At 43.5% G+C, this 71,943-nt stretch overlaps 2 protein-coding genes across 4 annotated transcripts; both read right to left on the bottom strand.

Moving 5' to 3' along the window:
* Nucleotides 1–30,944: 30,944 nt before the first annotated feature.
* PTP4A2 (protein tyrosine phosphatase 4A2) lies at nt 30,945–58,780 on the bottom strand. 2 transcript variants are annotated; one of them, NM_001266125.1, is made up of 5 exons: nt 58,539–58,780; nt 42,127–42,814; nt 34,899–35,029; nt 32,929–33,003; nt 30,945–31,662 (listed from the first exon to the last, which is right to left on the bottom strand). In NM_001266125.1, exons 2-5 carry the CDS (start codon nt 42,220–42,222, stop codon nt 31,554–31,556), a joined length of 411 nt encoding a protein of 136 aa, NP_001253054.1. In that variant the 5' UTR covers nt 42,223–42,814; nt 58,539–58,780; the 3' UTR covers nt 30,945–31,553. The 2 variants fall into 2 exon arrangements, with proteins under 2 accessions (NP_001253054.1, XP_077832712.1); XM_077976586.1 differs by lacking the exon at nt 58,539–58,780 and adding an exon at nt 39,070–39,162 and having other exon boundaries at nt 31,343–31,662.
* LOC144334525 (uncharacterized) lies at nt 42,261–66,342 on the bottom strand. Of its 2 annotated transcripts, XM_077964773.1 has the most exons (4): nt 58,539–58,920; nt 54,599–54,704; nt 44,888–44,970; nt 42,261–42,814 (listed from the first exon to the last, which is right to left on the bottom strand). In XM_077964773.1, the coding sequence occupies exons 1-4, from the start codon at nt 58,560–58,562 to the stop codon at nt 42,719–42,721; spliced, it is 309 nt and encodes a 102-aa protein (XP_077820899.1). In that variant the 5' UTR covers nt 58,563–58,920; the 3' UTR covers nt 42,261–42,718. The 2 variants fall into 2 exon arrangements, with proteins under 2 accessions (XP_077820899.1, XP_077820898.1); XM_077964772.1 differs by lacking the exons at nt 44,888–44,970; nt 54,599–54,704; nt 58,539–58,920 and adding an exon at nt 65,938–66,342.
* Between the last annotated feature and the right edge of the window lie 5,601 nt (nt 66,343–71,943).

Raw genomic sequence — 71,943 nt, 5'->3', positions numbered from 1 at the left:
TATGCAGTAGGATGCTGTGCATCCATTAAAAATTATAATGCAGGTTTATACCTGTTGATGTGGACAACTGTTCATGTATTTATTATTTAGTAGGAAAAAGCAGATTACATATCAGTATATACAGTGTGAACTGATTTTATGTTTAAATGCAAGTTTGGGCCAGGCACGGTGGCTCACAGCCGTAATCCCAGCACTTTGGGTGGCCAAGGCGGGTGGACCACCTGAGGTCAGGCATTCGAGACCAGCCTGGCCAACATGGCGAAACCCTGTCTCCACTAAAAATACAAAAATTAGTCAGGTGTGGTGGCACACACCTGTAGTCCCAGCTACTCCTGAGGCTGAGATGGGAGGATCGCTTGAATCCGGGAGGTGGAAGTTGCAGTGAACCGAGATCTCGCCACTGCAGCCCAGCCTGGGCAACAGAGTGAGACTCCCTCTCAAAAAAAGCAACAATAATAAATGCAAGTTTGTATATGTGTATATTGATGTATGTATAATTATAGGTATAAATGCATAGAAAAATATTTGGAATAAGATATACCAAACCATTAATGGTGCTTATCACTGCAGGGTGGTACATGGGTAGATTTTTTTATTTCTGCTTATCTGTATTTTAACTTTTTAAAATAATGACCATGTGTGACATGTGTAATAAAAAATAATAATAAAACATGCACTGAGTGCAGTGGATCTCTCCTGTAGTCCCAGCACTTCGCGAGGCCGAGGCGGACGGATCATGAGGTCAGGAGTTTGAGACCAGCCTGACCAACATGGTGAAATCTTGTCTCTACTAAAAATACAAAAATTAGCTGGGCACCTGTAATCTCAGCTACTCAAGAGGCTGAGGCAGAAGAATCGCTTGAACCCAGGAGGCAGAGGTTGTGGTGAGCTGACATGGCATCACTATACTCCAGCCTGGGTGACAGAGTGAGACTCCATCTCAAAAAAAAAAAAAAGAAAAGAAAGAAAGAAAAGAAAAGAAAAGAAAATGTGTGGTCAAGAGCAAGAAAGAGCTCCAGATGAGATATGCCCAACACACCAGCTGTGTGGCACACCCCTAACCCCAGGCAAATTACTAAAAACCTCTCAGCCTCAGTTTTCCTCTCTGTAAATTGGGTTATTGTAGATTAACTGAGATAATGCACATCAAATCCTCAGCTTGGTGCCCAGCACACAGTGAGCCACTGATCTTCAACAAGGCATTTAACCCAGGACTCCCAAGTCCAAGTTCATTACTATTCCCAGCCCATGGAACTGCCTCCAGCTAGGCGCAAGGTCTGTTTCCTCAGTCACGGTGCTCCCTGCCATGTAGTGGGGACCTTATGTCTCTTCAAAGATAATGACTGGCAAGACTGTTGTCGAGAGAGAGGGGAGAAAGAGAGAGACAGTGGCGGGGAGAGAAAAGAGAGAGGGAGAGAGAACTGTTAGGCAGAGGTGGAGAGAGTCCATATTCTTCTGAACTATTTGAAAAAAAAAAAAAAGACTTGTTCATGAATTTCTTTTCAGGTTTAAAGATGTGGGAATAAAATTCTTTTTAACAATTTGAATTAACAAACTATTGAGTTACTCCTTCAGCAGGAAGCTCTTTTCCTTCTGCAGTGCAAGGTTATTTCGCAAAGTTTAGTCTGAGGACCATCTATATTAGGATCCTGGGCCCCACTCCGCCACCGCCTGCTCCAATGAATTAGACTTTCTGGGGCAGCAGAAGAGAGGGGGAGCCTGCTTAGCCTCACTTTAATTAGCTCCCCAGGTAATTCTTAAGGACATCAAAGTTTAAGAACTACGACTTTATGAATCCATGGGCATATCAAGCACTTAGAAATGCTACCTTCCCTGCAGTCTATGAGATTATATCACAGTTCAGTAAGTCAAGTGAATCCACCTGTGACTTTGTCATTATTTACTGTGCAAACTAAAATTATTCACCCTGTAATCTCATGGTCCTACTAATATCACTGGTCAAATGCTGCCTCAACTGGTTAAGAAATTATAATGCAATACTGTGTAAATATAGAACAAGAATGAGGAGGCTTTTTCCATTGTACTGTGGACTAAGCTCTGAGCTATGTAAAGTGAAAAATCAGTGTTCAACAACGTGTTTGGTCTGCAAGCACTTGTGTAAAAAGAACGCCCCCCCCCACACACATATAAGATATACACATATATATTTGTATATGCAAATCTTTGTATATGCAAATATCTGGAAGACTATTTAAAGAACTGGGGGTGGGGAGGAGTTGTGGTTACCTCTGAGGACAAGGGGTGGCTGAGGACATGAGGAAGATTTTTCACAGTACTGTACACCCACCCTTGCTTTTGAATTTTGAACCATCTGAATGCATTCCTTTTTCAAAAATAAATTAAACTCAAATGTAAAAATATGCTGCCTGGGTGTGCTATCTTTGAGCTGCTCTGAATGCAGGAGCCTCCTTCTTAGCTCATCCCTGTGGCTCTCTGATACTCAGACTGTCTTTTCATCTAAGTCTCCCCTTCTACGAGTCAATCACTGACCTTGTCCATCCACAGACATATTTTGATCGGACTATTAAGCCAGACAACTCCTCTTGCACTTAACATTCCAGTCCAGAGGCAGCGAGAGCACACTTGCAAAAGATTCCATGATTTTAGACTTTGGCAAGAAGCAAGAGGTCAGTGTGCTTATGTAAGTCAACATTGCTTCTCAAAGGCGACGTGCTCAGGAAGGTAACGTTCATTCTCAGCCTAGCTCAGTCCACAGCAGCAACAGCAAGACTTGCACAGGACGAGAGGCAGCTTGGAGGGAGTCAAGAGGGAGAGAGCTGAATCCCCATCCTGCTGAGGGACCTCGACCAGTCCCAAACTGATTGGCTCAAGTAAAAAAGAAATCTGTGATTAAGAGTAGCATAAGGGTAGCCCGGGTGCAGTGGCTCACACCTGTAATCCCAGCACTTTTGGAGGCCAAGGCAGGCAGATCATGAAATCAGGAGTTCGAGACCAGCCTGACCAACACGGTGAAACCCCATCTCTACTAAAAATACAAAAATTAGCCGGGCGTGGTGGCGCATGCCTGTAATCCCAGCTACTCAGAAGGCTGAGGCAGGAGAATCCCTTGAACCCGGGAGGCAGAGGTTGCAGTGAGCCAAGATCGCACCACTGCACTCCAGCCTGGGCGATAGAGCAAGACTCTGTCTCAAAAAAAAACAAAAAACAAAAAAGAATAACCTAAGGGTAACATATGGTCCAGTCATTCCACTCCTAGACTTTTTACCCGAGAGAAAAAGAAATACCTATGTCCATACAAAGACTTGCACACACGTGTTCATAGCAGCTTTATTTGTAAAAACCCCAATCTGGGAACAGCCCAAATGCCCACCGATAACCATTATGGCATACCATACAGTGGAAGAATCCTCAACAATAAAGACGAATGAACAATTGTCACATGTAACAACATGGATGATTCTAAAAATAATGATGCTGAGTGAAAAAAGCCAGACAAAGAAGAGTGCATACTGTACGACTCCGTTTATAGAAAACGCCAGAAAATGTATGGCCGGGCATGGTGGCTCACGCCTGTAATCCCAACACTTTGGGAGGCCGAGGTGGGAGGATCACGAGGTCAGGAGATCGAGACCATCCTGGCTAACACGGTGAAACCCCGTCTCTACTAAAAATAAAAATAAAAAAATTAGCCAGACGTGGTGGCAGGCGCCTGTAGTCCCAGTTATTTGGGAGGCTGAGGCAGGAGAATGGCATGAACCTGGGAGGTGGAGCTTGCAGTGAGCTGAGATCGCGCCACTGCACTCCAGCCCGGGCGACAGAGGGAGATGGGAGACTCCATCTCGAAAGAAAGAAAGAGAGAGAGAGAGAAAAGAAAGCCTTAGAAAATGTAAGCTAACCTACAGTAACGGAAAACACATTCGCGGGTGCTCGAGATGGGGAGCAAATAGGGCTGGGAGGGAAAGATTACAAAGGGGCAGGAGGAACCTCTTGGAGATGATGGGTATGTTCATAATCTTGGTTGTGGTGGTGGTTTCACAGTGTAGTCACGTGCCAAAACTCATCAAGTTACACACTTTGAATATATGCAGTCTGTTGCATGTCAGTTATACTACAATAAAGCTGTTTTTTGTTTGTTTGTTTGTTTTTAATCTTGGGTTATCCCATAGAACTCAAGAAATAGGTTATGCTCCCTGGATTGAAGGAAATGTCCTGTCTCTTGGCTGTGGTGGTAGTTATACAACTACACGTTTGTTAAAGCTCTTCCAACTGTGTCCTTACAATCAGTTTTTTGGGGTTTTGTTTTGTTTTGTTTTTTTGAGACAAGGTCTTCCTCTGTCACCCATTCTGGAGTGCATGCAGGTGGTGCAGTCACGGCTCATTGCAGTCTCAACCTCTCGGGCTCAAGTGATCCTCCCACCTCAGCCTCCCCAGTAGGTGAGACTACAGGCACACGCCACCACGCCCAAATAATGTTTGTATTTTTTGCAGAGATGGGATCTCTCATGTTGCCCAGGCTGGTCTCAAACTCCTGGGCTCAAGTGATCCTCCCGCCTCAGCTTCCCAAAGTGCTGCGATTACAGGCCTGATCCAGCACAACCAGCCCATAGGGAAGGATTCTGTTAGGTGTCAGGCCTCCATTCATGTGTTCCAAAGATACTGAGTGGCACTGGCCAGCATCCTGTTAGGCCCTGGGACACTGTGGAGAGCGTCGAATGAAGTCTCTGCCCCAGAGCGGCTTTGTCTGCTCCCACTTCAAATCGAGATAAGCACTTTCAACAACAAAACAACAGAGTTAGGGGAAAGAAAGCAACTTTGGGAAGGGAGTGATCCAGATGAGGTGGTCAGGAATGGAACAGACCATAGGGGCCCACTCTGCGAAGACCAGGCTGCAGGGAAGTGGGCTCCAGGCAGAAGGAGGAACAGGTGTAAAGCCCCTGAGGCAGGAACGGTGGCGTGAGAGGCCGGGGTGGCTGAGCTCAGCGGGAAGGAGATTGGGAGGAGATGAGGCCGGATCCTACAGGGCTTTGCAGGGCAGAGAGAGAAATTTGCATTTTATTCCCAGTCTCTTGGGAAAACTCTGGAGAGCTGAGGCAGAAGAATGGCTTGATGTAATTTTTTTTTTTTTAAGACAGAGTTTAGCTCTTGTTGTCTAGGCTGGAGTGCAATGGCGTGATCTTGGCTCACCGCAGCCTCCACCTCCCAGGTTCAAGCAATTCTCCTGCCTCAGCCTCCTGAGTAGCTGGGATTACAGGCACCTGCCACCACGCCCAGCTAATTTTGTATTTTTAGTAGAGACGGGTTTCTCCATGTTGGTCAGGCTGGTCTCGAGCTTCCAACCTCTGCCTGCCTCGGCCTCCCAAAGTGCTGGGATTGCAGGCATGAGCCCCCACGCCCGACCATAAAATGTTTTTTAAAGCTCCTCTGGCTGCCATAAGAATAGACTGTAGTGGGACAAGAGTGGAGCAGAGAACCAGGAGAAGCCTACTGTGGTCGGTCACATATTTGGAGGGACAGCCAACAGGACTTGCTAATGGATCAGGTGTTGGGAGGAAGGAGGCGAGAGACGGGAAGAAGAAGGCCCCCAAAAGAGAAATAAAGTGGATACATGCAGCAGGGCAGGCAGAGTCTGGGTTACCAACAAAGCATCTTCCAGCTGATCGCGAGGCTGAAGGTGGGCCCGGGGTGAACAAGCAGTCACTGTCATAGCTGCCGATTTTAAATTCCCTCTCTAGGCCAGGCGTGGTGGCTCAGGCCTGTAATTCCAGAGCTTTGGGAGGCTGAGACAGGAGGACAGCTTGAGGTCAGGAGTTCAAGACCATTCTGGGCAACATAACAAGATCCCCCCCACCACCAGTCTCTACAAAAAATGTTTAAAATTAGCCGGGCATGTTGGCGCACACCTGTAGTCCCAGCTGCTCTGGAGGCTGTGACAGGAGAATCGCTTAAGCCCAGGAATTCAAGGTTGCAGTGAGCTCTTGTCACGCCACTGCACTCCAGCCTGGGTGACAGAGTCAGCAGAGGTGGAAAGAGTACATATTCTCCAGAACCTAGCTCTGAACACACACAAAAAAATCCTCTCGGAATCTCTCAGGAACCTGGTCGGGAAAAGAAGAGGGTTGGAATAGTCTCAGTGGTTCTCAGTGAGGGTGGAACCACTCACTACAGCATACTGACATTTAGAGGAGGGGACCAAGGATGCTAGACATCTGGAAACACGTGGGAAATCCCACGCAGTAAAGAATGGCCCCATGTCCCACTTCCAAATATCCCACTAAGCATTTATGAAGATGAAAAGCCTGTCTATGCGAGTATAGTTGTTTAAAAACACTTCCCACGGCTGGGCGCAGTGGCTCACGCCTGTAATCCCAGCACTTTGGGAGGCCTAGGTGGGTGGATCACCTGAAGTCAGGAGTTCAAGACCAGCCTGGCCAACATGGTGAAAACCCGTCTCTACTAAAAATACAAAAATTAGCCAGGTGTGGTGGTGCCCATCTGTAATCCCAGCTACTCGGGTGGCTGAGGCAGGAGAATTGCTTGAACCCGGGAGGCAGAGGCTGCAGTGGGCCATGATCACAACACTGTACTCCACCCTAGGCAATAGAGCATGTCACCAATAACAACACTCATGGCTTTTGAGGTGCAATACACTCAAATCAATCTGAATTTATAGCTGTGACATCTGGAGTGATTCTATGCATAGGTGCAAACATCTATTTCAGTCTCTTCCTAGGGTAATCGTGCCTAGATATTTACAAATTTAAAGTGCATTTATAATATTATATGCATCTATTTCTCTTTTGTACAGTTCAATTATAAGCCTAAGCATATTTTATATTTATATACATACACATACATTTAATCCTCAAACAATTCTGTGAGGAATCACTGTCATTAGTTCTATTTTATAGATGAAGAAACTGAGGCGCAGAGTGGTGCCAGAGCCCACGAGGCTGGTGAGCAGCTGAACAGGCATTTGAACCCAGGAAGTTTACTCCAAAACTCATATTGGCTAAAGCACCATATCATATAGGCTTCAGGTAGATTATTTTATCTATGAATTTTTTTTCAGAATAGTAAGGTACTTACTAAATACTGGTCCGATAACAATGAGATGCAGGCCGGGCACGGTGGCTCAAGCCTGTAATCCCAGCACTTTGGGAAGCCAAGACGGGCGGATCATGAGGTCAGGAGATCGAGACCATCCTGGCTAACACGGTGAAACCCCGTCTCTACTAAAAAAAAAACAAAAAACTAGCCGGGCGTGGTGGCGGGCGCCTGTAGTCCTAGCTACCTGGGAGGCTGAGGCAGGAGAATGGCGTAAATCCGGGAGGCGGAGCTTGCAGCGAGCTGAGATCCGGCCACTGCACTCCAGCCTGGGCGACAGAGCAAGACTCCATCTCAAAAAAAAAAAAAAAAAAAAGAGATGCAATGGTCTCAAATCTCTCTAGGTCTCTCCTAGCTCTAAAATCCTTTTCTTCTAGCTATGTTCCTAAACACTCTTCTCATTCAAGTTCACTTGGAAGCAAGAGAACTTTCCTGAAGAGGCACCGTGTTATATCAAATTAGTGAGGCCATTTTGCTTTGTTTGTTTATTTACTTATTTTGAGACAGAGTCTCACTCTGTCACCCAGGCTGGAGTACACTGGTGCGATCTCAGCTCACTACAACCTCCACCTCCCAGGTTCAAGTAATTCTCTGCCTCAGCCTCCTGAATAGCTGGGATTACAGGTATGCGCCACCACGCCCACCTAATTTTGTATTTTTAGTAGAGACGGGGTTTTTCCATGTTGGTCAGGCTGGTCTCGAACTCCTGACCTCAGCTGATCTGCCTGCCTCAGCTTCCCAAAGTGCTGGGATTACAGGCGTGAGCCACCGTGCCTGGCTACTTTGTTTTTTAACCACAGTACTCAAGTCTAGCAAAGATGCAATACAGGTTCTTAAGCATTCCTGGAGGGAAGGCAATGAATGATCCCTTCTCAACATAAATTCAGCAACATGCCCCAAGAATGTAAAAAATGCTCACATTCTTTGACTCTGGCTTCACTTCAGAAAATCTTTCTTAAGGAAATATTTTTTGTTGTGGTAGAATATACGTAACATAAAATTTACCATTTTAACCATTTTAAAGCCTGTGATTCGGTGGCATTTAGTACATTCACAATCGTGTACAACCATTACCACTATCTAGTTCCAAAACATTTCATCACCCAAAAAGGAAACCCCGTGTCCATTACACAGCCACTCCCCATCCCACCTCCCTCGGACTCTGGCAACCACTCATCTGCTTTCTGTCTCTATAAATTTGACTATTCTAGATATTTCATATAAATGGAATCACACAATATGTGACCTTCTCTGTCTGCTTCTTTCACTTCAGCAAAATGTTTTCAAGGTTCACCAACATGGTAGCATGCATCAGTACTTCATTCTTTTGTTTTTCTTTCTTTTATTGACATAAAATTCACATAACATAAAATTAAATATTTTAAAGTGTACAATTCCATGACATTTAGTACATTCACAGTGCCCTGAACTACCACCCTATTTCCAAAACATTTTCATCAGCCCAAAATAAAACCGCATATACATTTTTCCCCCTCCCCTTATCCCCTAGCAACCACCAATCTGCTTTCGTTCCCCTATAAAGTTAACTATTCTGGATATTACTCATATAAACAGAATCACACGTTATGTGACTCTTTCTGTCTGGCTTCTTTCATTTAACATTAGGTTTTCGAGGCTTCATCCACATTCTGGCATATATCAGGACTTCAAGACTGCACATCTTTTTATGGCTGAGTAATATTTCTTTTTTTTTATTTTAATGGAGCCTTGCTCTGTCACCCCGGTTGGAGTGCGGTGGCATGATCTTGGCTCACTGCAACCTCTGTCTCCCAGGTTCAAGAGATTAATTCTCCTGCCTCAGCCTCCCGAGTAGCTGGGATTACAGGCATCTGCCACCATGCCTGGCTAATTTTTGTATTTTTCGTACAGACGGGGTTTCACCATGTTAGCCAGGCTGGTCTCAAACTCCTGACCTCAAGTGATCCACCCACCTCGGCCTCCCAAAGTGTTGGGATTGCAGGCGTGAGCCACCACGCCCAGTCTGGCTGAGTAATATTTCATTGTATAGAGATACCACATTTTCTTTGTCCATCCATGGGTGGTCATTTCCACTTTTGGATTATTGTGAATAATGCTGCTATGAACATTTGTGTACAGTTTTTATTTGAACACTTATTTTCTTTTTCTTTTTTTTTTTTTTTTTTTGAGACGGAGTTTTGCTCTTGTTGCCCAGGCTGGAGTGCAATGGCGTGATCTTGGCTCACCGCAACCTCCGCCTCCCAGGTTCAAGCGATTCTCCTGCCTCAGCCTCCTAAGTAGCTGGGATTCCAGGCATGCACCATCACACCGGGCTAATTTTGTATTATTAGTAGAGACGGAGTTTCTCAATGTTGGTCAGGCTGGTCTCGAACTCCTGACCTCAGGTGATCTGCCCGCATCAGACTCCCAAAGTGCTGGGATCACAGGCGTGAGCCACCATGCCCAGCCTCAACACTTATTTTCAATTCTTTTGCGTATATACCTAGAAGTGGAATTGCTGGGTCAGACAGTATTCTATGAATTCTATGTTTAGCTTATTGAGGTCCTGCCAAATTGTTTTCACAGCAGCTGCACCATTTTACATTCCCACCAGCAATGTTCCAATTTCTCCTTCTCCACATCCTCGCCAACACTTGTTACTTTTCTTATTATAACCATCCTAGTGGGTATGAAGTGGTATCTCATTGTAGTTTTATTTGCATTAATCTAATGACTAATGACATTGAGCATCTTTTCGTGTGCTTTTGGCCATTTATATATATTATTTGGAGAAATGTCTACTCAAGTCTTTGCCCATTATTAAATTGGGTTGTTTGTCTTTTTGTTGTTGAGTTGTGCCTAAGGAAGTAATTTTAAATTTTAAAAAATATAGCCGGGCGTGGTGGCTCATGCCTGTAATCCCAGCACTTTGGGAGGCCGAGGCGGGCAGATCACTTGAGGTCAGGAGTTCAAGACCAGCCTGACCAACATGGAGAAACCCCGTCTCTACTAAAAAATATAAAAGTAGCCGGGCATGGTGGTGCATGCCTCTAATCCCAGCTACTTGGGAAGCTGAGGCAGAAGAATCACTGGAACCTGGGAGGCAGAGGTTGTGGTGAGCTGAGATTGTGCCATTGTACTCCAGCCTGGGCAACAAGAGTGAAACTCCATCTCAAAAAAAAAAAAAAAGGCCGGGCGCGGTGGCTCAAGCCTGTAATCCCAGCACTTTGGGAGGCCGAGACGGGTGGATCACGAGGTCAGAAGATCGAAACCATCCTGGCTAACACGGTGAAACCCCGCCTCTACTAAAAAATACAAAAAACTAGCCGGGCAAGGTGGCGGGCGCCTGTAGTCCCAGCTACTCGGGAGGCTGAGCCAGGAGAATGGCGTGAACCCGGGAGGCGGAGCTTGCAGTGAGCTGAGATCCGGCCACTGCACTCCAGCCTGGGCGACAGAGCGAGACTCCGTCTCAAAAAAAAAAAAAAAATTTGTTTTTGAAAAACTATTTAAACATAAAGATATTTATCACAGTATAATTAACAATAGTGAAAAGACTAGAAATCACACTAATGTCTAACAATAGGGCACACAACGACAGTTCCAGCCCTTAAGGGGCACTTTGTCTTGTTGGAAAGGCACCAGAAAAAAGCCCCAAAATTCAGTAAGTCCCAAATTCTGGGTATACAGAGAATGCCAGAGCAGTTCAGAAGATCGGCGGGGAGAGTGTCAGGGGAGACTTCTCCAGACAGGTGAAGAAATGTGAGGGTAAGGGTATGCGAGGCAGAAAGAATGGCATTCATCAAGAGTTGTGACAAAGAATAATATGGCCAGGCACAGTGGCTCACGCCTGTATTCCTAGCACTTTGGGAGGCCAAGGTGGGGGGATTACCTGAGGTCAGGAGTTCAAGACCAGCCTGGCCAACATGGTGAAATCCCGTCTCTACTAAAAATACAAAAATTTACCAGGTGTGGTGGCGGGCGCCTATAATCCCAGCTACAGAGGAGGCTGAGGCTAAAGAATCGCTTGAACCTGGGAGGCAGAGGTTGCAATGAGCTGAGATTGTACCATTACACTCCAGCCTGGGCAACAGAGCAAAACTCCATCTCAAAAAAAAAAAAAGAAGAAGAATATGACCAGGGAACTGCCAACAGTTTTATGGGCTGTGGTATAAGGTTCAGTGCAGAGAAGCAGGAAGGAACTGAAACTAGAAGGATTTTTTATGCTAAACCTTTACCCGAAAGCCCAGGGAGCTTCAGAAGAAGGTCATGTGATCAACCTATGTGTTGAAAGGATAACTCTGACATCCCATGGAGGATGGACTATGGTGGGGCCAGACTAGGGTCTACTCAGGAGGCTGTTGTGAGACAAAAGGAACTAAGACAGTCGCTGTCAGGGGGACGGGAAGTAAGACATTAAGAACTGCAGCACCACTAGACTGTGAGCCACACAAGGTCAGAGAGCAGATATGATTCCTGTATCAGAGTTCCTCTCTGTTATGGGTTGAATGCTGTCTAAGTCCATTTGGGCTGCTATAACAGGGTGGCTTATAAACAACAGAATTTATTACTAATAGTTTTGAAGGCTGGGACGTCCAAGATCAAGGCCCTGACAGCCTCGGTGTCTGGCGAGGGCCCACTTTCTGGTTCACAGATAGTGCCTTCTTACCATGTCCTCACATAGTAGAAGGACCAGGCTAGCTCTCTGGGGTCTCTTTATAAGGGCACTAATCCCCATCATGAGTGTTCTGCCTTCCCAAAGACCCCATCTCCTAATGCCATCACCTTGGGAGTTAGGATTTCAACATTTGAATTTGAGGGGAACACAAACATTCCGACTATAGCAGAGTATGTCCCTCCAAAACAGATATGTTGAAGTCCTAACCCCCAGTACTTCAGAATGTGACCTTATTTGGAAATAGAGTCATTGTAGATGTAATTAGTTAAGAGATCATACTAGAGTAGGGTGGACACTTAATCCACTATTACTGTTTTCCTTACAAGAAGACAGTCATCAAGAGTTCGAGACCAGCCTGGCCAACGTGGCGAAATCCCGTCTCAACTGAAAATACAAAAATTACACGGGCGTGGTGGCACACGCCTGTAATCCCAGCTATGTTGGAGGCTAAGGCAGGAGAATCGCTTGAACCCGGGAGACAGAGGTTGCAGTGAGCCAAGATCGCACCCCTGCACTCCAGCCTGGGCGACAGCGTGAAACTCTGTTAAAAAAAAAAAAAAAAAGAAAGAAAAGAAAAGAAAAGAAAAAACCTGAAACACAGAGTGGGCAAGCAAATTCCCCAAGGTTACAAAGCTAGTTAAATGGCAGAGCCAGGATCTGATGCCAGGCAGGCTGACTTCAGGCTGCAGTGCTCTTACCCAATATACTAAGCAGCTGTTCTAATCAATATTTGCTGGAAAGTTCAATGGATGGATAAATGAATGAATGGATCAATCTGGATTTGGTACCAGAGTAAAAAGTGAAGATGGGTGGGGTGTGATGGCTCATGCCTGCAATTCCAGCACTTTGGGAGGCTAAGGTGGGAGGATTGCTTGAGGCCAGGAGTTCAAGACCAGCCTGGGCAACATGACAAGGCCTCATCGCTATAAAAAAATAAAACAATTAGCTGGGCATGATGCCCTGCACCTGTAGTCCCAGCTACTCGGGAGGCTGAGGTGGGAGGATCACTTGAGCCTGGGGAGATGGAGGCTGCAGTGAACCAGGATCAGGACCCTGCACGGGTTCGATGGCTCATGCCTATAATCCCAGCACTTTGGGAGGCCGAAATGGGTGGATTGCTTGAGTCCAGGAGTTCAAGACCAGCCTGGGCAACATGGAGAAATCCCATCTCTACAAAAATGCAAAAATTAGCCGGGTGCCGGTGATGTGTGCCTGTAGTCCCAGCTACTCAGGGAGCTAAGGTGGGAGGATCACTTGAGCCCGGAGGCAGAGGCTGCAGTAAGCCGAGACCTGTACCACTGCACTCCAGCCTGGGCAACAGAGTGAGACCCCACCTCAAAAAAAAAAAAAAAAAGTGAGTATGACTCCCAAGTGTCTGGCTCAAATGACTTAGTAGATAAGGTATCTCTATTTAGTGAGACAGGAAAAAGACAGGTGACATCAGATTTGCGAGGTGGAGGTTGGAGTCTGGGGAAACAACAAATATGTTCTTGAAATGCTGAGTTTGAATTGCCAAGAAGACAAACAAGTGATGTCCAATAGACTGCTGGACATGTGGGTCTGGAACTCCAGAGAGATGCATGGGTTAGACTTGGGAGCCATCGGTATACTTAATGTCAGGGTTTGAATGATATCACCAAAGCACAGTGTATAGAAAGAGAAAGCAGTCCACCCAAGACAGAGCCCTGAGGACACTGGAATTCACGAGGCAAGTGAAAGAAAAGGATCCTTTACTTCCTAGCAGAGGGTCTGTCGTGGAAACGACAAGTCAGGTTGTGGTGGCTTGAGGAATGAAAAGAAAATGAATCACAGAGTAAATGTATGTGTTACGGGTGAGAAAGTGACAGAGACGGATTGATGGGCTGTGGCAGAGAATCAGTGTGGAAATGACTGACTAGACATGGTGGTTTGTTGGTTGGAGCCAGCTTGCATCAAATGAGAGCTGATTATTAAATTTCAGAAATGTTGCAAGCTGGTTGTTAGATGTAGCCTTTTTTTTTTTTTTTTTCTGAGACAGAGTTTCTCTCTTGTTGCCCAGGCTGGAGTGCAATGGCACGATCTCTCCTCACCGCAGTCTCCCGGGTTCAAGTGATTCTCCTGCCTCAGCCTCCTGAGTAGCTGGGATTACAGGCATGTGCCACCAAGCCCAGCTAATTTTGTATTTTTAGTAATGATGGGTTTCTCAGGTCAGGCTTGTCTCAAACTCCCGACCTCAGGTGATCGGCCTGCCTTGGCCTCCCAAAGTGTTGAGGTTATAGGCGTGAGCCACTGTGCCCAGCCAATACAGTCATTATTAAAAATTTAGTTAAAGAGACTTACAATCAAATATAAATTAAATTAATACCAAAGGTCATAATTTCTTAAAACTCTTCACTTCCTAATTATCTTACTAGGCTTTATTGTCTATGCTCTTATACTTAGTGTATCTGTATGGTGGATATACCATAATGACATGCCACTGCACCTCATTTCCCAGCTCTGTGTTCAGTGATGTCAACTGGTAGCCTGAAACTAACCATGGAAATTACCAAATGCTACAAGTCAGAACTTGATTTATTTATTGTTTTATTGATTGTTTAGACTTACGAAAGTAAAGGAGAAAATGTTAGTAATGCGGATTTCACTTAAAAGTGTATCATGTCTGTAGCCATCACATTGTGAACAGAATTTTTAAAAACTGAAGAAATAGTCTTCCAGTATTCAAAACCAGTTACCTGGCCAGGCATGGTGGCTCATTCCTATAATCCCAGCACTTTGGGAGACCAAGGCTAAGGGTCATTTGAGACTGGGAGTTCAAGATCAGCTTATGCAACAGAGAGAGGCTCTGTCTCTACAAATAAATTGGCCAGGCATTTGACACACGACTGTAGTCCTAGCTACTTGGAAGGCTGAGATAGGAGGATCCCTTAAGCTCAGGAGTTCGAGGGTACATTGAGCTATAATGGTGCCACTGTGCTCCAGCCTGTGCAACAGAACAAGACCCTGTTTGCAGATGAATGAATTAATTAATAAAATAAAACTATTATCTAGTTCCTCAAAGAAGTCACTCATATCACTAATGAATGAGTGAAGTTCTGACATATATCTTCATTGTTTAACTTCCAAGTCCTTAACATAAAGGCAAATATAAACCAACATTTATGTTGGGTTTGTTAATTGCAACCACAGGTTGCCCAGGACATAAAAATTTGGCCAAAATCAACAAAAGCATTATGTGACAATCAATTGTCTATATTGAATTTATAATACAATGTAATTATGTGTTACATATCCATTATGTCAGTAAAATGTATAGTAAACTAATGTGTATGTATGTATATATGTATACATATACACATATATCTATGTATATACACATATACACATATATCTATGTATATACACATATACACACACACAATTGCTTTTCCCCCCAGACATTATTCAACCTCCTGACAACATAAGAGGCAGAGCAGTCCCACTGCCATGGGAATAGGTCATTAGAGTTAAAGTAGTAAAGGCCTTCAGCACTGAGAGGGCTGGAAGAGGCACAGAATTCATGCAGGATAAAAGAATGACTAAGGGATGTGGGTCTGTAAGGCCCAAGAAACTCCATGCATTGAGTGATGAGAGGACTCCATGCCTTGAGAGAAAGGTAGCAATGAGGATGAGTAGTTGTAACAGCCTGACGATAACTATCTCAAGCTGGTACTACCCAAGAACAATGGTCTGGATGTGACTGCAGGGGGCTGACTCCTTGGTTCTCACTGGCCCGTAGTATATGGAGAATGAGTAGTCCCCATTTGTTAGGTCACAGAGAAAGAAGTGTCCTCAGGAGACAACCTGGTCTCAGTTCATAATAATAGCTTCCATTTATTGAATGCAAGGGGACTGTGGTACAGCAGTGTGATCAGAGCTTCTGAGTTAGACATTTCAGGTTAGAATTCAGGCTTGGCCACTTACTATACATGTGAGACTGGGCAGGCTACTTACCTTCTCTGAGCTTTCATGCCCTAGTGTGTAAAACGGAGAAAACATCATGTACCATGCAAAAGACAGTACACTTAAAAAGTAAGCATACAAGATAAAATAAAGGGCATCCAAATAGGAAAATTTCTAATTCCAAATAGGAAATTTCGTTTCTTTGCTGACAATATGATTCTATACCTAGGAAACCCTAAAGACTCTACCAAAAGGCTCCTGGAACTGATAACTTTAGTAAAGTTTCAGGATACAAAATCAACGTACAAAAATCAGTAGCGTTTCTATATACCAATAATGTTCAAGCTGAGAGTCAAATCAAGAATCCAATCCCATTTACAACAGCCACGAAAAAATTGAAATGCCTAGGAAAACCAAAAAGGTGAAAGATCTCTAGAAAAAGAACTACAAACCATTGCTGAAAGAACTCAGGGACAACACAAATAAATGGAAAAATATTACATGCTCATGTATGGGAAGAATCAATATCTTTAAAATGGCCATACTGCCCAAAGCAATTTACAGATTTAACACTATTCCTATCAAACTACCAATGTAATTTTTCACAGAATTAGAAAAAACTATTCTAAAATTCACATAGAACCAAAAAAGAGCCCAAATAGCCAAAACAATCCCAAGCAAAAAAAAAAAGCCAGAGACATCACACTATCTGACTTCAAACTATACTATAAGGCTAGAGTAAATAAAACAGCATGGTAGTGGTACAAAAACAGATGCATAGACCAATAGAACAGAACAGAGAACCCAGAAATAAAGCCATATACCTACAACCATCTGATCTTTGACAGAGTGGACAAAAGCAAGCAATGGAGAATGGGCTCCCTATTCAATAAACGGTGCTTGGATCACTGGCTAACCATATACAAAAGAATGAAATTAGAACCCCATCTTTCACCATATACAAAAATCAACTCAAGATGGATTAAAGATTTAAATGTAAGATCTCAAACTATAAAATCCTGGAAGAAAACCCAGGAAATATCCTTCTCAACATCAGCCTTGGCAAAGAATTTTTAGCTAATTCCTCACGAGCAATTGCAACAAAAACAAAAATGGACAAGTGGGACCTAATTAAACTAAGGAGCTTCTGCACAGCAAAAGAAACTCTCAACAGAGCAAACAGGCAACCTACAAAATGGGAGAAAATATTTGCAAACTATGCATCCGACAAAAATCTAATATCCAGAATCTATAAGGAACTTAACAAGCAAAAACAAAATAATCCCACTAAAAAATGGGCAAAGGGGCCGGGCACAATGGCTCACACCTGTAATTTCATTACTTTGGGAGGCCAAAGTGGGAGGATTGCTTGAGACCAGGAGTTCGAGACTAGCCTGGGCAACAGGGCAAGGCTCTGTCTCTACAAAACATTTAAAAATTAGCGGGGCATGGTGGTGTGCACCTGTGGTCCCAACTCTACTTGAGAGGCTGAGGCAGGAGGATCACTTGAGCCCAGGAGGTCGAGGCTGCAATGAGCCATGTTCGTGCTACCGCACTCAAGCCTGGTTGAAAGAGTGAGACCCTGTCCCCAAAAAAAAAAAAAAAAAGAAGAAGAGGGCAAAGGACATGAACAGATACTTCTCAAAAGAAGACATACAAGTGGCCAACAAACATGAAAAATTGCTCATCACCACTAATCATCAGAGAAATGCAAATCAAAATCACAATGAGATGCCATCTCACACCAGTCGGAATGGTTATTATCAAAAAGTCAAATAATAACAGATGCTGGTGAGGCTGCAGAGAAAAGGGAATGCTTGTACACTATTGGTGAGAATCTAAATTAGTTCAGCCACTGTGAAAAGCAGTTTGGAGATTTCTCACATAACTTAAAACAGAGCTATCATTCAACCCAGCAATTCCATTTCTGGGTATATACTCAAAAGAAAATAAATTATTCTACCAAAAAGACACATGCATTCATATGTTCATCATAGCACTGTTCACAATAGCAAAGACATGGAATCAACCTAGGTGCCCATCAACAGTGGATTGGATAAGGAAAAGTAGTACATATACACCATGGAATACTATGCAGCCATAAAAAAAGAACAAAATCATGTCCTTTGCAGCAACATAGATACAGCCAGAGGCCAATATCCTAAGCAAATGAATGCAGGAAAAGGAAACCAAATACCACGTGTTCTTGCTTATAAGTGGGAGCTAAATACTGGGTACTCATGAACATAAAGATGAAAACAGCCTGGGCACAGTGGTTCATGCCTGTAATCCCAGCACTTTGGGAGATCGAGGCGGGCGGATCACCTAAGGTCAGGAGTTTGAGACCAGCCTGGCCAATATGGTGAAAATCCGTCTCTACTCAAAATACTAAAAATTAGCTGGGCATGATGGTGCACGCCTATAGTCCCAGCTACCTGGGAGACTGAGACATGAGAATCACTTGAACCCAGGAGGGCGGAGTTTGCAGTGAGCCGAGATCATGCCACCACACTCCAGCCTGGGTGACAAAGTGAGATTCCATCTAAAAAAAAAATTTTTTTTAAATAATAATAAAGATGAGAACAATAGGGCAGGTGCAGTGACTGACACTTGTAATTCCAGCACTTTGGGAGGCCTAGGTGGGCAGATCACAAGGTCAGGAGTTTGAGACCAGCCTGGCCAACATGGTGAAACCCCGTATCTACTAAAAATACAAAAATTAGTGGTGGGCGCCTGTAATCCCAGCTACTTGGAAGGCTGAGGCATGAGAATCACTTAACCCAGGAGGCGGAGCTTGCAGTGAGCCGAGATCTCGCCACTGCACTCCAGCCTGGGCGACAGAGCGAGACTCTGTCTCAAAAAAAAAAAAAAGTGCTATCTCAGAACATGAAATAATTAAAAAGTCTTCTGTAGTACAAACACACATAACACCTGGGCAAATTATTGCAAAAAGTAGAAAAAATACAAGTTTAGCTCATCCTTCATCACCGATAAAAAAAATTGATAAGTTCAAAGGCCATCTCCTCTTCCCTATTTTCTGTCTCATCCCATAATTTTTAAATTTCAAGAGGACTTGTAGTAATGAATATAGGTGCTATAAATTAATCTAAACATGATTCAACTCTTTAATTTATGTATTCATGAAAATTTTACCTGTTATCAATCTTAGGGTTCCAGGTGTTAATGGCAATTCTAAACGAAAGTCAAATATAATCATTTGCATAAAAGCATTAAAGATGATTAATTAGTATTTTCATGCAGCTGTGATCTATTCTGTGCTTTTAGAGCTGAAAATTTTTTACCAAAAACATTTACCTATGCTAATCTACAGGAAATTGCAGAACATTCTCTAGTTTTCTGTGTACAGCCACATTTACAGCATTTTCATAACTGGGGTCATATTTCATATTTCCTGACTTTAAAAGGCATCACAATTCTACACCCTTGAAAATTAGGTTGGTTTCCACACCATTCCTTGAATATTTATGTGTTCAGTTCCAAAAGGATGATAGTGATTAAATGTACTGGTGTTAACAAATTCCCATTTTTGTGTTTTGCATGATTTGGAGAATATGTATATTCCAGTTTCAAGGAGCCTAAACTTGAGGTGTCCTTAAAACTCAGTCACAAGACTTAGGTAGAAAAGTGTTTTCAGAGAAATGATTTATCTGTGCTGAATAAAAGCTGTAGCACTGGCAGCTCAGATCTAGCTGTGATTGCTAAAGCATGTCCAGGCTGGTTATCTAATGCCTCTGCAGGAATTTAGGCCACACATTAATGCACTGAAGATAAAATCAATTTGAAAATTTCTTAAATCAAATGCCAATCCTGGTATAATACTCGATGTGCAGGAGAACCAGCCAACAGTAATAGGAAGCCAATTACAGACTATAAACCACTCTGCTCAAATATCCTGGTTTGTTACTGACAGGGCCCATTACACACAGTTTGCATAAGTTAAATCCACTGATGAGATAGAACTGCTATATGCACACATGCATGTGTGCGTGTCCCAGCTGCACCTAACATAAAGATGCAACTCAATTAACAGGAACGCTTATCGAGTGCAAAAATTCACAGCAACATCCTGAACATGAGATCCCCAAGAAACATCTTCCCGTTCCTCCACAGCAGTGCAACTGAGCAGTGAAGCATTGGTTTTAAAATCAGCCCCAGATTCTTTTTTCTTTTCTTTTCTTTTTTTTTTTTTTTTTTTTTTTTTTTTTTGAGATAGAGTTTTACTTTGTGGTCCAGGCTGGAGTGCAGTGGCACAATCTCAGCTCACTGCAACCTCCACCTCCCAGGTTCGAGTGATTCTCCCACTTCAGCCTCCAGAGTAGCTGGGATTACAGGTGCCTGCCACCATGCCCAGATAATAATTTTTTGTATTTTTAGTAGAGACAGAGTTTCATCATTTTGGCCAGGCTGGTCTCAAACTCCTGACCTCAGGTGATCCACCTGTCTTGGCCTCCCAAAGTGCTGAGATTACAGGTGTGAGCCACCGCACCCGGCCCAGGCCCAGATTCTAATACTGCCCCTGCCACCCACTTGCTATGACTTCACCTCCTGATTTTCTCATTTATAAAATGTGATTAGCAATGAGGTCTATGTAGTAGCCTATGAAGATTAAATTAGGTCATTCTTATGAAATTCTAAGAACAGTAGTACTCAACAGATGATGGCCAGTATTATCATTTTGTTTCTCTATCTCCTTGACTGCCAGACCCCAAAATAGCAAAGGAAAAAGAAGTAATATGGCTAATATCACACTTCTGTCAACCTGTTTGGGGTGGTTAGCAGGGTTGCAAGTAGTGAAGAAGACTCTATTTACTTTCATTTGCAAGTGTGATCTGTGAAGAAAATAAGAGCTAAGGGTGGTTTTACAAATATTTCCCATGGCCAGATATCCCTGTAAGTTAATCCTTTGAAATTAGCATGTAGGCCGGGCACGGTGGCTCACACCTATAATCCCAGCACTTTGGGAGGTCAAGGTGGGCGGATCACGAGGTCAGGAGATCAAGACCACCCTGGTTAACACGGTGAAACCCCGTCTCTACTAAAAATACAAAAAATTAGCCAGGTGTGGTGGTGGGCGCCTGTAGTCCCAGCTACTCGGGAGGCTGAGGCAGGAGAATGGCGGGAACCTGGGAGGCAGAGCTTGCAGTGAGCCAAGATCGTGCCTCTGCACTCCAGCCTGGGCGACAGAATGAGAGTCCATCTCAAAAAAGAAAGAGAGAGAGAGAGAAAGTGAGAGAGAGAGAGAGAAAAGGGAAGGGAAGGGAAGGGGAAGGGGAAGGGGAAGGGGAAGGGAAAGGGGAAGGGGAAGCGGAAGGAGAAGAGGAGGGAAGAAATTAGCATGTAGATATGCTGGCTACCTTTTCATGTAGATCTGGGAGCCGGTGGCTAAAAGGAAAGAGTCTCCTACCCCATCTGCTGCTCCCTTAGTTAAGGCCCCAACACTTCTGTCCTGAACTGCTGCAACTACCATCCACCCACCATCCATAAATGGTCTCTCAGCTTCTAGTCTCTCCAATTCATTCTCATTCATTCAGCTGATTATTGTTGCATGCATAGTACAAATCAGGAACTGGTTTGTACTATAACAGGTATGGTCTCTAATTTAAGGAGCTCCTTGAATAACTTTCTGAGCATAGATCTGAGCATGTAACTGCTGTGCTTACCAACCTTCATGGCTCCCCACCGCCCAAAGCAGATTCACAACTAGAGACTGATTCAGAATGATCTGGGTGGTACCTGGACATGGACATTTTAAATAAACCACATAGTTGAATCTGATGTCTTCTCCAGATTGAGAAATGATCAATAAAGTTTCAAATTTCTTTCTTTCTGCAACATTTGCCTCCTGGGCTCAAGCAATCCTCCCATCTCAGCCTCCCGAGTAGTTGGGACTACAGGTATGCACCACCATGCCTGGCTAATTTTTGTATTTTCTGTAGAGATGGGGTTTCACCATGTCGGCCAGGTTGGTCTCAAACTCCTGAGCTCAAGCAACTCGCCTGCCTCAGCCTCCCAAAGTGCTGTGATTACAGGTGTGAGCCACCGCGCCTGGCCTCAACCTTCTTAACATGATACATAACTCTCTGCAATATGACCCCAACGACCTTCCCAGCCTCATCAAATCAACACAATTTGGTCTCTATCTAAGTTTATTCTTCACTCCTTGCTATGTTCCAACCATAAAACCCACACTGATGTTCCTTGAACGCACTAAGCCTATTCTTTCAACTTTGCACATACTGCTACACATACTGTGTGGGAAGTGCTTCCAGTATCTTCTCATAGCATTTGCACACAGCAGGCTCCTTTTACCTTCCACAGACTTTCCCCAACCACTCCTATCACATATAACCCCAGTCACTTTACCTGTTTTATTTTCTTCCTGTCTTTGTCGCACTGATCACCATCTGAAAATAGATTATTAATTGGTGTACCTGTTTATTCTCTATCTTCTCCAGTAGAATGTAAGCCCTACCAGGGCAGAGCGTGTTTCTTGCTTCCCACTATATCCTCAGTGCCTAGAATAGTGTATAGGATGTAGCATAAATCACCACTCTACCTATAGGAGCTTTAGTCACAGCATTTAACATGCTATTTGTATAATCCCTTCTAGTCAAGGCTCTCTTGGTTATTTATTTATTTATTTATTTATTTATTTTGAGACGGAGTCTCGCTGTGTCTCCCAGGCTGGAGTGCAGTGGCGTGATCTCGGCTCACTGCAAGCTCCGCCTCCCGGGTTCACGCCATTCTCCCGCCTCAGCCTCCCAAGTAGCTGAGACTACAGGCGCCCGCCACCACGCCCGGCTATCTCTTGGTTATTAAGAAACTGACTCGACCGGGTGCTGTGGCTCATGCCTGTAATCCCAGCACTTTGGAAGGCAGAGGCGGGCGGATCACCCAAGGTCAGGAGTTCGAGACCAGCCTCAACATGGAGAAGCCCCGTCTCTACTAAAAATACAAAATTAGCCGGGCGTGGTGGTGTATGCCTGTAATCCCAGCTACTAGGGAGACTGAAGCAGGAGAATTGCTTGAACCTGGGAGGCGGAGGTTGCAGTGAGCCAAGATTGCGCCATTGCACTCTAGTCTGGGCAACGAGAGTGAAACTCTGTCTCAAAAAAAAAAAAAAAAAAGACTCAAGCTATTTTAAACAAGGGGCAAGGGAAGGGACAGAAACCATCAAAAGGACTTCAGGGGAGGACATGCAGCTGGGCTTTATGAAAAATAACTCTGAATTCAGGGGCATTGCTTCCCTAATCCCAGGCCACAGTCTCTTCTCTCTTCTCCCCTGGGCTGCTTCTCCATCCTCCTTCTTCTGTCCTTTGTCTACTCATCTCACATATGACCCAATATACACAATGGCCCTACTGGCCCCTCACATCCAAGAGTCTACCTCAGTTGAAATTGAGAATCTGGGCTGGGCGCAGTGGCTCACACCTGTAATCTCAGCACTCTAGGAGGCTGAGGCAGGTGGATCACTTGAGGTCAGGAGTTCGAGACCAGCCTGGCCAACATGGTGAAACCTCATCTCTACTAAAAATACAAAAAAAAAAAAAAAAAAAAAAAAAGCCAGGTGTGGTGGCATACGCCTGTAGTCCCAGCTACTTGGGAGGCTGAGGCAGGAGAATCGCTTGAACCCGGGAGGCGGAGGTTGCAGTGAGCAGAGATCATGCAACCGCACTCCTGCCTGGGCAACAGAGCAAGACTCCATCTCAAAAAAGAAAAAAAAAAGAAAAAGAAAAAAAGAAATTGAGAATCTTCTGGCCAATGTCAGCAGTTGGGTCAACTGTCTATCCCTGATCCAATCATCTGTGGCCTTGCGGGTAGACGGGGAGGCACAAGGAAGGAGTGTCTAGCATCTCTTCTAGTCTGATGACAACCAAACCTGCCTAGCACAAATCCAAACCCTCCAAAGAGACCAAATCTTGCCCCTTCTCCCCAACATACTATGCTCTTTCATACTTCCATTTGTATTATTTCCTCGACCTGAAATGTACTGTCCCCACATCAACCTTTCTTTGTAAGTGTACAACTTAGCAGCATTTAATACCGTCACACTGTTATGCAACCATCACCACTGTCTAATTCCAGAACACTTTGATCACCACAGAAAGAAACCCTGTCCCCGCCCTAGCCCATGCAACCATAATGTCTTCATTTCCCTTGTATATACCTAGAATTGAATACTGGACATATTGGAATTGCTGGGTCATATGGCAAGTGTTTAACTTTTTGAGAAACTGCTCAACTGTTTTTCAAAAGTGACTGCACCATCGCTTTATATCATTACCCGCAATGTATGAAGGTTCCAATTTCTTCGTACCCTTCCCAAGACTTGTTATTGCCCATCTTTTTTACGATAGCCATTCTGATGGATGGAACGTGCTATCTCATTGTATATCAACCGTTTCTATCTCATCCTTCAAAATCCAGCTCAAACATGCCCACTGCAGCATCTCCTGATGTGCTCCCGGGCAGTTTTAGTTACTCCCTAGTGTCATAGTACCATCATCAGTCTGTCTCTATCTGTACCCATTCATTCAGTATCCACTGAGTACCTGCTGCATGCCAAGCACTATTTGAGGTGCTGAAGATATGGTGAATGAAACACAAAACAAAAAACAGCTATGCCTTTGTTAAGCTATATTTTGGTGGGGGAAACATATAATCAAAAAGTTGAGGCCGGGCACGGTGGCTCACGCCTGTAATCCCAGCACTTTGGGAGGCTGAGGCAGGCAGATCACATGAGGTCAGGAGTTTGAGACCAGCCTGATCAACATGGAGAAACCCTGTCTCTACTAAGAATACAAAATTAGCCGGATGTGATGGCACATGCCTGTAATCCCAGCTACTCAGGAGAATTGCTTGAACCCAGGAGGTGGAGGTTGCAGTGAGCCGAGATTGCACCATTGCACTCCAGCCTGGCAACAAGAGTGAAATTAAAAAAAAAAAAAAAAAAGGTTATGAGATGGTATTATAGAGGACAGTAAAGCATAGCAGGACAAATAGGGTGGTCATGGAAAGCTTCATTCAAGCTAACATTTCAGCAGGGACTGAAGTTAAGTTTCAACTATACACATCAGTGAGAGATGACAGGGAGGTACTGGATATGGGTCTAGAGTCCAGAGAGTAGAGTCCAGGGAGATAGAACAGAAGTGTAGAAGCTAATGAGGAACCAGAAACCCAAACTGAGGTGTGGTCACTCAACTAGGTGAAAACTCAGGAGTGTGGTGTTCTAGAGGCAAAAACCTGCATTCGTTTTCTATTGGTGCTATAATAAATTATCACAAACATTGTGGCTTAAAACAACACAAATTTATTCTACAGTTCTGTAGAAATCCTACATGCAACCAAAATCAAGGTGTTAGCAGGCTAAGTTCCTTCTTGGAGGCTGTAGGGAGAATCTATTGTCTTGCCTTCTCCAGGTTCGAGGCTGCCGTCACTCCTTGGCTCCTGGCCCCTTCCCTCTACCTTCAAATAATCTCTGATCCTTCTATCCTAGACACATCTCCCTCTGACCTCAGCTAGGAAAGGTTCTCTGTTTTTGCCGACCCATGCTATTAGATCAGGCCTACCAAGATAATCCAGGATATTCTTCCCATCTCAAAATTGTGAACTTAATCACACCCACAAAGTCCCTTTGACATGCAGGATAACATTCACAGGTTCCAGGGATTTAGAACCTGGACATTTTGGGGGGTTTAGGGGAGAAAGGCATTATTTTCCTACATGCAAATGAAGCATTTCAAAGAGGAAGTGGTCAACTGTACCATATGCTGACATATCAAAGAAGTTATGAAGGTGGGCACAGTGGCTCATACTCATAATCTCAGCACCCTGGGAGGCTGAGGCAGGGGGATCATTTGAGACCAGGAGTTCAAGACCAGCCTGGGCAACATAAGAAGACTATGTTTTGGCCAGGCACGGCAGCTCACGCCTGTAATCCCAGCACTTTGGGAGGCCGAGGCGGAGGGATCACTTGAGGTCAGGAGTTCGAGACCAGCCTGGCTAACATGGTGAAACCCCGTCTCTACTAAAAATACAAAACTTAGCTGGGCATGGTGGCATGTGCCTGTAGTCCCAGCTACTCAAGAGGCTGAGGCAGGAGAATAACTTAAACCCGGGAGGTAGAGATTGCAGTGAGCCGAGATCGCGCCACTGCACTCCAGCCTGGGCCACAGAGCAAGACTATCTCAAAAAAAAAAAAAAAAAAAAAAAAAAAAGGCTGTGAAGACTAAGTCTCTCCAAAAAAAAAAAAAAAAAAAAAAAAATTATTTTATTTTTGGAGACAGAGTTTCACTCTTGTTGCCCAGGCTGGAGTGCAATGGCATGATTCTCCTGCCTCAGCCTCTGGAGTAGCTGGGACTACAGGCATGCATCACCATGCCCAGCTAATTTTGTATTTTTAGAAGAGACGGGGTTTCACCATGTTGGCCAGGCTGATCTCGAACTCCTGGCCTCAGGTGATCTGCCCGCCTCGGCCTCCAAAAGTGCTGGGATTACAGGCGTGAGCCACCATGCCCAACCAAAAAATTTTAATTAGCTGGGCACTGTGACATGCACCTGTAGTCCTAGCTACTCAGGAGGCTGAGGTAGGATCGCTTGAGCCCAAGAGTTCAAGGTTACAGTGAGCTATGATCATGCCATTAGACTTCAGCCTGGGTGACAAAACAAGACCCTCAAAAAAAAGTTGTGAGAATTGACCATTGGGGTGATCCTTTTTTTTTGTTTTGTTTTGTTTTTTGAGACTGTCTCACTCTGTTGCCCAGGTTGGAGTGCAGAGGCACAATTTTGGCTCACCGCAACCTCTGCCTCCCAGGTTCAAGCGATTCTCGTGCCTCAGTCACCCAGAGTAGCTGGGATTACAGGCATGTGCCACCACATCCAGCTAATTTTGTATTTTTAGTAGAGACAGGGTTTCACGATGTTGGGCAGGCTGGTCTTGAACTCCTGGCCTCACGTGATCTGCCTGCCTTGGCCTCCCAAAGTGCAGGCATGAGCCACTGCACCCAGCCTCTGGTGATCTTTACACGGGCTGTTCCTGTGGAGTCAAAATGCTCCTTGGTGCGAGCTCAAAAGAAAGAAGTACAGAGTATAGTTAGATAGCTCTCAAGTTGTACTAGAGAAGAGCAAAGAAAGGGGATGGTAGCTGAAGGGGCAGATGTGGGGTCAAACAAGGATTTCTTTTAATATGGAAGAAATACTAGCATGTTCATAGGCTCATGGGAATGATCTAGTAGGGGGAAAAGTTAATGAGCAGGACAGAGAAGGAAAATGGCTACACATCAGGGCTCTTTGAACAGGTAAGGGATGGAATTTAGCACACAAGTAAAAGAGCTTGCCTTAAATAGGGCAAGGACGGGCCAGGCAGTGGCTCATGCCTGTAATCCCAGCACTTTGGGAGGCCGAGGTGGGCGGATCACGAGGTCAGCAGTTTGAGACCAGCCTGGCCAATATGGTGAAACCCCGTCTCTACTAAAAATACAAAAATTAGCTGGGCTTGGTGGCACATGCCTATAATCCCTGCTTCTCAGGAGGCTGAGGCAGGAGAATCACTTGCTCCCAGGAGGAAGTTGCGGTAAGCTGAGATTGTGCAGTAAGCTGAGATTGCGCCACTGCACTCCAGCCTGGGTGACAGAGCAAGACTCTGTCTCAAAAAAAAAAAAAAAAATAGGGCAAGGACAGTCTGTCTATAGCAACTAGAAGAAAGACAGTAGCACAGATGCAGGTGGGTGAGTAGATGTGATGGTAGGAGCCTGTGAAAATTTTATTTCTAAGTTTAAAAAAACTCATAAGCTGAGAGAATGGCAAAGCTGTTAAAAATTTAAGAGGAAGTGTAAATGGGATAGAGAAATGTACTAGGATTGAGAGGTTTTGAGGCCCATGTGAGGTCATAGCTTTATTTTTCAAGGCAGGGTCTCACTATGTTGCCCAGGATGCCGTGCAGTGGCTGTTCACAGGCACAATCATTTCACAACGTAGCTCAAACTCCTGGGCTCAAGTGATTCTCCTGCCTCAGCCTCCTGAGTAACTTGAGACTTACTAGGTGCACACCACCTGGCCCCAGGAGGTCATGACCTTAGAGAGACTGAAACAGCATGTTCAGTTGCGTAAGTACTTAAGTGAACAGAAAGTGAAGTACCGAACTTAACCAAAAATGGAGTTTAGCCAGGGAAGTACAATGAAACAAGAGATGGGGCAAGGCTGAAAAGCTGAGTGCCACAATGAATCAGAGTCTAAGCTAGGTAATGAGGGACATGAAAAGGTAAAGAAGTAAAGACAAGTGACAGGATCAATGAATTCTGAGACTGGTCTCACTGTCACCCAGGATGAAGTGCAGTGGCCCAGTATCAGGTCACTGCAACCTCCCATGTTCAAGCAATCCTCTCACTTCAGCCTCCCAAGTAGCTGGGACTGTGGTCCAGATGGTAGTGCGCCACCACACCCGGTTAGTTTCTGTATTTTTTGTCAAGTCGGGGTTTGGCCATGTTGCCCAGGCTGTGGATCAATGAACTATAAATATCATTACTATAACCACCCACTGTAACTGTTTTATGTCTACATATCTGACGCCCCCTCCAGACTGAGGTCCTCCAAAGTGAAATGAGTGTCGCATCTTTTCCTAGTATCTGAGCATGTTGTTAGTTGGGTGGATGGATGCTTACCCATAGTGAAAGGGAAATTCCACACTCCCAAGTTCTGATATATTAATATAGAGTTGTTACTTCCTCATTGTTCTTTAATACCAATTCAAGTACAAAGTTGCAATGCTCCACCAAAATCTATGGTATAAATAAGCTGGGTGCAGTGACAGGCTACTCAGGATGACCACAGTACGCGATGATTGAGTCTGTGAATAGCCACTGCACTCCAGTCTGGGAAGCACTGCATGACTCTGTCTCTAAAAAATCATCATCTATGGTATAAACCAAGCCTTTGACAAGATGCTGAATTCCTACAGGGTTATATACAAGAACTGAACCAGAAAATGTACTAGATGTATCCCAGCTATGGTTAAGTTGGCTCTTACTAACACCTCAGTGACATAAAATCTTTGAATTTCCAAGCCTCTAACTATTTTACCTCCTTGCAGTAAACTAGCAGGACCCAAAACAGTCCTTGAGAATAGCAGGCAAAGAACGGGGAACACATATAAGTGACATTTTGTTTTTGTTTTTTTGAGACAGGGTCTCTGTCACCAAGGCTGGAGTACAGTGGCATGATCATAGCTCACTACAGCCTCAACCTCCTGGGGTCAAGTGTTCTTCCCACCTCCGCCTCCCAAGTAGCTGAGACTGCAGGTACACACCACCATGCCCAGCTAATTATTAAAAATTTTTTGTAGAGATGGACTCACCACGTTACCCAGGCTGGTCTTGAACCCCTGGGCTCAAGTGATCCGCCTGCCTTGGCCTCCCCAAGTACTGGGATTATAGGCATGAGCCACTGCGCCCAGCCTAAACTCTGCTTTATAAGCACAGACATAAACTCATGAGGATGGAGGGAAAAAATGCACAAAGAGCGTGTAAAATACGTTTTATTGTTCTTTAAAAGGGTTCAGGGTTTGGTTTTAAATCAGGCTGCACACCTTTCAAATCAATCTGACATCTCTATGTCAAACTGGCTTCAGCTAGCAATACTTCATTAAATCCAAAAGAAAAAAATTGCTTTAATTTTAATGAAAAAAAAAATCCAGTTTTAAGAACAATTAACATTAGTCTTTAAAACAAAATGAGGGCTAATGTTTCATGTTGCTTTATACATCCTTCTCCTCAATACAGAACCAGGAATGTAATTTTCCTAACTCAGGCAGGCACTGATACTGATGGACACTGCACGCGCACGCACGCGCACACACACACACACACACACACACACACGCCCTCCCCGCAAACAACAAAATTCAGAGTGTGTCAAAGGGAAAAGGTTTGTTATTGTATTGATCAAAACCCAGTGGAGTCAACACCATCTATCTTAGCAGGTATGCTGTTTTGATCTTGAGTCTATATTAATGGAATCTATTGTTGTGTTCTGAAATAAAGAATTTTGGATATACTATTATGTTTTAAAGTCCTATAAACAATTTCAAAAAGCATTATTTTGTTTTGTTTTCTGGGATGGGAGAGGAGAGAATCTACAGATTTGCATTTAGTTAAAAATCAAAACTCCAGCAATAGGAAATAGGCAGTTCACATAGCCGGCCAACATTTGAGGTATCATCAGTGTGAGACAAGGTCCCGGTCTGTTCCTACTGGCCTAGCTGACACTAACAAAATGGGAGGCTTATGGCTCTGCACAGCAAATTCCAGCAGGACAAGATGACTTTAAGCCTGTATTCAGAGCCTTAGAAGCAGGGCACTACTGAGTATGTAATATTTAGAGGAGAAAATAGTGCAAGAGCCCCTGATGGTGCCCCTCTACCTGCTTTGTCCATGCAGCCTGATCGTAACTGCCTTCCACAAAGGAGCAGAAAAACAGCTTTTCTAGATCAGTACGCTAAACCCAGCAAACAATCTGCAAAAATGGTACTACACCGCTTCACAAGCAACACAGTCCCTTCGCTACTCATTGGGTTGTGCGATGTCTCTCTTCTACCCTGTTATGGCCTGTGGACACATGCTCACTAGGCATCATTGTTGGTTTTAAACCAGGGATTTTTTTTTTTTTTTTTTTTTTTAATCTCAAAAGAACCTAGTAATAACAAGGCAATCAGTGGTTAAACTGAACTTTACACATAGGGGGCAGTTTGGAAAACACACACCACAAGCATTTCTCAAGTCGAAAATATGTGAATTTGCTGCTACTCCTTTGATGGTTCCTGAAAATTCAGAGTACAAGTCCTAAAATAAAAATTTTAAGCTACCAGCATTCTCTGATACTAGACAGAAAATCAGAGTAACGCTACAGCCCACAATTCTACAGGGTGTAGAAAGTACGCTCACTCCCTGGACATCTTTATTGATGGCCTGGAGTCCTCCCTTTTAGAAGACAAGTTTCTGGGATATCCACTTAGTTTCACTGGTTAGGGAAGAGAAGAATTTGACTCAGCTAAGTTGAGAAGAGACTCCTCTTAAAATGCCGACTTAATTTCCCCACTAATTTATCAAAATAAAAACAAAACAAAAGGCTCTTGGCTACTTTGCCTAGTATTAGATAGGGTTTTGAGGAAAAGAAACTAACATGAACACCCTTTCATCAGTAAAGACTAAAAACCACCTGGATCATATAATATATATATGTGTCACTGTTTTTTTTTTTTTTTTGGTGTTTTTTTTTTTTTTATCTAAAAGTGCCCAGGTGGGCTTAAGGCTGCCAGACTGCACGCACATCTACAGCAACAAGGGCTTCTATTCCATCTACAACTTGGATCAGGGGGAAAAGGGAGGTGTAGGAGAGAAAGGAAAAAAGAGGGGAAAAATATACCACCACCCCTCCCCCACAAAAAAAGGGAAAAAAATCCCACCACAGGGAGATCTAGTGCCAAGCATAATGGAAGAGTGTGCTCCCCAAAAAGATGGTTCTGCACAGGCTAATGTTCTGCTGGTTTTCCTTAGAGACCTATTTTGAAAAAGTTTAAAAAGACAGGAGACTTCAAAATAATTCAATCCTGGCAGAAATTCAAACTCCAAAACTAGGAGCAAAATCATCCTTCACTGAATTAATTCCTTTTCTCTTTCTCTTTTCTTAAACATTTTATTCATTTTATAGAGAGATTTCTTTTTTGTTTGCTTTTGTTCCAATCATTAGGAGAGTGGTTGAGGAGTACTGAATCCATCACTACTTTGATGACACAGGTAAGATTCCAGATTCACATTTCCAGGTACCAAGAGTTCCCTCTAAATGCCACAATCAAGTAAGCCTTCGTTTACATGTCTTTCTACTGAACACAGCAATGCCCATTGGTATCTCTGAAGCGTAATCGCATCTTAGGTCGGTATTTCTCCAAGTAAAGCAGCTGTTTGGAATTGAACGCTCCCCTTCTTTTTCTGAAAATACAAGAATGGCAAACTTTATCATGTAAAAAAAGGCTGTCTGATTCACTGAAATGCATTATTTACATCCGAAGGCCTTTCTAATTCCACACAGCTGAAAACCAGCGTACTTCCCATACTACAACACTTCTTAAAGAGATAAGTTGCAACGTGAACTTTCTAAGTCCTCCTAGAAGGAATAGAAGAATTTTTCTTGCTGACTATCATTATAGTCTATTAACCATTTAATAAAGATCAGAATAGTTTATCCAGCAACATCTGACTACATTCTTCCAATTAGATTGATGTATTCTTCAGATTAGAGTTGGTAGCAAGTTTTTAATTTAGGATGCTAAAAAATAATATTCAGATGAAGAAACAGGTTCAAGACATACACAGATAGCATTCCTTGAAATATGTTACCTTCCTAGCCGCTACCATATATTTCATGCTCTGTCGCAAATAGTCTTTTCTTTCGTTTTCTTTTTTTAAAGGAAGGGTCGAAAGGGAAAAGGCAAGACAAAAATTGTCAAAGAATTCTGCATAACAAAATAGCATGACTCGTTATTTCAGATCAATGTCAAGATCCTGCATCCTGATTTTGTCCCTGAATAGATCACTTAAGAGTCCCAGATGAGGCCAGGCGTGATGGCTCATGCCTATAATCCCAGCACTTTGGGAGGCCGAGGTGGGCAGATCATGAAGTCAGGAGATTGAGACCATCCTGGCCAACATGGTGAAACCCCCGTCTCTACTAAAAATATAAAAATTAGCTGGGCATGGTGGTGCGCACCTGTAGTCCCAGCTACCTGGGAGGCTGAGGCAGGAGAATCGCTTGAACCCAGGAGGCAGAGGCTACAGTGAGCCGAGATCGAGCCACGGCACTCCAGCCTGAGCAACAGAGCGAGACTCCATCTCAAAAACAAAAAAGAGTCCCAGGTGATTAACTGTTCCTCTACACGTTCTTCTTGCCTCCTCCTAATAGAGAATTGTATTTGGAAGGTATTTGGAATATATTAAAAGGGGCATTTTCGAGATTCCTAGATACTCAAACAATATACTGGACACAGTCTATAATGTCCAAATTAGAAAACTTTTTAAATCTGGAAACCAGCTGTACTGAGTCTCTATCACCTGCTCTAAATTTTTTACTTCTTCAAATAATACTTTAAGCCAAAAAAAGCAAATTATCCCATACTATAAATGAATATCGCTTCCATAATTCCTTCCTCATGCATGATCTTGCTTTCTGTGTTTCTGAACACAAAACTTCATACTCACTGTCTTATAAACTGAACCGCATCTTCGTACTTCATTCCACATTCAATCAAAGCAAGTGCAACCAGCACAGGTGCCCTGCAGAAAGAAACCCATATGTAAGTATTTGTAAGTCTTGGAATGAAGGATTTTAAAAAACCTGTAACTGCATATTACCAATGCAATACATGAGCTTTCTTTTTCCTGTATACTAAAGTAGCTGGTATCTGCCTAATATAGTAAATATATCTCATCATCATAAATTCTATGATTTTTTTTTTTTGGTGGTGGTGGGGGGGGGACAGACGGACAGGGTCTCGCTCTATCACCCAGGCCAGAATGCAGTGGCACAATCATGGCTCACTGCAACCTCGACCTCCCAAGACTCAGGTGGATCCTCTGGCCTCAGTCCCTCAAGTAGCTGGGACTATAGGTGCCCGCCACCATGCCCAGCTAATTTTTGTATTTTTAGTAGTTAGTAGAGATGGGGTTTCTCCATGTTACCCAGTCTGCTCTTGAACTCCTAGGCTCAAGCAATCTGCCTGCCTCCACCTCCCAAAGTGCTGGGATTACAGGTGTGAACCACAGTGCCCAGCCTGATTATCTACTTTTAGTAAAGCACAAAATTCTAAACCTTAAGAGATCTTCACTCTTTAAAACATCACATTATGTATCAAATTTTCTCATCACTAGATATTATCAAAAATCCTTCATTGGTCTTTAGCCATTATCACAGTAAAATAAATGGCCAAACATATTACGTATCTCCAGTGTGTCAGAATTTTCATTACCAATTGATTTTAATATTTCCTTATCAAATGCTAAAAAGGTGCTAGACTTTTTCAAGTAAATCCTTTTGATGAGCTAGGAAAATGCCCAAGAATTGATGACTAGGAAAAGTTCTATCTTTTTAAAAAATTTTAACAAAGGAAATGATGTTTTTATAAAGCCCAATACAGTGCACCAATTTTGGAATACCTAAAACTAGGATAGCTACTAGTTATAAAACTGTCAAGTCAAGTTACAACATTATCTTCAATGGTCAGTATAAGGACTAAAACTTCTAACCTTATGAACGAACAGTACCACACTACAAAAAAGGAAAATAGCAAACAAAAGGGCAGAGCAGAACTAACAGCCTGAGTCACCACCACCTTGAGGCAATGGCAGCCTACACTAATGTTCTGAGTCAAAGTGTGCATCCTAAATTGGCATTTAATCTGCCGTTGATGACAGCATTGCAACACCATTCCAAGCAATGCTCAGGGGAAAAGGTTTTAAGATCAAAGTCAATTCTTGCCCATACATCTCCTTTCAAGAGTTCAGATATCTGTTCTCTACCTATTAACTTCCCATTCATCTCAGTACAAAATTACCCATGTATAGATTCATCAAACTCTAAAATTATTTTAATTTTGTTGCCTATTTCAGTGACCTGAACTTTTTTTTTTTTTTTTGAGACGGAGTCTCGCTCTGTCGCCCAGGCTGGAGTGTAGTGGCGCGATCTCGGCTCACTGCAAGCTCCGCCTCCTGGGTTTACGCCATTCTCCTGCCTCAGCCTCCTGAGTAGCTGGGACTACAGGCGCCCGCCACTGCGCCCGGCTAATTTTTTGTATTTTTAGTAGAGACGGGGTTTCACCGTGGTCTCGATCTCCTGACCTTGTGATCCGCCCGCCTCGGCCTCCCAAAGTGCTGGGATTACAGGCGTGAGCCACCGCGCCCGGCCAGTGACCTGAACTTTTGATTACTTGAAATAGGGAGAAAAATAAAACACCCACTAAATCCAGGCTGGCATCAGAATCAGACAACCAGATGAAACGAACAGCCTATTCTGAGAAATCATTACACTAGTTTTTCTTCTCATTTCCTTTCCTTTCAGGTAATTTAATGTTACTTCGTATAATATATGCAAATACCTACCAAAGTGAAACTTTCAACTAACTTAGGCATGGTAATGAATTCAGACAAAAAGGGTAATAAGGGTAAGAGTTTACCTTCCCAATCCCGCAACACAATGCACTGCAACACAGCAACCTGGCTCTTCACGAAATTTGGTTTTTAACAGGTTTAACCAATCATCTACTATCTGATTAGGGGGTGGAGCTCCATCATCAAATGGCCAATCCTGAAAAGAAATCACTTTTTACATTAATTTGGTATCTTCTCCAAGATTAACATTCTAATATAAAATAGCTATGCAGAGTACACACGGCAGGCCTAACTGAACTAACCGCACTATATATACCTATTGTTAACACAATTCTGATCATTGCTGCAAAATGATCCAGGATTAAAATTAAAGTTTGCCAAATAAATTAGCCTTCTCAATGCAGTGTCACACACATCTAAATTTACAAAAACTTACAGAAATCTCTATCAGAGTCATAAGAGCTAGTGTTCTCCCAAATATGATATCTGAATATAGTAATTAGACATAATAGACAAAACTGTAATTAAAGACAAGACAAAGTAAGAGAGGACACAGCACATTTGTCAACATGATTTAAAAGACCACTCTGGCAAAGCATATCAACTGGTGTTTCATTGATCTCTACAGATAACTGAAGATTATAATTGAAGATAACTAAGTTATGACATCTTTAGAGAAAGGTTATCTGATAAGAAATCTCCAATAGTTAGTAAATCATAACAGAAACATACTACCATCTTTGTGCTTATTAAAAGGCAAGCAGCAATTATATATGTCCCCATTGAACAAGGACAGTGCTGCATGACAGGGTCCTGGGCAAATGGAGACCATTTTGTCAAGTATCCCTTTCTCTTTCTGTATTCACCTATTTGGGGGCTATCTTTCAATTAAGACTAATCCCACGAGCATTTACAGTACAGGCAGGGGTTTATCTTCCTCACTACTTAGCAAGAGGTCCTAAGAAACCAACACAAAAGGGGAGTGGAGGAGGGGGTCTGGGGGCTGACATTTTATAAGCCTTCCCTCCTCCCATCTAAGCTTCAAGGACAGAAATGCAAAAACAGTTAGGAATTTTTTTTAAAACATAAGGCTATTCTAATGAGATTGCATAAGGACACTTTAAGATACTAGAGGGGGAAAAAGAAAAAAGTGACAGAGCATTAAATTGATTCTGCATTCATTATTGGCACCACTAGAACACTTCATGTAGCCCATTAGCCATAACAGTACATGTTTGAGTTGACAACTACGACCCGTAATTAGACTGTCAGTGTTATTATAAATGGCACTAGAGTTTAACTGTAAATAGCAATAAAACCAGTACCTTAGTCAAGAGCTTACTTCCTCTAATACTCCCTAAAATGCACCTAGTTAAGAAACAACATAAAACATGCTTCACTTACTCATATAAGTAGTGTCTATTTTTAAAAAATCATTAATCATTTAGAAACATTTGACCCTCAAACTGATACAGCTAAAAACCCCATTAGTCTATTCCAATGTGTGTCTGGTTTGCAAGAGCATTCAAAGGATTGACAGGCCTTATTTGGGGATATCCTCTTACCATGAAATGTTCCAAAACCCTCTTCACCTAGCAAAAGTAGATTAACTCTTAAAATCTCTGTCTGGGAAAAGGAAATTCCAAGCCTAAGCTAAATGCCCTTGTTTTTTCAAGTGTAAGTTAAACCTTTCATTTTATCTGATCATAGCTATTTATTTATTTATTTGTTTGGGTTTATTTATTTTTTTAATGACTTCTTTTTCTCTGGGTAGATACCCAGTAGTGGGATTGCTGGATCAAATGATAGTTCTACTTTTAGTTCTTTAAGGAATCTCCACGCTGTTTTCTACAGTGGTTGTACTAGTTTACATTCCCACCAGCAGTGTAAAAGTGTTCCCTTTTCATGGCATCCCTGCCAACATCTATTTTTTTTTTTTTTTATTATGGCCATTCTTACAGGAGTAAGGCGGTATCATATTGTGCTTTTGATTTGCATTTCCCAGATCACAGCTATTTAAAACAAAACAAAAACCTAAATTTAAAGGCCTGGAATAAATCTTAGGCCTACCATTATCTTCTACAAACTAGTTCAAGTTCTTTAGTTCATTTCTATTTCACAAAGATATTTACCAACATTACTGACTCAAACAGACTATGGTCAATCCAGTCATTTTCTCACTACGCCATCTGTCAAAACAAGTTGATTTTTGTTCACTGGAGAACATATTCATAATGCAGCAAAATAAACTTGTATGCAGCTTATTTTCAGAAGTTTAAATTTTATTACTATTTTTTAAACACAGGGCTGCATTTGACACGTTTATACTCATTCCCAGTGATTTCCAGCAGTGGACAGTAAAGTCATTTAGAAATCTGACTGCAAGCAAATCATCACCATACCAAACTATTAAAACACACTATTGATTGACTGATTGATTGACAAGGTCTCTGTCACCCAAGCTGGAGCACAGCAGCACAATCACAGCTCACTGCAGCCTTGACCTCCCGGGTTCAGGTGATCCTCCCACCTCAGCCTCCCAAGTGCTGGGACTACAGGCGCATGCCCCCACGTCCAGCTAATTTTTGTATTTTTCAGAGAGAGAGGGTTTCACCATGTTGCCCCACTAGTGTTGGAACTCCTGGGCTCAAGTGATCCACCCACCTTGGAATCCCAGAGTGCTGGGAACAAGCATGAGCCACCACACAGGGCCCTAAAACATTTTTTTTTAAACACGTTTGGCTATTTAGTTTTTGTTTTCACCAAAATGGATATGAGGAAACTTTATGGATCAGATATGAGAGAAGTCCCTTACCAATAGGTCATTATTCTTTCTGCATCAACTGCCTTCCCAACCACTGACCAATAAAATAAAGACTACAGAACTACCTCTCAGTAAGAAGCAGGAACATAACCTTAAACCAGTATCTTCCTTATTACCTTCTTCTTACCTAACTACCTATATAAAATCTCCAGTTCTCTTCCTACTACATAACCTTCCCACAATCAAACCAACAGCCTAAAGACACCTAAAACTACAAGATCATTTCATTACATGCTCCTAAAAGCTGCTCCTACAACTTAGGGAAGAAAGAATAAAATGTTAACTAATCTGACACTCCCATTTGCTATAAGGAAACAGCCTATTTTGGTGCTAAAAAGGAACTTAATTTAAAATAACTCCAATCACTTTGTGCTCAAATTGAGCTAGGTAAGAAATCTAATCACCTAAAGCTCCTCAGAAACCTAACAAAAAGTATCAGAAACTATGTTGATTACTCTGGAACAAGATGCCTCCTACCTCTCCTCATCCTCTTATCCCACCTTTTTGCCCCCTACAAGTTATCCACAAAATATTAAGTAACTAATCTTGTACTTGCAAAGTGGCAGAGTTCCATATGGACTTAAGAATGTCTGATGGAAATTACTTTTGTTATATTCAAATTAGTAGCCAAGAAACAAAGCTAAATATTGCATTAATTTCCTAAAAAATAAAAATTGCAAATTTACATTTTGTTAAAATAGGAGCACTAAATTTTGTTTTTTATTAGTTGAAAATACTACGATTTTAGGCTTTAAGAGCACAAATGAACAAAACTGCCAATCTGTTAATCCAAAGGAATTTGAAAGATTGCTATCAATAACGTATTTTCCACTACAACCTTAAAAAATCCAAAAGTACTACTGCCAGGGTTTTTTTGTTTTTATTTTTGAGACAAGGTCTTACTCTGTCATCCAGGCTGGAGTGCAGTGGCATAATCAAGGCTCACAACAACCTTGACCTCCTGGGCTCAGGCGATACTCTCACCTCAGCCTCCCAAGTAGCTGGGACTACAGATGTGTGCCACCATGCCCACCTAATACCAAGTTTTAAATTTTTTTTTTTTTTTTTTTGAGATGGAGTTTCCTTCTGTCACCCAGGCTGAAGTGTGGTGGCGTGGCCACAGCTCACTGCAGTCTCAACCACCTGGGCTCAAGTGATTCCCTCACCTCAAAAACCCAAGTAGCTGGGACCACAGGTGTGCACCAACATGCCCCACCAGTTTTTTAATTATCTGTACAGATGAGACCTCACCACATTGCCCAGGCTGGTCTTGAACTCCTAGGTTCAAGTGATCTTCCCACAATATTGGGATTATAGGTGTAAGCCAGTGCACCTGGCTTAGTTTTATAAGTATTTATGTTTGAAAGATACAACTTGTTTGTCGTGAAAAAGTTAAAATACTACACACTCACTAGAACGTGGATTCCTTCTTTTTCAACTGGAGCTTTATCATATGTAGCATCACAAACTCGAACCAAAGTCGTCACTCCATACTTCTTAAGTTCCTTTAAAAAAAAAAAAAAAAATTATAATGGAACTTGTTTTTGAAACCTACAGCCAAAAACGTAGAAATGTACTATTATAGGCTGGGCACGGTGGTTCACACCTGTAATCTCAGCACTTTGGGAGGCCTGAGGCAGGCAGATCACAAGGTAAGGAGTTCGAGACAAGCCTGACCAAAATAGTGAAACCCGGCCTCTATTAAAAATACAAAAATCAGCTGGGCGTGGTGGCACCGGCCTGTAATCCCAGCTACTTAGGAGGCTGAGGCAGGACAATCGCTTCAACCCAGGAGGCAGATGTTGCAGTGAGCCGACATCGTGCCACTGCACTCCAGCCTGGGCGACAGAGAAAGACTCCGTCTCAAAAAAAAAAAAAAAACAAAAGAAATGTACTATTATAAATTGAAACAATGAGATATCATTTTTAGACAAAGATCAGAATTGTTCTCACTGTTGTTACACACTTAATGGACACTGATGAAATCTCAGTGGGAGTGTAAGACTCACCTTTCTAAAGGGCAATTTGGTAGCATAACACAAAAACTTACACAAAAGTTCACATACACTGCGACCTAAAAATTCTACTTCTGGGAGTTTATACAAAAGAAATAAAGACATATACAAAGATTTAGGTAACAGCATGTTCACCACAAACTGGAATGGTGAAAAATTAGAAACCACTAATTGTCCAAAAATAAGGGAATGATTAAAGAAGTATGGCACATCCATATAGTGAACACTATGACAGCTATAAAAACAATACCAAGGAAGATGGGGAAAGATTTTTAAAAATATATACTGTGATCCTATCTGTATGTGCATTTATGAATATACACAGATATATGCAGAGAAAAACATCTAGAAGCCAGTTATTAACAATTAAATGTTGTTAAATTTTTTGCTCATCTGTATCTTTTTATTTTTATGAAATAAACACTGCTTTTTTTAAAGAAATAAAATTCTGAAACCAGGAGAAAAAGTGGTATATTAAAAAGACAGCTAATGCAATTATAGCCAGAAGCCTTGCTCCTTCAAAACTCTCCCTATGGTGAATGCCTAACCCAATGACTACCTATCTTCAAGGGGCTACCAACATCTTTTTTATAGTTGCAGGACAGTGGCCTGTGCCACTTTTGAAGTCTATGGCCAAGGAATCCACAAGTTGAAAATAGTACCACACAATTCAGCCAGGCTTAAAGCTAACTGAACAATGTGAGGGCATACCAGGCCTAGAATCAACTTGTACACTGTGTATACAAAGTTAAGAAGCTCAGGGAATTATAAGTATAAATAAGCAGGCACAGTGATATTCTTTAAGAAGGGTCCATCATTTAGTTATTTAAAGTGTAAAATTATTTTAATTGCTAAAGGACTTCATTTTTCACAAAAAGGCCTTCTTATAATACACACTCAGGAAAGGTAGAAGTATTAAGTCAGGAATTTTTTAAATGTTTCAAAATACAAATAAAATCCCATTAAAATAAACTCTGTAATAGCCATTCATTGAAAAGCTGTGATAGAATTTTTTATGGTATTTGTGACCTTAAACAAGTCAAAACCTCTTGTGGTCTCAGTTTTGCCATCTATAAAATGAGAATCACTAGGAGTTCACCCACCTTTCTAAGTCTACTCCATAAATACAGCAAGAGAAATCATTTAAACTCAACAACCCAAGAATGATGAAAAAGCTTATGTTCTGGCCAGATGCAGTGTAATCCCAGCATTTTGGAAGGCCGAGGCGTGCGGATCACGTCAACGATCAAGACCATCCTGGCCAACATGGTGAAACTCCGTTTCTATTAAAAATACAAAAATTAGCTGGGTGTGGTGGCGCGTGCCTGTAGTCCCAGCTACTTGGGAGGCTGAGGCAGGAGAATAGCTTAAACCTGGGAGGCGCAGGTTGCAGTGAGCCAAGATCATGCCACTGCACTCCATCTCAAAAAAAAAAAGACTGGGCACAGTGGTTCACGCCTGTAATCCCAGTACTTTGGGAGGCTGAGGCGGCAGATCACAAGGTCAGGAGATCAAGACCATCCTGGCTAACATGGTGAAACCCTGTCTCTACTAGAAATACAAAAAATTAGCTGGGCGTGGTGGTGGGCACCTGCAGTCTCAGCTACTAGGGAGAGGCTGAGGCAGGCGAATGGCATGAACCCAGGAGGCGGAACTTGCAGTGAGCCGAGACTGCGCCACTGTACTCCAGCCTGGCAACAGAGCAAGACTCTGCCTCAAAAAAAAAAAAAAAGTTTACATTCAAATGTTTGCTCAAAGAAGTACAAAGAGATTTTTCTCCTACCAATAGAAAAAATATTAAGGATCTGACATAAAAATACTATCTCTACCACCTTTCCTTCCCCCAAGTTTCTGGACCCTTGTATATGATTATTACAACTAAGTAGTCTGGTGGTTGGTGTCTTTTCATCAAAGGTGGTTAGAATATCTGAAGTATGTACAGAATGGTTTTTAGTGTCAGACACCTAGGCAAGTACAGCAGTTCCACCACACTATGTGCCATTATGCAAATTACTAAATGGCTCTGAACCTGTTTCCTCATTGGTAAGAGGGAAATAATAATGGTATCTACACCTGATAGGGTTTTTGTATTTGTGACCTTAAGCACAAACATTGCTTGTTGCATAATGTGTAACACTGTTTATTATAATGCTGGGTGCATACTGTGTTCAAAAAATGTTATTTTTATGACTGAATGTTTGACCAAAAAAAACCTGTCAATAAATGTAGAAAGGACACAGAAAAAAACACTACTAGATACCTCTACAGTCCCCAAATTCCATAAATGTTCTTGAAAAAATCTGCTGTAACTAACCCAACCCAATTCAAACCAGGATTGGCAGGATGACCATCCATACTCCGAATACAGAAATAAATGGCTTTGTGCTAAGAGAATTTTTTAATGGGATTTTACCTAGAAATCAATCCAAAAAGTAGACCACGCTACAATCTTACCTCTGTGAACTTGTTGAGAGTAGCATTGGTAGGGTTGTGAGTTATCAGAAAACGCATGTTCTCATAGGAGATCTCCACAGGGGCTGGACGGTTCATTATGGCAAATAAAAAGTGTGAGCGTGCGTGTGAGTGTGATGGGGAGAGTGAAAAAAAAAAATCAATAAATCTTGAAATGTTTCACAGCAGAAAACATTAAAAAGACCACTAAAATGCCTATTATCAATCAGTGTTTTCTCTATTCAACTTGTTTATTCCTTATGAAGCTTCTTTCTTCAAGATAAGCAAAGTATTTAGAATCCACTTGAATCCAAATTCAATTTGGGCCTCAATTTCTGCAGATGGATACCTTCGGACTCCAAAAAATCCAACTACATACAAAACTTAAGCAGCCTTTACTACATTTAGGCACTAGTGAGACAAGTTAAAAGTGTAGGTCACTTTCCACTTGTTTACTTGATGCTTAATTTTACTGGAGTCATTAAAAGAAATATGTTTGCAATTAAAAAAAAGAAAGCCAACTATTTCTGAGGCCAGTCTCGGTGTCCAGGAGTCTTCAAGGCAATGTTAATTATGGCACATAGAACCTCCAAGCTCACTTGTCAGCGAAAACGCTGTGCTGAGCCTGGCAGAAGTCTGCCCTCACACTCAGAATCGCCATAAATGTGCAACGTATATTCCAACGAAAAACCTGGAGAAGAAAAGAATAAGTAAAATGAACTAGAGGCTGATGGCACAGTAAACACAAATGCCTGAAGTCAAAATACATTCTTTATAAGACCAAAGCAATGTGAAATGTCACCAATTATAAGTTGTTACCATCTATGAAGAATTGGATAAAGGGGTATTATCAAGAGTTTTAAAAATCAAAGACTCAAGCCAGGTGTGGTGGCTCATGCCTGTAATCCCAGCACTTTGGGAGGCTGAGGCGGGCAGATCACCTGAGGTCGGGAGTTCAAGACCAGCCTGGCCAACATGGAGAAACCCCGTCTCTACTAAAAATACAAAATCAGCCAGGCGTGGTGGCGCGTGACTGTAATCCCAGCTACTCGGGAGGCTGAGGCAGGAGAATTGCTTGAACCTGGGAGGTTGAGGTTGTGGTTGAGATGGGGGCCTTGCTATGTTGCCCAGGCTGGTCTCAAACTCCTGGGCTCAAGCGATCCTCCAGCTTTGGCCTCCTAAAGCACTGGGATTACAGGCCTCCGGAGCCACTGAGTCTAGCCCCACATATTTTTCAAGTTGCAATCTTCCATACAAGCATAATTTTTTTTCCAAATACCTGCTTGGATGTTTATCTCCAACTCTGTGACCTTAAAATAAGGTGGGAGAGTGGGTGGAGTTTATTAAAGTAACTACTCAAAGAACAATAGTTTGCATGCAATGCAGAGCAAAACACAAGGAAATTCTAACCTATTCGATTCCCTTTGGTTCAATGATGTTATCACTGCAAATGTGTGTCAGCTGAGTAAAGGCACTGAAAGACCTGCATTGTAGTGACAGCCAGGCTTAAAGGCTACAACTCCAGCATTAGGTTTTCCACCTAGTCTCCAGTGTGTGCCTGCTCAGCAAATAGAACAAGCTTTATCCCATCTTACTCCCCCAACTTCATTTTGGAAAGACCATTTCCAGGAATAAAGATAATTCATTATTAGATTTTCAATTCTTAATACTGAGAACCCAGCAAAGGAATTTCTGCCAAAAGAAACAGTATGTTCCAGCACTGTTAACAGACACATGATAAAAACAAGCTTCCGTTCCCTCCCCCTCCATCAAGAGTTCAACTACACATCAACAGTTACATTTTTGCACCTGTCAATTCAGATAAACTAATGTTAATTCCTGTGACACACTTAAGAATGCAAAGCAGTGTGTAAAAAATCATAACCTATCACAGCTAGAAAGTACTCAAAAGTTGCAGTACCCTATATTTTAACATAAATTCTGCGCATGTACACCATACAGGAAAATTCTCCTAAAGTTGTCTCTCTGGCATTAATTCTGCTCTGTCTACTTAAATAAGTTATTGTTTAAACTTACCAAGTGATGAAAGAGACTAGTTTACTTGACATATAACAGTGGTAAATTCAAATATACACCCAAATATTCTCTCTGCCATTTAATTTTATCATAAAACCTAAATTTTTTTTTTTTTTTTTTTTTGAGACGGAGTCTGGCTCTGTCGCCCAGGCTGGAGTGCAGTGGCCGGATCTCGGCTCACTGCAAGCTCTGCCTCCCGGGTTTACGCCATTCTCCTGCCTCAGTCTCTCAAGTAGCTGGGACTACAGGTGCCCACCACCTCGCGCGGCTAGTTTTTTGTATTTTTAGTAGAGACAGGGTTTCACCATGTTAGCCAGGATGGTCTCGATCTCCTGACCTCGTGATCCGCCCGTCTCGGCCTCCCAAAGTGCTGGGATTACAGGCTTGAGCCACCGCGCCCGGCCAAAACCTAACTTTTAAAATGTTGAATTTGGGACATTTCCATTTCCTAGGCAACATTTCCACTTTTAACAAAAGAATATAACTTCAATAAAGGATGAGAAAGGATAGTCTGTGACAGCGAAGTCCTTTTAAATTAAAAAAGGAGGGAGGTAAGGGATAAAAAAGAAAGAAGAAACTATCCAGAGGTTAGAAAGAATAAAACATCTGTATGAACTGATATGAAATGACAGCTAAAAGACACTAGTAAGTAAAAAGAGCACGGTACATGACAGTACGAACAGTGTGTTTAGAAATATTTGTGAGTACTGTATGCATTCATACGCACGGGATATCTGGAAGATTTACAAAGACAAGAGGTAACAGTGGTTTCCTGGGGTTGGGGCAGGGCCAGGAACACAGGACTGGAGGCTGGAAGTCAAGAGCATGATTTACTACATCCTAACGTATACCTTTTGAATTTTTTTAACTTTTCCCATGTACATATGGTATTACCTTTAAAAAAAAAAATTCTAGGGTGATAAGAACCCTATAATGATTTACAATCAAAGTACGTTCTTAAATAGTTCTATATCAAGGATTTAGAACTAGAAATACCATTTGACCCACCATCCCAAAGGATTATAATCATGCTGCTATAAAGACACATGCACACGGATGTTTACTGCGGCACTATTCACAATAGCAAAGACTTGTAACCAAACCAAATGTCCATCAATGATAGACTGGATTAAGAAAATGTGGCACATGTACACCATGGAACACTATGCAGCCATAAAAAAGGATGAGTTTCATGTCCTTTGTAGGGACATGGATGAAGCTGGAAACCATCATTCTCAGCAAACATATCGCAAGGACAAAAAACCAAACACCGCACGTTCTCATTCATAGGTGGGAATTGAACAATGAGAACACTTGGACACAGGAAGGGGAACATCACACACTGGGGCCTGCTGTGGGGTGGGGGGAGGGGGGAAGGATAATATTAGGAGATATACCTAATGTAACGTTAATGGGTGCAGCACACCAACATGGCACATGTACACATATGTAACAAACCTGCACGTTGTGCACATGTACTCTAGAACTTCGGGAGGCTGAGGCAGGAGAAAGGCGTAAACCCGGGAGGCGGAGCTTGCAGTTAGCCGAGATCAAGCCACTGCACTCCAGCCTGGGCGACAGAGTGAGACTCCGTCTCAAAAAAAAAAAAAAGTTCTATAATCATAGGATTAGAAAGAGGTTCCAGAGGGCTAGTCCTCTGTCCCAGGCAGGTCTGTACCTACACAATTCCATAAAGTGTTTTCTTCCCTGTTAAAGAGGCTAAATGGCCGGGCGCGGTGGCTCAAGCCTGTAATCCCAGCACTTTGGGAGGCCGAGACGGGCGGATCACGAGGTCAGGAGATCGAGACCATCCTGGCTAACACGGTGAAACCCCGTCTCTACTAAAAAAAATACAAAAAACTAGCCGGGCGAGGTGGCGGGCGCCTGTAGTCCCAGCTACTCGGGAGGCTGAGGCAGGAGAATGGCGTGAACCCAGGAGGCGGAGCTTGCAGTGAGCTGAGATCCGGCCACTGCACTCCAGCCTGGGCGACAGAGCGAGACTCCGTCTCAAAAAAAAAAAAAAAAAAAAAACAAAAAAAAAAGAGGCTAAATGAGTAAAATTCATGTCCTGCCTTGGCCAACTGTAATTCTAATTACAAATAAAGTTAATTTAGAGGCCAGGTGCAGTGGTTCACGACTATAATCTCAGCACTTTGGGAGGCCGAGGCGGGCGGATCACGAACACGGTCAGATTGAGACCATCCTGGCTAAATCGGTGAAACCCCGTCTCTACTAAAAATAAAAAAAAAAAAAAATTAGCCGGGTGTGGTGGCAGGTGCCTGTGGTCCCAGCTACTTGAGAGGCTGCGGCAGGAGAACCGAGGGAACCCGGTAGGCAGAGCTTGCAGTAAGCCGAGATCGCACCACTGCACTCTAGCCTGGGGGACAGAGTGAGACTCCATCTCAAAAAAAAAAAAAAAAAAAAAAAAAAAGGTGAATTTAGAGGTATAAGGGAATTTTATAAAAGCAGTCTCATTTAATTTAATCCAATCTTACTGGGCATCCTTTTAAAATTCCTATCAATCAGCCGAGCACAGTGGCTCATGCCTATAATCCCAGCACTTCAGGCAGGCCGAGGTGGGCGGATCACGAGGTCAGGAGATCGAGGCCATCCTGGCCCATCTCTACTAAAAATACAAAAATTAGCTAGGCGTGGCGGTGTGTGCCTGTAATCCCAGCTACTCAGGAGGCTGAGGCAGGAGAATCACTTGAACCCGGGAGGCAGAGGTTGCAGTGAGCTGAGATTGCGCCACTGTACTTCCAGCCTGGCAACAGAGCTAGACTCCGTTTCAAAAAATTTTAAAATATATATATATATATATATATATATATATCTCCTATCAATCCACTCACATCAAAATTTCTACTAAGAAATCATCTCTTTACATTTCCAAATTAAATGATACAATAAACCCTCTAATTTGGTGGGCTATGCCAGTATTCACCAAATTAAAACAGCACATTAAAATATAAAGGTACAATAAAAGAATTGTAGATTTAAGGGAATACAGTCTACAAGCAAAAGTCTAAAAAAAAACCAGTATGCATATATTTACTATGTTACTTTTCTTACCAGAAATTTTACAGGAAGTAATGCAAATTTGAGTCAGCTTGGTTTCCACAATCAGTCAACATGAAAGCCTAATAATGTAATATACAACTAGAACCTTGCAACAATTTTTTCCTAAAGCAAATTCCCTTCATGTCAATAGCTACTTTTATTTCCCCTTAAAATAAGTATAAAAAATCTAATCTGCCAACAGTAAATAATTTATCCTCCTGAAGAGCTAGGCATTTTCCTCAAATTCTTTCATTAATTCAAATATTTACAGAACATGTACTATGGGTCACATACTCTTACAGGTGCAAGAGCTGTAAGCAAAACAAAAATTTCTGTCGGGATGGATCTTAACTGGGCAGAAAAAAAGAAATAAAAATGTCACTGCTCTGGAGAAAAATTTGAAGTAGGGGAATTAGCAGTGCCAGAGGGAGGGGGGTTCCAATTTTAAATAAGGCTAACAGGAAAGGCCTCACTGAAAAAAGTGACTTTTTATCCAAGAGCTGAGTGTGTGAGCCAAACAGGTATTTGGGGAGCATTTTAGGCAGAGGATTAACTGCTGCAAAGGTTATGAGGTGGGGACAAGCTTAGAGTATGCTAGGAACAAGGGAACCAATACTACTGGAACAGAGAGGACAATGGAATGAATAGAGTCAGAGAAATAAAAGAGAGCCTTATAGGCCACTAAAAGCATTTGACTTTTATTCAGAGAATGAAGCCTCTCCAAATGAAGCCAATGAAGGGTTTCACTCAAGAGTGACAACTCAAAGCCATAAAAAATAATGAAATCATGTCCTTTGCAGCAACATGGATGCAGCTGAAGGCCATTATCCTAAGCAAATTAACGCAGGAACAGAAAACCAAATACCGCATGTTCTCACTTAAAAGTGGGAGCTAAACACTGAGTACACATAGACTCAAAGAGGGGAACAACAGACATTGGGGGCCACTTGAGGGTGGAGGATGGAGGGTGAGAGGAGGGTGGGGGTTGGAAAACTACTTATCAGGTACTGTGCTCGCTAGCTGGTGACGAGGTGACAAAATCGTTTGTACACCAACCTGAGCGACATTCAATTTACCCATGTGACAAACCTGCACATGTACACGCTGACCCTAACATAAAAGATGAAAAAGGAGGGAAAAAAAGAGTGACAACTTAGGTTTTACAAAGGATCACTCTATCTGCTATGTGGAGACATTACAAAAATTGTAAGGGTGGAAGCAAGGAGACTAGTAGAGATAATGGTAGCCTAGACCAGGGTAACAGCAGGAAGGAAGATATGAAGGGGTCAGTTTCAAGATATACTTTGATGTGGGATTTGTCCACAGACTGGATATAGAGTTTATGAAAAACAGTCAAGGCTCTGAGTAACTACAGAACTTGTGGAGTCTAACTTAACATTCAGAGACTACTCAGACAATAGAATGTAAAATCTTCTCAACCATCATAGTAGTAGGGAAATTCCTCTGTAAAATGCTACTGTACCTATTGTATTTTGACCACTTGGGGAAAAAAAGTGTCTGAAAACTTGTAAACTAAAAAAAAATCTCATCTTTACTAATTAAACACTCATCTTCTGATTAACTGGTCTCAAATTGAAAATTTATTAATCTCTTACGACCTACTGCCAAATCAAGTAGATAGAACAACAGTTCTATCTTTTTGTTTTTTTGGAGACGGAGTTTCGCTCTGTCGCCCAGGCTGGAGTGCAGTGGTGCGATCTCGGTTCACTGCAACCTCTGCCTCCGGAGTTCAAGCAATTATCCTGCCTCAGCCTCCCGAGCCTCCCGAGTTGCTGGGATTACAGGCGTGCACCACCACACCTGGCTAATTTTTGTATTTTTAGTAGAGACAGGGTTTCACCATGTTGGTCAGGCTGGTCTCGACCTCCTGACCTTGTGATCCGCTGGCCTCGGGCATCCCAAAGTGCTGGGATTACAGGTGTGAGCCACCGCGCTCTGCCAGAACAACAGTTCTATCTATCCTCTGCGCTACCTACCTTTGTTTGTCCCTCTACTGTTCCATTTACCAAACTAATATTGAATAATCTAGCTCCTTGAAACTTAGATTTAAATTAATATTAGTTTCCCTCCCTACTCACAACTACTACAGTCCTAGGAAGTTGATAAAGAGGTATCAATTCAATTCTACACAAATTAGAATCCAAAATGTCAGTGAATAAGCCAAAAACAAGATGCTTTTTTACTGTTAAAAAATATTTTTTGGCCGGGTGCGGTGGCTCATGCCGGTAATCCCAGCACTCTGGAAGGCCAAGATGGGTGGATCACCTGAGGTCAGGAGTTCGAGATGAGCCTAGCCAACATGGCAAAACCCTGTCTCTACTAAAAATACAAAAATTAGCCAGGCATGGCAGGTGCCTGTAGTCCCAGTTCAGGAGGCTGAGAAAGAAGAATTGCTTGAATCCGGGAGGCAGAGGTTGCAGTGAGCCAAGACCACGCCACTGTACTCCAGCCTGGGTGACACAGCAAAACTTCGTCTCAAAAAGAAAAAAAAAAATTTCATAGTTACTCCCTTGGTTATTCCCACTTTTCCACTTCCTCATTTAAGGAGGGAACTCGAGACTCAAGTTCCAGTACAGAAATCAATATTCAGTTCTATAAAAAGAAATCATGACCTTGATGGTGGGAAAATGTCTTAACATTTCAAAACCAGTAGAAGATACATGGCCAGCCACTCAGAAAGATAAGGGAAGCAATTAGTCAACAATCGCACCTGCTTCTGAGAACAGTGACAGTTATTCACTGAAGTCCTGTGGGCCCTGTTCCCACCAAAATGAAAAGGGAGTGGTTTTTAGATGTGCATGTACCCTAGTGATTAACAGTTGTACTTTTCTAGTAATTTTTACCTCTACAAATAACTAAAAGACAAAAATTGCATTAAATATTTTCAGGCCACACTTAAAAATATTTATTGTACTCCATTTTTCCTCTAAAGATTTGCAATTCTCAAAACGAATCTCTTGTCCCAAAATGGTATTTTTCCTTTCATAAATAAAATTTAAATGCAGGTTACCACCACTATGGCCAACGCTGACTTTCTCTTTAAAAAGTATTTGAATAGCACTGGTAATAACATTTAAAAATCCTAACAGCACAATCCTAATATTGAGTATTAATCTAATTGTTTTCAGTTAATCTTTTAAAAATTACATTAAATAGTTCTACTAAATGGATTCTATTCATCAATACTTTTGTGATAAAAGTATCATGGCTATCTTTTCTACGGGGTTTATGTTTAAAGACTTTATGTGCATTTTAAGGCTCCCAAGCCCCTTTAATATAAAGTTTAAACACATTCTTTTCCTAAATAACTTTGGTAGCCTTCTTAAGGATAGGAACTATCTCCAATTCAGTTGCTTCCCCAAAAAGTTAAATCCTAACATTTCTTTTCTTTCCTCCTCCTATCCTTCTTTCTTTAATCTCAAAAGGCTAATTTTCCCAGAGAACAACTTAAGTCTTAATCATTTTAATTTAGTTTCCAACATCACTATACATACATTAACCCAAGAACCACTGAATCAATAATTTCATTAATAATTTAAGATTCTGAACTTCAATTGTAATAAAGCAAATTCAGTAGTAAAAATCCAAAAAAACACCTGGATTCAGCCTGTCAACACCACATTGAAATGTTTTCTGAGTTATATCAGGACAGTCAGAATGACTGTAACAGCTGCAAGTTCCCTGAGGTTGCAAAATAGATACTTGGGAAAGGTTATTTGAATCACCTTTCAAAATAACCTACAGCACAGGAGTAGCATGCAAAGTAAAAACTTTCAGGCTACTGCTCACATTATTTCAAATATACTATATCTCAGAACTTAGTAGTCTATGGGTCAACTTAACTCTTTTCATTTCCCCATTTTGTCAAATGTACTGGGCATATTTAAAGGTCCTGTTCCAGCATTAACCCCCAAAGAGAGGGAGGGAAACTCTCTATGGACAAGACACAGAATAAAAACATCCCAAAATACATCTTGTCAGCATCAATTATTTTGTTTGAGCCCCAGAAATGTTTCTGCTGCTCAGGCACTCTGGTCCAAGTTTCCCCTATAACTGGGTAAGTTACACTTCACTTCCTCTCCTAAATTTGCTTTTTATAAATTACATTATAGTTCACAGACATATGTTTGTGTACTGGGTATAATACAAGATAAACAGTCAAGAATCCAAATCATTCTATTTGAAGCTGCTGGTGGCCTTTTAAAATGTACTGTCTATCCACTAATTGTCCAATAATGGCATACTTTCACAAAACACAGTAACATTACGATCTTTAAAAACCACACAGTGAAAGTAAATATTTCATACTACATATTAACGTGAAATAAAAATGGTGAAATAACTCTATAATGCCATGTCAAGGAGTTATTCTTTACTCACTAGCTTAGTTCAACATGGATTCACCTTCCTTTTCTTTCTAATTAAAGAATGTAAAATTCAATCTTTCTCGTCCTCTTCCTCCAAATGTTTACTGAGACGAGGGACAATATGTCACCTCTGAATTATACCAAAATGCAGCACAGCCAATCTTCGAACAAGCATTTGCAGAGACGTGTGTACATCATACAAACACTATCCAGGATCAAGCTCCTAGAAGAATCAACGTGGGTGAAAAACGCTTGATTGGTATTAAGTTTTCATATTAACACCATATATTTTAAAGATACAAAGTAAGCATGAGAAGAATGGAATAGGATTAAGGGTTCTGAAGAAAGGTAAAACTTTTATAATAGAAAACTGGTAAAAACAGTGAAGAACCATGGTAGTGTGACATGAGAAAGGGCTTAGTCTTTGGTTAGATAACTCTGGAGAAGCCTTGACCAGGCTGAGAATTTCAGACCAATTTAAATGCAATAAAAGCTCTTAGGAATTTAAAAGCAGAATAGTGGTAAAAAAAAGCAACTCTTTGCTCACTGAGACAGAGAGCAAATATTGCCGTATTTATGGGCCTCCTCTGATCTACTGAGCAAGCAGCTCCACAATCACCAAAAAGCTTAACAAAAATATTCTTTCAACTTACTAAATCGTAGTCAACAGATAATGAGTTTAACTAAATTCTACCCGTTGATGACCTCCAAATGAAGACCCCCATCTAAAAAAAAAAAATGAGAATACAGTCTGTGACTTATATTTAAAGTACTTTTCACCCAGAAAGACCAAATTTGCATAACTTAAACTAATCCACCAAAAGGAAACTTGTTTGTAACCACACATGTGGAATGAAAATAATGTCAGTAGAATCTATTGTTTCTCCATCATATCCTTCTCTAGTTGCTGACAAATCCTGCTGGTGACTCATATCCTTCTGCACTAACCAGTCTCTCCGTTCCCTAATGAAAGGCTTTTCACCAATAATGGAAAATACAATACATAACTATTTGTTCTGCTACTAAAAACAAATACAAATATGTGTACACAAATCCAATTTACAAATACTGTGGTGATACAACCTAGTGAATGTTTCCTGTAAAACAGTGGGGAAAATAAAAAGATGGTCAAATTTAAACAAAAACTAAAGGACAACTGGAAGAAAACAGACCTGATTGTGAATCTGAATTCCTGTCAAACAATACATTTAGTTAACAGCCAACATATCTGACCACTGCAGAAATAAAAATATAAAGTAATTTATCTGATCTGCTAAAACAAAAATATCATGTGTATATTTTATGCCAAAAGAATTAAAGTTTTGAGAAGAATAAAATTTCAAATAAAAAATACTATGAGAGAAATTAAATACACCACTTCTCTAAAGGTAAAGACTGTTCTAATGTTCAAAATATTTTTTCAAACCAGGCTCAACTAGCAAAAAAAGGGTCACGAAAAAGCCTAATCTTAAAATTCTCAACAATTTAAAAAGCCAACATTGTGTAATGTAAATTTATATTCAAATGATGAAATTTAGTGTCTAGGCCACTTAAAATGAAGTGGATGCTGTGTTAATGTAACCTGTGGGCAAGAAAATCAGTACAGGCAAACAAAAACCATCTATATTCAAGTCACATAAAAATATCCGTATAGTGGCTCACGCCTGTAATCCCAGTACTTTGGGAGGCCGAGACAGGCAGATCACAAGGTCAGGAGATCGAGACCTTCCTGGCTAACATGGTGAAACCCTGTCTCTACTAAAAATACAAAAAAACTAGCCGGGCATAGTGGCGGGCGCCTACAGTCCCAGCTACTCGAGAGGCTGAGGCAGGAGAATGGCGTGAACCTGGGAGGCGGAGCTTGCAGTGAGCCGAAATCGCGCCACCTCACTCCAGCCTGGGCAACTGAGCAAGACTCCGTTTCAAAAAAAAGTAAAAAATATATATATATATATATATCCGTATAATCTGTCGACTCCTCACAGTCATTTTTCTGGGATAGATTTCGGAGTCCTGTAAATCTACACTGACTGAACAAACAGTGCAGGAAAGGAGTCATTCTCTCACCTGAGTCCTGGTAACTCCACAATGGGGAATTGTGGAAAGCAGACAGACAGCATTGCTGTGCAGCTTCTTTCATGGAGGTGCTAGGGTAGTGACAGTTTCTGGTTGAGCCTAGACCTCTACCACTCCAAAGAGCAAAAAGATTTTCACACAATAGGTACCTCATCTCTACACTAAACAACCTAAAAGGCTTCAAGTGCTAAGACAGTGGCCAGGGAGTCAAGGGAGCCCATAGAATAGAATTCAGCCAATAAAGGATAATGAGATAAAGCTAACTGACACCTCTATACGTAGTAATAGTCCAAAAGATGAAAATGGCGAAAAGATTTTTTCTTTTTTTTGAGACAGGGTCTCCCTCTGTCTCCCAGGCTAGACTACAGTGGTGCAATCTCGGCTCACTTCAGCCTTGACCTCCCAGGCTCCAGTGATCCTTTCAACTTTAGCCTCCCAAGTAGCTGGAACTACAGGCTCATGCCACTATGCCTGGCTAGTTTTTGTATTTTTTGTAGAGATGGTGTCTCTATGTCGCCCAGGCTGGTCTCGAACTCCTGGCCTCAAGTGATCCTCCTGTGTCTGCCTCCCAAAATGAGCCACTGTGCCTAGCCAAGACTTTTCTAATATTTCACAGATTAAGAGACTCAAATCACCATCTCCCAAAGTAATTATAACTGGTGGCATCCATTGTTCAACAGAGATTTAAGAACTTTAAGCCCCTAAAAGGAAAAAAAAAAATTATTCGCTGCTCTCTATTGATAATCTTTAACCTAGATTCTAAAACCTGGGATTTAATAATCAAATCCCGGTACTTTGGGAGGCCAAGGCGAGCAGCTCGCGCCTGAGCTCAGGGGTTCAAGACCAGCCTGGGTAACATAGCAAAACTGTCTCTACTAAAAATACAAAAATTAGCGAGGCATGGTGGCACACACCTATAATCCCAGCTGAAGCAGGACAATCGCTTGAACCTAGGAGGTGAAGGCTGCAGTGAGCTGAGGTCGCACCACTGCACTCCAGCCGGGGCAACAGAGTAAGACTCTGAAAAAAAAAAAACAACAACAATCAATCTATAAATAAATGTCCTTATCTGTAAAGCTAACAGAATACTACTTACAGGATTATTGAATTTTAAATGAGACAATACATGATTTGGCATAAGAAGGGAATGTGGAAACCTAAACCCTAAAAGTGTTAATACTGAACTCTACCAGTACCCCAAGATCTCTACCATCACCCTATTCAATAAACATAACTAAGTCCACCATGTTAAAACTAGATTCCATCTTCTATTCAACAAATACAGCTGATGGACTAGCACCCAAATAAATTAACCAAACTTAGTTTCAGAAAAACTTAAGCTTCATTCTTCCAAGACCAAGAGCAACAGCTAAAAACGTATGCACCTGCTCCCTCTGCATCTTGTTTGTAAATTCATTAGTTTTCTAGGCTTCACTGGTTACCAACCCCCACATTACAACAAAAAGGAAAAAGTATATTCAAATCCTGTAAAATAAATCCCTACTAAATTTCAACTTTGTGTCTGAAAATTGTAAAGTGTTCCTTAATTACTGCATAAGGAAATACTACCTTTATCGGACAAAATGAATAAAGTTAATTCTTAAGAAAGATAAATCCAATTTACCTTGTTTGAAATTTTTTTTCAAGTCAACTATATATGGGGCTCTCATACTATGTTTTTTCAAAGCTACACACAAAAGTATTCAAACATTTACTCTTCCTAGTGCTACAAAGTTCAATGATGTTGTAAATGGTTTCTGCCTATAAATTTGGTTTGTTCAAATTAAATATTACTTGACTGACTCACAGAGGGAGTGGCCTGACTTTTGCTGTTCTGAGTCAGAAAATACCCCGTTCAGCAGTTCGAAACTATTTCTCATCTATAAAGGTGTCGAAAACGCCAGCCTTTTCCAGCTACAAAATCTGTTGCCTTAGTAGAAAGACCTTAGTGGCAATAATACTTCAAATCTGTAGTCAATTTATAATTAACAAAATGCTTTCAACATGTATATTCTCACTTCTTCTGATTTAAGTGTCCCACACAGCTCAACAGAGAAACTTTCATACAGTGGTTAAGCTCTAGTTCACTCTTGGCCCCAATAAGTATATTCTCTTTTTTCCAAAAAATAAAACATAAAAGGCTGCTGCATTTCTTTAATCAGACTTCCCTCACGCAGACATATCCCAGATGCCTCATAAAAACTGTCTCAAAGCACACACCCAGAGCCCGAAGAGAGTTTCAAGGCAGCATCTCCTCCCACATAAAAGCCTAGCTTAGGCCCCAAAGAGCCTCCAGTCAGCATCTCCTAAATGATCCCCTTGCCTCCAGCCTTCTCTATTTCAACAGCTCTCCTAAGTACAAGCTGCTAGGTCATCATGTGGATGAGAAACCTCAATGTAAGATGAGCTATTGAAACAGCAGTATGATGTATTGGAAAAATCAACAGCTTTGGAGTCAAAGACCTGGATTTTTAATCCAGCACTAATTCTTCTTATCTGTGTGACCTGGGACAAGTTACTTAACCTTTTAAGTTTCTGTATCTCTTCTTCTCACCACTGTAAATCCATGGGAGCTCATCGCTGTATCCCTAGTGCCGGGCAAACAGAAGTGGTTCAAAATAAGCCAAATGGATGCAAATGAAGAGACCACCTTTCTTGTAGTTGTGAGAATTAAATGAATATAAAAAGCACCTGTAGCACAGTAGGCAATTAACACTAATTAATTCCTTCCCTCACTGAATAGTAACAATACTATTTACTATTTCTTTCTTATTTTTTTGAGAGAGGGTCTCACTGGCTCACTACAGCCTTGACTTCCTGAAATCACAAGTTCCTCTCGCCTCAGCCTCCAGGATAGCTGGAACTACAGGCACATACTACCATGCCTAACTTTTGTATTTTCTGTAGAAATGGAGTCACCACGTTGCCCAGGCTGGTCTTGAACTCCTGGGCTCAATCGATCCTCCTGCCTCAGCCTCCCAAAGTGCTAGGATTACAGGCGTGAGCCACCACGCCCAGCCGAAAAATATAAATTCTAACTTTTAATTACACATCAATGATTTTGCCTGTAATTCTATTATGTTCACGATCAAAAGGACCACCCTCGCGCCTGTTAATCCCAGCACTTTGGGAGGCCAAGGCAGGTGAATCAGTGGCGGTCAGGAGTTCGAGACCAGCCTGGCCAACAAGGTGAAACCCCGTCTCTACTAAAACTATGAAAATTAGCTGGGTGTGGTGGCGCACACTTGTATTCTCAGCTACTTGGGAGGCTGAGGCGGGAGATTACTTGAACCTGGGAAGCCTGGGCAACAGAGCAAAACTCCATCTCAAAAAAAAAACAACAACAACAAAAGGACCATACTACTTTTTGCTTATACTGAAAGACTACCAACTTCTAAGAGACAATTATTTTTAAGATAACATCATTTTTAATATTATATCAAAGTGTAAAATCCCTATCGAGGTACTACTCTTCATCAAGAATCCCTACTTTTACAACTCAAGAATGGGAAAAGTCCATGACAATAATTAGTCCATTCATTATGAAACTTAAAAATGCCAAGATCAGAATACCAGCAAACAACTTCTCACCATCTTCACCAATACAATGGTGTGCTGGCAAGTGATTCTGAAGCCCTGATAATGTGTCATTCTGCATCCTTAATTTCCTTTTGCACATTCGGCAAGGCATAACTTCACTCACTTCCCTCTGAAACTACTCTGTTACAGAGCATGACAGCAAGTACCATATTCCAACTCAGCAGTGGTTGTAGTTTGGTGACTCCAGACAAACATTTGCTGAATGCCTACAGTGACACTAGAACTGCGGGTCACTGCTAATTTCTTGACAAATTCCAGGAAATAATAAACTAGCCTATAGTTTAATTTACCTAACAATAAAATACTCTTCACCTGAAAAACTAGCAGTACTTTACAAAAGTTTATGCTCCTGAACACTCTACAGGCCAGAGTGTAGGCTCTTGGGCAACAGACACACTTCTTTTCGTTAGCTCTCAGGGACCCAGACTAGGATAGGATGGCATCCTTGACTAATTTGAAAATTTACTTTGAAGTTATGAAACGTGGGAGAAAAAAAACGTATAGAACAACAACAAAAAAAACACATCACATCTTTTCTGGGGGGGAAAAAAATTAAAATCCCAGAGCCAGAAGATCATAGTGCCACTAGAAGAGACTTATACCCCCTTTCCTCATACTTGAACCTGAGCACCCAGGGACAAGATGCTCCCGGAAAGAACTCCCTAACCCAACACACCACGGTTCACTATCGCCACACACAAAGACGAAGAGGAAGGGCCTCCAGGATGCCTGCTCACACACTGGACACACGCCGGCACACCCTGCCACACTCCCGCCTCTGCCACGCACCTTCTCACCGACACACACCATGTTCTCCCCCTACACTCGCTCTCTACCACACTCTCAACTCTCTCCTCCCCCACTTCTCACTCATGTACCCCCACCCCTCATGCCCACACGCTCCCCGCACACCCATACCCTCCCTCGCCTGCACCCACACTCCCCCAACATCGACACTGTCCCCCGACCCGCTCCCACTCCCCCCACCTCCTCGCACACTTAGCCCTGTCCCCCACTCACACGCCCTCCCTTCACCAACTCACACTCTCCCCCACGCTCGCACAGCTCTCCCCCTTCCACACACACGAGCCCGCCCCTCGCTCACCCACCCTCGCTCCCCCGCCCCGGCCCGGCCCGGCCCTCCTTCCGGGGACGTGTCTCCGGCCTGTACTAATGGCTGCAGCGCCTCCCGCCCTCCCCTTCCCCGAGGCCCCCGGCGCCGGCGCGGGGGCCGCCCGGGAGGGGCGCACTCACGCTGGCGAGCTGGGGACTGGGCATTGAAGTCCGGCGGCGGCGGGAGCGAGGAGGCGCCTCTCTCCTCAGTCACCTCGGCGGCGGCGGCGGCGGCGGTAGCGGTGGCGGCGGCGGCGACGACTCCCCCCCAGCCTCGGCGCGCGACACCCGGCCCGGCCCGGCGGCGGCGGCGGCGGCGCGTCTCCACGAGTCCGTCTTGCTGCTGCTGCTGCGGTCGCCGCTGCGTCTCCTGCTGCCGCCGCTGCCCCCGCTGCCGCCGCTGCCCTGTGGCGTCGCCTCGCGCCGTGCCCGGCCGCCGCTGCCGCTCCAGCCACTCCCGGACGGACGACGGTTACAGCCCGGCCGATCGCGCCGCCGCCACCACCGCTGCGCGCGCAGCCGGAACCAGCTCCCGCCGCCGCCCCTCAGGGGGCGCTGCGGGGCGCGGCTCAATGGGCAGCTGACCCGCCCTCCGCGTTCGCTGACTGGCTGGCCGGCCGGCTCGCGGGCGGTTGGGCCCGCCCACCTGCCCCGCGGGGCTCTGACCCACTGCCCTGGGCACCTCCCCCGCTCCTCCTCCTGGTGGTTCGTTCTGCTCCGCACTCCCGGCTACGGAAGGCGAGTCCATGTGACCGGGGAGGGAAAAGCAGAACGTGGCCTGGGGAGTCGTTCGCCCACGCTGCGCCCCGCCCATCCGCACCTGGGCTGGGTCGAGGGCCTGCAGCCGAGGTGTGACCCGCAAGGTCGAAGGGTTCTTTCTCGCTCCTAGGCCGTCAGGCCTGGGGTCAGATCCTGATGGGACAGGGTGGCCACCAAGTCCTGTGCTTGGGGATTTCCAACTCAGAAGTGGGAACCCGGGCAGCTCAGTTCTTGGCTGCCCTTCCTGAGGCCCCAAATAAATAGCGTGTGCATCTTCGTGGAGGATATTAATACGCCACCCCCGGCTCTGCCCACAAGACACACACACATTCTAAGAACTGTCCCTGACAAGCCAAAATTCAGACTTTCAGGATGTAGGATCTTGGGCAAGTGATTCCCTCTCTCCAAGTATTATCAACTATAAAGTGGAAATAATAGGCCGGGCGCGGTGGCTCAAGCCTGTAATCCCAGCACTTTGGGAGGCCGAGACGGGCGGATCACGAGGTCAGGAGATCGAGACCATCCTGGCTAATATGGTGAAACCCCGTCTCTACTAAAAATACAAAAAACTAGCCGGGCGAGGTGGTGGGCGCCTGTAGTCCCAGCTACTCGGGAGGCTGAGGCAGGAGAATGGCGTAAACCCGCGAGGCGGAGCTTGCAGTGAGCTGAGATCCGGCCACTGCACTCCAGCCTGGGCGACAAAGCGAGACTCCGTCTCAAAAAAAAAAAAAAGAAAGAAATAATAATCAGCAACCTCATGGGCGCTTTCACGATCGATAATAACGTATGAAAACACTTGAGAAAGGCCGGGCGCGGTGGCTCATGCCTGTAATCCCAGCACTTTGGGAGGCCGAGGCGGGCGGATCACTAGGTCAGGAGTTCGAGACAAGCCTGGCCAACATAGTGGAACCCTATCTCTACCAAAAATACAAAATTAGCCGGGCATAGTGGTGCGCGCCTGTAATCCCAGCTACTCGGGAGGTTGAGGCAGGAGAATCGCTTGAACCCAGGAGGTGGAGGTTGCAGTGAGCAAAGGTCACGCCACTGCACTCCAACCTGGGCGACAGAGCCAGACTCCATCTCAAAAAAAAAAAAAAAAAAAAAAAAAGGGAAAATAAAACGCTTGAGAAAGAGGAGACCCTGAATTTCAAGGTTTCCGACTTAATGTCACCTTTAACGACGCAGATTATCATAGAGATTCTCAAGTGGAAAGGTTTTTGCCTCTTGCATTTGGAAGCTAGCCAGAAATTCTTTGCCAGATCATGCGTCCTGAGTTTTGGTTTGGAAAATGTGGTCACTAGCGAGCTGGGAGGCTGGTTTGGGCCACGGCCAGATGACAGGCAAAGTGCGGCATTGGGGGCTGGCTTGGGAGGAAGGGAGATGTCTCCCCCTGAGAATTGCGGGTTGGGGAGGGTCTGTTCTTTCTGTCCACTCCTGGGAAGTCTTGCCTGCCCAGAACTGGCTCCTATCTAGGAAGAAATGAAGATGCCCCCGTGGGTGTTTCTCCCCTACCTCACCACCACATCCATGCTCATCCAGCCCTGCGGGGAGAAGCAGTAATCTGTCATCATTAGACCTTCCCCACAAGGTAGACTTGGGGCATTGCTACTGACCAGAAGGCTTCCATTAGAGCTTAGCAGTAAAATGAAAGGTCTTATGACTCAGCCGCATCAAGCCACAGAGCAGAGTCCAGGATGTTCACCACCAGCAGGTGGCCCAGGAGGGGGTATTCTAGGGCAAAGCTGGTTAGCAGGGCTGTGTGGGAGTTGAGAGAGGCCTTGAGGAGCAAGAGGGGCTGCAGATCAGTAGCAAGGCCCCTGGGTGAGGAGCACAGACTGGGCTCACTTGCATTCTGTCTGCCTCCAGCAAGCAGTATTTTCTACTTCCTGGAAACACAGACTGATTTGAAACAAAGAGCTACCTCCTCTGCAAAACTTTTGCTGCGTCTATGAGTTATTGATTCTTCCGATAAAGTTGCAAAACACCTTGTGCAATCCTCTACCATAGCACTTAACATAATACTGTAATTGCCTGTTTTCAGACTCTCCCCCGCTTAGATGGATCTATTTGGGGCAGTCTAGCAGATTGTTTGCTTGTTTGTTTTCATCTAGTAGATTGTTTGACCAAGTGAATGACACTCCCCTCCACCTAGCTCTCCTTCTGGCCCTGAAATAAAATAGTGTAATAACAACATTAACAACATAAGGATAAGAATAATGGCCCCAATAATAGTTACGTTTACCCCCTTTTTTTTTTTTTGAGACAGAATCTCACTCTGTCACCCAGGCTGGAGTGCAGTAGTGCGATCTCGGCTCACTGCAAGCTCCACCTCCTGGGTTTACACCATTCTCCTGCCTCAGCCTCCCGAGTGGCTGGGACTACAGGCGCCCGCCACCACACCCGGCTAATTTTTTGTATTTTTAGTAGAGACGGGGTTTTACCGTGTTAGCCAGGATGGTCTCGATCTCCTGACCTCGTGATCCGTCTGCTCAGCCTCCAAAAGTGCTGGGATTACAGGCGTGAGCCACTGCACCCAGCCTTTCTTTTTTTTTTTTTTTTTAAGACAGGGTCTCACTTTGTCACCCAGGAGGGAATGCAATAGTGCAAACATGGCTCACTGCAGCCTTAACCTCCTAGGCTCAAGCAATCCTCCCACCTCAGCCTCCCAAGTAGGTGGGACCATGGGCCTATGCCACCATGCCCAGCTAATTATTTTTTTATTTTTGTAGAGATGGAGGTCTTGCCATGTTGCCTAGGCTGGTCTTGAACTCCTGGGTTCAAGCAATATTCCCACCTTGGCCTCCCAAAGTGTTGGGATTATAGGCATGAACCACTACACCCAGCCATTGTTACCTTTTATTAAGCATCTACTCTTTTCCAAGTCCTGACTGAAATGTTTTCAAATGTTATCAAGGCCCAGCACAGTGGCTCATGCCTGTAATCCCAACACTTTGGGAGGCCGAGGCAGGTGGATCACCTGAGGTCAGGAGTTTGAGACCAGCCTGGCCAACATGGTAAAACCCCATCTCTACTAAAAATATAAAAATTAGCCCAGGGTGGTGGTAGGCGTCTATAATCCCAGGTACTCAGGAGGCTAAGGCAGGAGAATCACTTGAACCCAGAAGGCGGAGGTTGCAGTGAGGTGAGATCGCGCCACTTCACTCTAGCCTGGGCAACAAGAGCAAAACTCTATCTCAAAATAAATAAATAATAAAATAAAATCTATTATCAAGTTTATGATTCAAAATTACCCTATTAGGAAGGTACTATTACCCCCATTAAAAAAGAGAATCGGTCAGGCGTGGTGGCTCACACCTGTAATCCCAGCACTTTGGGAGGCCAAGGCAGGCGGATCACGAGGTCAGGAGTTTGAGACCAGCCTGGCCAACATAGTGAAAACCCATCTCTACTAAAAATACAAAAATTAGCCGGAAATGGTGGCACCCGCCTGTAGTCCCAGCTACGTGGGAGGTTGAGGCAGGAGAATCACTTGAACTTGGGAGGCAGAGGTTGTGGTGAACCGAGACACTGCATTCCAGCCTGGGCAACAGAGCCAGACTCTGTCTCAGAAAAAGAAGGCCAGCTGCAGTGGCTCATGCTTGTATCCCAGCACTTTGGGAGGCCAAGGCAGGTGGATCACGAGGTCAGGAGTTCGAGAACAGCCTGACCAACACGGTGAAACCTCGTTTCCACTAAAAATACAAAAATTAGCCAGGCGTGGTGGCGTGCACCTGTAAACACAGCTACTTAGGAGGCTGAGGCAAGAGAATCACTTGAACCTGGGAGGCGGAGATTGCAGTGAGCCGAGCTGAGATCATGCCACTGCACTCCAGCCTGGGCAACAGAGTGAGACGCTGTCAAAAAAAAAAAAAAAGAAAGAAAGAAAGAAAGAAAGAAAAAAGGAACCAGAGGCTCAGAGAGACGAAATGACAGAAACAGGATTCAGCCCAGGTTTGTTTGCCTCTGAAGCCCAAATAATCATGATATTCGTTTCTGACTTCAGTCAATAACTGGTGTCCTCAGAATAAGCTGGAACCCCTTGTGAAATATCTGCCTCTGAGACAGAAAGGTCCTAAACCATGACACCACTGCCACATTCTCTTACCCCCTCTCCCCCCGACAGCAGAGAGATGCTCTCACCCCTGACACCCAAATGGCTTCCCACAGAGGCTGTAATGTGGTCTTACTCCCTCCACACCTCAAACAGATCAGAAACTGGGCTGCAGGTGCCTTATTACAGCAGGAACCACCCCTAGCAGTGAGTTTCACGCATAAGTGCTCTGAGTTTATCCAGCGCTTTTGCTGAAGCATTCCAAGTGCCATTCGCTGATTAATCTTCCCAGTGCCCCTGTGGGGGCAAGCTGGCAGTGAGAGCAGGAGCTATGTAGGCCCACTACACACAGGGGTTAGAAAAACAAGTAATGGTCTGCCGGGCACAGTGGCTTATGCCTGTAATCCCAGCACTTTGGGAGGCCGAGGCAGGCGGATCACCTGAGGCCAGGAGTTCAAGACCAGCTTGGCCAACATGGCGAAACCCCATCTCTGCTAAAAGTACAAAAAAAAATTCGCTGGGTGTGGTGGTGAACCCCTGTAATCCCAGCTACTCGGGAGGCTGAGTCGGAAGAATCGCTTGAACCGGGGAGTCAGAGGTTGCAGTGAGCTGAGATTGCACCATTGCACTCCAGCCTGGGTGACAGGCAAGACTCTGTCTCAAAAAAGAAAAGAAAAAAAGTCATGATCGTAATGGCCGGGCGCAGTGGCTCAAGCTTGTAATCCCAGCACTTTGGGAGGCCGAGACGGGCGGATCACGAGGTCAGGAGATCGAGACCATCCTTGCTAACCCGGTGAAACCCCGTCTCTACTAAAAAATACAAAAAAACTAGCCGGGCGAGGTGGCGGGTGCCTGTAGTCCCAGCTGCTTGGGAGGCTGAGGCAGGAGAATGGCGTGAACCCGGGAGGCGGAGCTTGCAGTGAGCGAGATCCGGCCACTGCACTGCAGCCTGGGCAACAGAGCGAGACTCCATCTCAAAAAAAAAAAAAAAAAAAAAAAGTCATGATCCTGTGGCAAAGAAACTGAAGCCCTCGGAAAAGTGGTTTAGACAGAGGTTGGGAACAGGTGACTGGTTCCCACCCTGGGATTTTACACTAATTCATCTGGCATCTTTGCATTGCCATTTTGTTGTTGTGTACGTAGACTTGGGGAGTTATTTCATCTGCCTGAGTCTCTATTTCCCCATCTGTAAAATGGAAAAGGTAAACCTCAAAAAAAAAAGGTTTTTTAAGCCGGGCATGGTAGCTCACTCCTGTAATCCCAGCACTTTGAGAGGCTGAGGCGGGCGGATCACAAGTTTGGGAGTTCGAGACCAGCCTGGCCTACATGGTGAAACCCTGTCTCTACTAAAAATACAAAATTAGCTGGGCGTGGTGGCGCATGCCTGTAATCTCAGCTACTCGGGAGGCTGAGGGAGGCGAATTGCTTGAATCTGGGAGACAGAGGTTGCAGTGAGCCAAGTCGTGCCACTGCACTCCAGCCTGGGTGACAGACCGAGACTCCGTCTCAAAAAAAAAAAAAAAAAAAGGTTTTTTGAGGACTAAAGGACTTAGTGTGTATAACTCATGTATTAAACACATGTTAAGTATTCAATAAATGTTAGCTAGTATTATTTAGGTTGGTACTTGGCACCATGCAATGAATAAATGAAAAGAGCCTTGATACCACCAGTTCTGCAGTTGATTTCAAAATTACGGTTTCTGCAACTTACCATTAGCTTTGTGACCTTGAACAGATGTTGTAACTTCACAAATGAACCTTTCTCTTCATCTATGAAATAGGATGATAGCTCTAAAATGAAGACCTTGAAAATACTTTGCTTTGTAAACTGTCAAGCACTATGCAGACATTAACTATGGTTTTAGAAAGAGCACAGGCCTTGCAATATGACTGTACAGGAATCCCTGCTGTGGCGCTTAAACTTCTCACCTCTAAAGTTTTCCTCATCTGTAATATGGGCATGGTGATCACATCTGTCTTGAAGTGTTGTGACAAATTAAGTGATTAAAGACAACATATTTAAAGTAAGCTGGCACAGTGGGAGGTGGTCCATAAATGTTACTTCCCTACCCCCTAACAAATAAGTCTTGCCTTTTAAAGACCTGAAACAAAGGAAGCAGCAGGATGTGATGGGAAATGTATGGAACCAATCGCTGAGTTGATTCCTGGCTCTGCCATTGTGTGGCCTTGAGGTTTCACAGCCTGTCTGAACCTTCAGGTTCCTTCCCTCTAACACTAAATAAAGTACGCCTCCATTGCAAAGTTCGCTCAATAAATAGGAACTACTAACAAACGCACAGACAGGCCTATGAAGCACTCTTATGGAAAAGACCCAGTTGAAAAGACCCAGTTGCAAGTAACAACCAAAATTTCCGAGCCCGAAACCAGATGGAGTCATGAGCTGCGAAATAAGCGACCCAGGCTCCACAAAGTTCAGACGAGCATGGGAGGTTTCAAGCCCCATGTCTGGACGCTGCCAGTGCACCGGCCAAGAGAAGGCAAGAGACGACTCAACCCTCCCAGAGTGATAACCCGGTAGGAGGAGGCAGGGGGAGGAAGGAATGTACTATTCGCCGCCCCACCCATCCCCTGCCTCTAATCTCTCTTCCGGAATTTTACAGCCCTCTTTTGCAGGGGCGGGGCGGAGGGGGCAGGGCGCCGGTTCCAGCTGTTTGCAGGAATCCCCCGCCCCTGGCCTATCCGCTTGTGCAGGAAGCCCTGGTGTCGTACCCTGAGACGCTCCAGTTCGCACTCTATGGCCTCCTCAGGCACTAGAGCTTCCCCTGCGTCCGCCTTTGGGGGAGGGGAGGGAGTGAAGCTGTGAATTCCGGGAGAAGTCAAGGCTCGCTCAGGGCGTAGGTCCGCGGGCGGAGGGGTTCGCTGTCCCGGTGCCGGCGGGAGCTGGAAAGCTTCGGCTGGGGCCTGAGTGGACGGGAAGGCGGCTGCCTCCGCGGGATCCTTCCCGGGCCGATCCACAGTCAGAATCCCCAGCTCCACCGCCGCCAAGTGGGACTGGATTTCGGCCAGAGAAGAAAACGACTTCGGGAACTGGCAACGAGGGAGAGGGAAAAGTTGAGAAACGTGGCTCAGCCTCCTTAGTTCATCTTTCACATGGGGCATCGGAGGCCGGCGGGGACGGGGAGCTCCTCGGGGCCTCGCTGAGCATCAGCGGGGGAACTGCAGGCCCGTAGGTCATTCCCTATCCGTAGGGGATTGACTGGTTCCAGGACCCCTGCGGATCCCAAAATCTGCGAATAATCAAGTCCCTGTTATAAAGTATAAAATGGCCCGGGCGCTGTGGTTCACGCCTGTAATCCCAGCACTTTGGGGGGTCGAGGCGGGAGGATCACTTGAAGTCAGGAGTTCGAGACCAGCCTGGCCAAGTTGATGAAACTCACGTGTCTACAAAAAAAAAAATACAAAAATTAGCCGGGCATGGTGGCGGGCACCTGTAATCCCAGGTACTCGGGAGGCTGAGGCACTGGAATCTTAGCTTGAACCCGGGAGGCAGAGGTTGCAGTGAGCCAAGATCGTGCCACTGCACTCCAGCCTGGACGATAGAGCTAGACTCAGTCTAAAAAATAAAATAAAAAATATAAAATGGTATAGTATTTGCGTATAACCTACACACATCCTCTCTCTCGTATACTTTAAATCGTCTGTAGATTACTTATACCTAATACAGTGTAAATGTTATGTAGTTGTTACACTGTATTGTTTACGGAATGATGACAAGAAAAAAGTACATGTTTAGTGCAGATGCTATTTTTTTTTTTCCTGAATATTTTTGATCCCTGGTTGGTTGAATTCAGAAATATGGAGGGCCTACTACACTTGAACCTCTGGCGCTGCCCTGCCATCTGGGTTCACTTCACAGCATTCTCTAATACCCCGTGACTCAGCTTCCCCATTTGGCAGTTGGAAAATAGAAAAGGAGTTATTAATAACTGAAGCTAGAGCTGTTGGAAGTGAAGCAGCAAGTCTACCTACACAATAAAGGGATTAGGAGGTAATGATGTTCATAGCTGACATTGAGCACTTACTATGTGTCAGGCACTGTTTTTGTTTTTGTTTTGTTTTGTTTTGTTTTTTTGAGACAGTTTCGCTCTTATTGCCCAGGCTGAAGTGCAATGGCGCGATCTCAGCTCACCGCAACTGCTGCCTCCCGGGTTCAAGCGATTCTCCTGCCTCAGCCTCCCGAGTGTCTGGGATTACAGGCATGCGCCACCAGGCCCAGCTAATTTTGTATTTGTAGGAGAGACGGGGTTTCTCCATGTTGGTCATGCTGGTCTCGAACTCCCAATCTCAGGTGATCCACCCGCCTCGGCCTCCCAAAGTGCTGGGATTACAGGCGTGAACCACCATGCCCGGCTGTGCCAGGCACTGTTCTAAGCACTTGATATGTTTTAACTAATTTAACTTTCGTAATCCTGAGGGTTGGGAATTGTCATTATCCCCATTTTACATCACTATTCCTAGTATTACCGTGTTATTCCCATTTCGTGGAGAAACTGAGATAAATAACAGTGAAGCCACTTAACCAAGGTCACCCAATTGGTAGTATATGACAGAGCCAGGAGGATTTGAACCCAGCAAATATATTTCCAGGGCCCCACTTCCTCAACCACTGTGTGTCTGCCTCTCCTAATAAGAATGTGGTTACAATCCACCACATTCTGGATGTTGGTCTAACAGTGTGAACTCTTTTCATTTTATCAACCTCTTCTGGAGTAACTTAGATTATCTGTGCCTGTATAAATGTTTAATATATGCTATCTGACCGGTGATAATGTTTCTACACACTGAAACTTCAAAGTACTAGCTTAAACGGGGCAATTAAGGTCATATGTGAAATTGAGAGGACTGCTTCCCCAATGGTCCACAGCTTTCTTAATTCTGCCAATTGCGATGGCCAAAATTTTGACTTTCCCACCCATAGTGGGTCCCATTTTACCTAGTGGCAACCTTGAGTACCTTCCTATCTCCACATCAATGATCCAAACTTCCTATCTGCTGCTGTGTTTTCAAGGATGCTGAAAAGGTTGTCCTGCCCACTCAAACATATCCCTTACCCCTATATGTGTAGAAACTGCACAGTTGGAGGTTTCCTTCTTGGTTTGAAGCCAAAAATGATAGTTCATCTTTTGTTAAAATGCAAACATCACAAGAGAGAAAAATAAACTGGGCCTCATCAGCTATTTTCATGTAATGAGAATGAGATTACCAGATCCTGGCCAAGCATGGTGGCTCATACCTGTAATCCCAGCACAAGTTTTAGTAGGAGAGAGACCAGGACTATCAACTCACCCCAATTAGTACCTGAAAGAACCTTAGAAGTCATCTAGTGGAACCCCTCCTTTTATAGGCACACATAAAAAAAAAAAGAGGTGGTGTTTTTGTTTTTGTTTTTTGTTTTTTGTTTTTACACAGTGTTTTGTTCTTGTCTCCCAGGGCTAGAGTAAAATGGCGTGATCTCAGCTTACTGCAACCTCCGCCTCCCAGGTTCAAGCGATTCTCCCAACTCAGCCTCCCCAGTAGCTGAGATTACAGGTGCCTGCCACCACGCCCAGCTAATTTTTGTGTTTTTAGCAGAGATGGGGTTTTGCCATTTTGGCCAGCCTCGTCTCAAACTCCTGAACTCAGGTGATCTGCCTGCCTCAGCCTCCCGAAGTGCTAGGATTACAGGCATGAGCCGCTGTGCCTGGCCTAGAAAAAGAGTTTTTAGGCCACTCAGGGATATTGAGGGTCTGAGAAGGGGCTGAGGGAAAACCATTATGGGGAAAGAAACAGAAGGGCAGGCAAAGGGACAAAAGATTAGATTAGCCTCAATGTCAGAACCCTTTCCTTCTCAAACTCCTGGGCTCAAGCAATCCTCCCACTTTGGCTTCTCAAAGTGCTGGTATTACAGGCGTGAGCTACCATGCTTGCCTAGAAACCTTTCCTTCTGGCTGGGCCCAGTGGCTCACGCCTGTAATCCCAGTACTTTGGGAGGCCAAGGCAGGTGGATCACGAAGTCAGAAGTTCGAGACCAGCCTGGCCAAGATGATGAAACCCATCTCTACTAAAAATACAAAATTTAGTGGAGCATGGTGGCAGGCGCCTGTAATCCCAGCTACTTGGGAGGCTAAGGCAGAGAATTGCTTGAACCCAGGAGGCAGAGGCTGCAGCGAGCCGAAATCATGCCACTGCACTCCAGCCTGGGCAACAGAGCGAGACTCCATCTCAAAAAGAAAAAAAAAAAAGAAAGAAAGAAAGAAAAGAAACCTTTCCTTCTATTTGTGTTTTTTAAAATCTGACCCTGGCCAGGCACTGTGGCTCATGCCTATAATCCCAGCACTTTGGGAAGCCGAGGTGGGTGGATTGCTTGAGGCCAGGAGCTAGAGACCAACCTGGCCAACATAGCAAAACCCCGTCTCTACTAAAACTACAAAAATTAGCCGGACGTTGTGGTGATTTGCCTGTAATTCCAGCCTCTTGGGAGGCTGAGTCACAAGAATCACTTGAACCCTGGAGGTTGCAGTGAGCGGAGATCACGCCACTGCACTTGAGCCTGAGCAACAGAGCAAGACTGTCTTAAATAAATAAATAAATAAATAAATAAATAAATAATCTGTCCACCACCACTGTAAAGATGATACATGCATTTTATGGCATGTAAATTATACTTTAATAAAACTGCTAAAAAATAAGACACGCTTCTCACACAGTTTTTAAATTACAGAGATGGATGCTTAATAAAGCAAAAGTCTTCTGTATTCCTATCCAGAAAAAGAACCACTTTTTTTTTTGAGAAGGAGTTTCACTCTTGTTGGCCAGGCTGGAGTGCAGTGGCACAATCTCCGCTCACCACAACCTCCACCTCCTGGGTTCAAGCAATTCTCCTTCCTTAGCCTCCTGAGTAGCTGGGATTACAGGCATGCACCACCACATCTGGCTAATTTTTGTATTTTTAGTAGAGGCGGGGTTTTGCCATGTTGGCCAGGCTGGTCGCGAACTCTCCCAACCTCAGGTGATCCACCCTCCTCGGCCTCCCAAGGTGCTGGGATTACAGGCATGAGCTACCATGCCCGGCCAAAGAACCACTATTAACAATTTGGATTATATTGTTCTTCCAGATTTTTTCTGTACATTCACATTTTTTCTGTGTACTTAAATGTATGTGTGTGTTTAACAGAAGTAGAATTATTTCCCTTAACAGTATGTCTTGGACAGTTTTCCACGTCAGTACGTTTAAATCTACCTTGTTCTTTTTAAAGGCTACCTACACAGTATGACTGAACTGTTATCCTTTTTTTCTTTTTTCCCAGACAGAGTCTTGCTGTGTCGCCCAGAGCAGGAATGCAATGGTGTGATCTCAGCTCACTGCAACCTCTGCCTCCCGAGTTCAAGCGATTCTACTGCCACAGCTTCCAGAGTAGCTGGGATTACAGGCACACGCCACCATGCCTGGCTAATTTTTGTATTTTTAGTAGAGGTGGGGTTTCACCATGTTGGCCAGGCTGGTCTCAAACTCCTGACCTCATGATCCACCCACCTTGGCCTCCCAAAGTACTGGGATTACAGGCCTGAGCCACTGTGCCCAGCCAACTGAACTATAATTTAACAGGTTCCCTGTTGGTAAATATCCTGGTTGTTTCCAATTTTTTGCTATTGGAAGCAGTACTGCAGTGGACATTTTTGCACATACATCCTAATACATCTTGGAGCACTTTTAGGGAAATTCTGTAGGATAAATTCCCAGAGAAACTTCCTTTTAAAACAATATGCTTCATCAACTATAATTTTCATCTTATTCCAAATGTCCTGACATAAAAGCCTGTTCCTGATCAAACTTGAATAAAATGCTTAGCATATAGTACACATGAAACAAATATCAATTTCATGGCCATTGTTACCATTGTTTCATGATATCATTAATTCAGGGGATAGAAGCTCATTCCTTCAGTCAACAATTATTGATGAGCTTCTGCCATATAATAGGTCTGAGGCCCCAACAGTGAACAGACATAGACCCTGCCCTCAAGAAGTTGACAGTCTAGAAACTGATGGATGTCTCAACCAGCAATTACAACATCATGAGATGAGTACTACAAAAATGCTAACTAGCCAAGCGCTGTGGCTCACACCTTGGTCTCAGCTACTTAGGAGGTAGAGGTGGCAGGACTGCTTGAGCCCAGGAGATGGAGGTTGCAATGTGCTATGATTGTACCACTGCACTCCAACCTTGGTGACAGAGTGAGACTCCATCTCTGAAATAAATAAATAAATAAATTAATTAATTAATAATGTGGTAACTGCCTGCAGGGGAAATAAGGGAACACATAAAAGGGACATCTAACCTGCCTGAAGAAGGAAAGGAAAGGAAAGGGAAGGGAAGGGAAGGGAAGGGAAGGGAAGGGAAGGGAAGGGAAGGGAAGGGAAGGGAAGGGGGAAGGGGAAGGGGAAGGGGAAGGGGAAGGGGAAGGGGAAGGGGAAGGGCTACGAGAGGGAAGTAATAGCTTGAGGCCGGGCGTGGTGGCTCACACCTGTAATCCCAGCACTTAGGGAGACTGAGGTGGGCAGATCATGAGGTCAGTAGATCGAGACCATCCTGGCCAACATGGTAAAACCCCATCTGTACTAAAATACAAAAGAAAAAAGAAAAATTAGCCAGGCATGGTGGCTCGCACCTGTAGTCCCAGCTACTCAGGAGGCTGAGGCAGGGGAATGGCTTGAACCCAGGAGGTGGAGGTTGCA

The sequence above is a fragment of the Macaca mulatta genome, chromosome 1, assembly GCF_049350105.2.
Source record: "Macaca mulatta isolate MMU2019108-1 chromosome 1, T2T-MMU8v2.0, whole genome shotgun sequence".
NCBI classification, from domain to species: domain Eukaryota; kingdom Metazoa; phylum Chordata; class Mammalia; order Primates; family Cercopithecidae; genus Macaca; species Macaca mulatta.
The sequence above is the reverse complement of the archived record's forward strand: the minus strand, read 5'-3'. Positions and strand labels throughout refer to the sequence as shown.

Bases quoted from the DNA above. Each gene is read 5' to 3' on its own strand.
- PTP4A2 (XM_077976586.1), bottom strand. From the start codon at position 42,222: ATGAACCGTCCAGCCCCTGTGGAGATCTCCTATGAGAACATGCGTTTT. The intron at 35,030-39,069 runs GTGAGTGTGTAG...ATTTCTTTTCAG, and splicing joins AAGAAGGAATCCACGTTCTA to GATTGGCCATTTGATGATGG. The intron at 31,663-32,928 runs GTGAGTATGAAG...TTGTATTTTCAG, and splicing joins GCGGTTCAGTTTATAAGACA to AAAAAGAAGGGGAGCGTTCA.
- LOC144334525 (XM_077964772.1), bottom strand. From the start codon at position 66,327: ATGCCCCATGTGAAAGATGAACTAAGGAGGCTGAGCCACGTTTCTCAA. The intron at 42,815-65,937 runs GTACGACACCAG...TTTCTTCTCCAG, and splicing joins GCGAACTGGAGCGTCTCAGG to GTTTTTCGTTGGAATATACG.